The sequence below is a fragment of the Neolamprologus multifasciatus genome, chromosome 1 (genome assembly GCF_963576455.1).
Source record: "Neolamprologus multifasciatus chromosome 1, fNeoMul1.2, whole genome shotgun sequence".
NCBI classification, from domain to species: Eukaryota; Metazoa; Chordata; class Actinopteri; order Cichliformes; family Cichlidae; genus Neolamprologus; species Neolamprologus multifasciatus.
The window spans coordinates 294938-355885 of record NC_140439.1 but is presented as its reverse complement, the minus strand read 5'-3'; the positions used below and the strand labels follow the sequence as shown (position 1 = coordinate 355885).

At 39.8% G+C, this 60948-nt stretch overlaps 3 protein-coding genes across 3 annotated transcripts; all 3 read right to left on the bottom strand.

Moving 5' to 3' along the window:
* Positions 1–11308: 11308 nt before the first annotated feature.
* LOC146525039 (secretory phospholipase A2 receptor-like) lies at positions 11309–19645 on the bottom strand. The gene is made up of 6 exons (XM_085163982.1): positions 19384–19645; positions 19125–19268; positions 14526–14702; positions 13828–14039; positions 13059–13441; positions 11309–12695 (listed from the first exon to the last, which is right to left on the bottom strand). The coding sequence occupies exons 1-6, from the start codon at positions 19398–19400 to the stop codon at positions 12507–12509; spliced, it is 1122 nt and encodes a 373-aa protein (XP_085020108.1). The 5' UTR covers positions 19401–19645; the 3' UTR covers positions 11309–12506.
* A 2330-nt stretch (positions 19646–21975) lies between these two features.
* Positions 21976–27228, bottom strand: LOC146525038 (uncharacterized). The gene is given in 4 exon segments (XM_085160278.1): positions 21976–22045; positions 23634–24781; positions 24894–26550; positions 26552–27228. Coding segments are annotated over 4 exon segments (3291 nt in total). The 5' UTR covers positions 26968–27228.
* On the bottom strand, positions 27224–28914 carry LOC146525037 (forkhead box protein N5-like). The gene is given in 6 exon segments (XM_085160269.1): positions 27224–28188; positions 28191–28243; positions 28418–28438; positions 28440–28540; positions 28680–28687; positions 28801–28914. Coding segments are annotated over 6 exon segments (477 nt in total). The 5' UTR covers positions 28892–28914; the 3' UTR covers positions 27224–27985.
* Between the last annotated feature and the right edge of the window lie 32034 nt (positions 28915–60948).

Genomic DNA, 60948 nt, shown 5'->3' with positions numbered 1-60948 from the left:
TGAAAGCAATATGTATAATTAGGATTATTTATAATAAATATAAATTCATTAGTGCAATTTCTTTAACCATAGAGAATAACTAAATGCTTCAGGACAATGTCACATCAATGCACTGAACTCACTATGTTATCCATCTAACAGAGCCTCCACATGTTCTCACTGTAATTTCCCCACATGAATGAATTTATGCTTGCACTAATCTGAATGTTCGGAGAGAAATCAAACACATTTTACTGGCAGTACTCAAGCTGACTTACCTTTGTTTGAATGACGGCAAATTCACGACGTGGAGGCTTAAAAATAGCCAAATCTTGTACCCAATCCTTGGTGCATTGGATGGATTGGATTGGCGATAAACAAACAAGAGAGAAAAGCGATCAGCTGATCACTGATCAGTTTCATGATTGAAATAACAACTGGGGGGAGAGAATGAGAGAAGAAGAAACAGCTGTGCAGCATAAAGACACAGAATAACTCCAGCTTTGTGTATTTTTCATTGTAGCTGAAGTACCGGACAAACTGTGTTCCTTTTCACCTCAATACGAAACGCATAATATTTTCTCTGAATATGAGACGATTCTGGGACGGTTGGCAACTTTATGAATTAAATAAAGTTCACTATCGGTAACATTATAGCACCCACCCAGCTGTATAGAAACTCCATCATGCTAGCTAGTACGAGTTATTGTAACTGACTGTAAAAAGTCAGCATAACGAAAATAAATTACACCTAAACTTGGTTTATATCTGACCCAGATAGACTGCAGGTCTAACTTCTTACCTGAAGTTCAATTCACCTGACGCTCGGACCAGCGGCCGCATCGAGTCTCTCCTCCTCCTGCCTCCCCTGCTGGCCTCCACCACTTGCTAATGTTACTGAATCTGTGGAAGCTCCGCGATAGCCACCACCAAACAACTGAGTTATTTTTACACATCTCCCAGCATCTGGCCAATCCACCACCTTCCAGTGTTTATACCATTACGGAAAAACGGAAAACAAAAAAGATCGGCCCATAAAAACGAAAAATCACATCGGCCCACCGGGCAAATGCCCGGTATGCCCGATGGCCAGTCCAGCTATGATCCGGATGCAGTCTGTCTCTATAACGTCCTTTTCCCTTTGAACTGCTTTTAAGTGTGGTTCGTAGCAATCTTCCTTCCAACACAGTGTGTTTGTTTTGATTCGTGGCCTGCTAAAATGGTGCCATGCTCCCACAATGCATTGTGGCATGACGTCAACTCCAAAGCCCTATTGTCATTTTCACACTTAATATCATTAAGATACATTGATAAGTTACAGTCAGCATGTCACACCTGTAAAACATGACTGAAAAGCAGTTGGCTTCATGAAAAAATGGCATTTGATTAGCTGTTAAAAATCTAGTCATAAAATCCAACAAACGTCATCCAGTTTAAACACAGATCTCTTTTAGCTTGTTTTAAGAATGTTAAATGTTTTCAAAATTAGAACTAACGACGTCATTTTACACTCATGAAATCCAGACAGCATTTCCTCAGATCACTAATGCTTTGTGAATGTCAGTGTATCAACACTGATGCAAACGCATCAAGCTGATGTGTTAGTATTAGTGCTTTATAGTGGGGTTTTTTTATTTCAAAAGTGTTTCAGTTACATACAATAAATGACATGATTTACAGTGAAGCAGAGGGATTGCAAAGTAATCTACAACCTGTATAAAGCAGATATGCTAATGAAAATGATGAAAAAAATAAATAGAGGAGACTTCTTTGATAATTAACTTCTGTGAAAGATAATTTTTCAGATTATAACATAGTTTATATCTAGTACCTAAAGAAACAAAACCCTTCTGGGATGTGATTATAAACAGAGGTGGTGGATGGGAGCTACAAGGCAGTGATGGCCTGGACACCAATGATGATAGTGATGTCATTAAGGTTACATCCAGTAACAGAGAAAGTTTCTTCTCTCTGTACAGTCTCTGGTTTCCATACTGCCTGTGCCATGCTTGGCTAAAGTTCCACAGTGGTTTACCATGGTGGGGCAGACCGGCAGGTCAGAGTACATCATATCTGCCCCGTTCACCCACAGCCATTTACCACCCAGAAAAGGCAGGCCTGGCCCCCCTACCTAGGGGGTAGAAGCAGCCAGTGAACCTCCATGGATCTTTAAGAGCTTTAATTCAAGGTGAGAGTCAGTTTGTCCCAGTGGTCAAATTACTACAATGAAAACATCCCCTTTCTTTCTCATAGAATGCTTAAAAGACTTATCAATAACAATGACAAGATGACAGGGCACACCCAACTGCAAAAAAATTGACAAAAACGACAATTACTATTCCTTTTTGAACAATAAAGGTTTAAAATTTGTGATTTATATGCACGATCATTCGTGGTTTGAGCTATTGGGCTTTACTTTGAGAAGCGCACCTAGCATGTTTGAGCAGTTATTGATATATAGCTAAATAAGCTGAATAAAATAAATAAAACTCCATAAAGTTGTTGGCTGAACTGTTTTAAAATTAGAATATTTAAAAATTTTGGACGAGAACTTCCTTTCCTCAGCTAGTACACTAAAGATGGATTGAGGATGGGTCTTCCAGCATGACAATGACCCAAACCATACTGCCAAGGCAACAAAAGGGTGGCTAAAGAAGAAGCACATTAAGGTCATGGCCTAGCCAATCTATCTGCTGAGGGAGCTGAAGCTTCAAGTTGCCAAGCAACAACCAAGAAACCAAGAAGTCCAAGGATTTGGAGAGTACCAAGTACCAAAAGTCATGTCTTGCTTAAGGGTCAAATTGTTATTTCATTCAAAATTCAAAATGAATTTCAGCATATTCCACTTTAACACTTTCATAAGGTGGGTTTTTGCTAGTTAAAAAAAAATATGATTTTACAAACTTGCTACAGCTCCATTATAAGTCTATTAAGTCTATGAGGTCAACTAGGCAGTACTGATAGCTGTACTGTGAGGTTTTACTTGTTAAATAAGTTAGCCCTCCCTGAGTTCATAATTCTGCATCATTCAGAATTATGCAACATCAATGTTGCATGACTTTATTTTTCACACATACACATTAGGGGACAGTAAAGAAATTTCATTCAGTCAGACACAACGAGAAGCTGATTTTTTTGCTCACTAAAAAGGAAAAAATAGCATTCTGTTTCAGCTTTTGTGCCATGAAGCAATTCAGAACTTCTTTAAAAGTCCCCCAGTTATCAACAGAGCGTTGGTTTACTAATGGTTTGCCTGTCAGCATATTCCACCTTTACAAACACCACATATAAAAATGAATAATAATGATAATGATTATTATAATTAATCTAAAGTAAACATTTCTTAGATGTATAGCATTATAAACCCACCTCCTCAGTGTTAGCGTTCATCACCTTGCTCCTCACATCATTGTAGTGTCAGGCTGCACACTAACCAATTCATAGACAAAAAGAAAATAAAGTCAATAAAAACACACAAAATCCATTAATTTGAGGCATGGATTTTAACAAATCTGACTGCCAGTGCTATTGGAATATTAGAAAAAACAAAAATAAAATAAAAAAAACAAAAACCCCTTATCAGCTTTCAAAAGGTTTTGAGTTAAACACGATCAGTTCCTGTTTGGTGAGTGGAATTAAATGGGACTTTATTTTCCAGCCCAACATTGCCCATATCAAACTCGTAAGACAAGGGCAATTACAGATAACAGTGTTAGTCTTACCATAACTGTTTTAACTTTTCACAAATAACAATTTAAATCCAATTCCATAAGTTGGCATTCATTCAAATTCTTTTATTTTCACTTTCATCTGACAAAATACAACTTATGGAGTTTTGGCTCATTACTTAAGTTTTGTTTTAGTGATAACGCCCTTTTTAGGTTAAGCCCTGCATAGTTCAGCAAGGCAATGCTAAATTTCATACTGCATCTATCATAATAGCAGTGCTGCCTGCTTGCCAGATATTTCTTCAGATGAAAACATAAGGTGTATTACGAAACCAAAAATATGACAAAAAAAGATCCAGGCCTATTGAGCAGCTAGAATGTCGGATGGGAATGGGACAACATTCCTCTTATAAAAGTCCAATAACTTGACTTCTCAGTTCCCAGATGTTGATGGACCTCTTTTATGTCCTGCCCGATGCTGATGTCCTGCCTTAACTTTTTGGATGTGTCGCTGCCATTATTGAAAATGAACTAATATTTTCTAAAAATGGTAAATTTTCTCAGTTTTTATGACTGCATACATTGCTATGTTACATACTATTGGGCATGAATAACTAGAAGAAAAAAGAAGCCTCACTTCCTGCAGAAGTTTTTGGCCTCCCGCCAGGTATAATGTATTTGAATGTACGAGTAATTTCTTGACACCACGGATTCCAGTCCGGATAAAGTACAGCTGAGAAGGAGGAGAAGGAAGGTTCCAACCGAGCAGGTCTTCATCACTGTCATCAGACTTCTATCGTACAAAGAAAACATCACACTGAAACATATTGTATTATTGTAGTCAGTGAGAACACACAACATTAACTGAAGATGCCATTGCTATAACGCTCCACACCACCATCTCTCACCTGGAAGTGCAGGGCCGTTATGCCAGGCTGCTCTTTTTTTACTCTTAGCTCTGTCAGTGCGCCCCAGGGTGGCTGTGGCTGAAATGTAGCTTGCCATCACCAGTGTGTGAATGGGTGGATGACTGGATGTGTAAAGTGCTTTGGGGTCCTTAGGGACTAGTAAAGAGCTGCTGACTGTCTTCTACCGCTGCTCCATTGAAAGTGTGCTGACATATTGCATCGGTGTATGGTTCTCCAGCTGCACCACAGCACACAGAAAGGCACTCCAGAGGGTCATTAATATGGCCCAAAAAATCATTGGACATCCTCTTCCCTCCCTGAAGGACCTGTACAGCACTCGCTGTCTCAAGAGGGCACGCAGCATCCTACGGGACTGTACACACCCAGGACATCGGGTGTTTAAGCTGCTGCTGTCTGGCAGGAGGTTCAGGCTGCTGAGGTCCCGGACAAACAGACTCAAGGACAGCTTTTACAACAGGGCAATGGCCCTAATAAATGCAAATAGCTGACCTGATTGGCTACCTCCCTACCTCCCATTGTTACCTCCCCCCCTTTTGGGGGGGAGGTAACAATGTTTAAAACAATAATATTTATATTTATGACAAGGTATAAATAGGTCCTATATTTGTTCCACTTTTAACAGTAATACACAAAACTCTGGACTCGGACCTTTCTCTCCCACAGTCAACACAATACCTGTCATAATCACAAACAGAGAGCAACAGAATTATCATAAATCCAGTAACTCCAAAAACATTAATAACCTCCGGCCTCTTCAAAAATGTCAACATCCATTCAACTCTGTTGTCAAAAATCCACCAGTCTCAATCAGTATGGCACTTTTAAATGTCCGCTCTCTGTTGAACAAGTCTTTTATTATTAATGATTTAATTTTAGATAATAAACTTGACTGTTTATTTTTAACTGAAACATGGCTGGGTTCGGATGCACCAGTTGTTCTCACTGAGGCCTCCCCACCAAATTTTAATTTCTCTTTTTCTATTAGAAGTGGTAAGAGAGGTGGTGGGACTGCATCTTTAGCCAACAACACACTCACCACCAAACACATTTTATTTGATCATTTTACCACTTTCGAATTCCATGCTATTGTTTTCAGCAGCCCTCCAGTTTTATCTGTCACAATTTATAGACCACCTAAAGACAGTGCTGCTTTTATCAAGGAATTCTCAGAATTTTTAACAAACATACATTCAAAATATAATATGATCATTTTAACCGGTGATTTTAACCTGCACATAGATAATCCTTCTGACCCTGCATCAAAAGAATTCTTAAACATTCTTCACTGTTTGGATTTTACCCAGCACGTCACGCAGTCGACTCACAACAGAGGACACACTCTGGACCTGGTCATCACCCATGGGTTGTCCACCAGTGTGTCCTCTGTTGTTGACTTGGCTGTCTCTGACCACTACTGTGTGTTTTTTAACATCACCGGTTTTATTCAGCGGGAGACCTCGGTGTGAACTGTGAGGAGGCGCTATCTAACCTCTGAAGTGGCTGCAAATTTTACCAGGGTTTTAGACGAATGCCCCCCTGTGATTTTACCTGCACCCTGTGATTTTATTTTTAATCATTTTAACAGCAAATTGAAGAAAAGCCTTGACTCCGTTGCTCCACTCACCACCAAAAAGATTAACGTAAAACATGCATCACCCTGGAGAAACGAAGAAGTCAAAAAATTCGATAGAAATTGCAGGGCAGCAGAAAGGAGATGGAGGAAAAATAAAAATACAATCAACCATCAAATATTTTGCGAGCAACTTAAAATGTACAATAATACATTAAGGAATTCAAGAAATTCATACTTTGCCAAAATAATCAGTAATAACAAAAATAATCCCAAGGTCCTCTTTTCCACCATAGATCATTTATTTAACCCTGATTTTAACAGCTCCCACAGAACCCCCACAGACTTGCTCTGTGAGCAGTTTGCAGACCACTTCAGGGGAAAAGTCAGCGCCATCAGATCTGATATTTTATCTTCTCGCGATATGATTTTAAACACATCTGAGGGCTCGACTGTACCTGAGGAGACACTGGACAGCTTTGTCCTGGTTAATGCTGAGAACCTTAAGAAAGTTTTCTCCACAGTGAGACCCACCACATGTCTTTTAGATCCAATCCCTTCTTCACTCTTTAAAACACTTTATGGATTTTTTGAAGCTGAGCTTTTATACATGATGAATTGCTCTCTTCAGTTGGGTGTCTTCCCTGCTGCCTTTAAAACGGCGGTGGTGAGGCCCCTTCTGAAGAAGAGCAATTTGGATTGTAATGATTTTAATAACTACAGACCTGTATCCAACTTACCATTTTTAAGTAAAATTTTAGAAAAACTTGTTTTTACTCAGATTAATGACTTTTTGAATGATAGACAGATCCTGGAGATATTCCAGTCTGGATTTAAGGTGAACCACAGCACAGAGACTGCTCTCCTAAAGGTTTTAAATGATCTTAGATGTAACTGGGACTCCCAAAAGCTCTCAGTCCTGGTGCTACTGGATCTAAGTGCAGCCTTTGATACAGTAGACCACACTATTCTTTTAAACAGACTGAAACACATGGTGGGCCTCTCTGGTGCTGTAAACAACTGGTTCACTTCCTATCTCTCAGACAGAACTTTTATGGTGAGTATGGATACATGCTCCTCTAAGATCCATAAAATGACATGTGGTGTGCCTCAAGGGTCGGTTCTAGGCCCTGTATTTTTTAATATGCTCCCTCTCGGCGGTGTCATCAGGAGGCATGGATTGAACTTCCACAGTTACGCTGATGACACTCAGCTGTACATTTCCGTGTCTCCTGATGACACCAGACCAATGGATGCCCTTTTTAACTGTATTTTAGATATAAGATCTTGGATGGCAGAAAACTTTTTACAGCTTAACCAGGACAAAACTGAAGTTTTAATCGTCGGTCCTGAGGCTCAGAGAGAGAAACTCTTGTCTAAATTACAGGCATTTTCACTATGTCCTTCGCTACAAGTGAAAAACCTGGGTGTTGTTTTTGACTCTGAGCTTGGTTTTATCCCACATATTAAACATGTAACCAAAATTGGATTTTATCATCTAAAAAATATAGCCAGAGTCCGCCCTATTCTCTCTCGGGCCAACACGGAGATGTTGATGCATGCTTTTATTACCAGTCGCATTGATTACTGTAATGCCCTGCTCTCTGGTCTTCCTAAAAAGAATATTTCAACTTTACAACTTTTACAAAACTCTGCAGCTTGTGTGCTGACGAAGATGAAGGGGCGGGCCCACATTACACCGGTTTTAGAATCGCTGCATTGGCTCCCCATGTGTTTCAGGATCGATTTTAAAGTTCTTTTATTGGTTTTTAAATGTCTTAATGGTCTCGGGCCTTCTTATCTCTCAGTTCTGCTTTTACCATATGAACCCTCGCGGACCTTGAGGTCCTCTGGTACTGGCCTTTTGATTGTCCCTAAAGTCAGGACACATACTCACGGAGAGGCAGCTTTTCAGTGGTATGGTCCTCGTCTGTGGAACAGCCTGCCGGAGGAGCTCAGGGCCGCAGAGAACGTACATGTTTTTAAGAACAGGCTCAAGACCCACCTTTTTAATTTAGCTTTTACTTAACGTTGATTTATTTTATGCTTATTTATTCTATCCTGTTATTCTATTGTTAATTTAGGTTTTACCTAATATTTATTGATTTTATTCTTATTCATTTTTTAATCTTCTTACTCTATTTATATTTATATTTATATTGTATCCCGTTCTTATTTATTTTATCTTTTTACCCTGTATATATCATATTGTGTCATATCTCCAGTGTTTCCTCAGAGGGCGCTCTCTGCACCGGGGCTGTGATCGACCGTGGCTGCTGGGGCTCTGGGGGTCCTCTCAGCCTGGCTGGGGGGCTTCTTTGCCTCCCTCCTGCTGTGTGCCCAGCCTGGAGGCTGCGGTCTGTGACCGGCTTCCGGTGCAGACGGCTCCCTGTGATAGTGTTTCCTCCCGTGGCTCATGCGTACCCAGTCCAATTTTACTTTTTAAGTGTGCGTGTGCGTGTGTGTCGGGGGGGGGGGGGGGGAATATGTCTGCATTCACATCGCTTATGTTAATGAAAGTGTGGGGAGTGAGTTGGAGGGCGGGGTGGGGTGCTTTTAACCATGTAAACCACTTTGTGCTACATTTTGTTTTATATGAAAAGTGCTTTATAAATAAAGATTGATTGATTGATTGAAGGTGCAATAATAATTAATGTGCAATAATAACAGTGTGCAATACACATACACTTCTTCTTTTTTATTACTAAGTTAATATACTGTGTTGTGTTGTTCGTGTTGCGTTGTGATGTGTCGTGTTGTGTTATATGTAGTGCCGACGTAGGACAGTTTTCCAATTTCATTGTACTACTGTACTATGTATGACTGTGCAATGACAATAAAGAGTTATCTCATCTTATCTTTATTTTTTTTTGTAATCATACAGTAAAACATTTTAGAAAAAAAAACATGAAAACCAATGGACACTGAACAGCTAAAATATTTTCAGTCATTTAAATCAATTAAGCAGATGCAAAAGTGTTAAAGCAGAAAATTGGTGCAGTTACCTACTCTGAACCATTGCTTTGCTATTTTGCTGCAAATGGTTTGGGGAGTAACAGCCGGTTCAGCTCAATGCTGACAGTCCATCTAGATGCTCAACTTCAAGGTGGGTATCTCACTACTTTTCATATGAAAACAATCATTTGACTAGTTTAAACAATTAAGACAACAGTCACATGCTTTTCATCACAACTGCACAAATCATTTGAATGATGGCAAATGAAGGGACGAGTTACACAGGTATAAAGGAGTAAAAAGAAACTGCAACTAAAACTACTACATCATTATATTGTTTGTTCACACACAGAGTCAAATTTTAAATATCACTCAAAAACAAAAAATCATGTATAATTAGCATTAGCAATAGATTACAGTAATTGAAATGAGTGTCAACCATGTTTATGATAGGCTGTGGCACTGAACATTGGTAATTATAAAATGCAATACTTCAAAAACTTCATGCTCACAATTTTTGCTTTACAAAAGAATCTACCTGACAGTGCCCTATCAAGCAAGCAATCTGTTTAGGAAAAATGTTTCACTGTGACAACTCTGTTTTCTAAGGGTTTGCATATTTTACTTTATACTCTGCAAAAGTCTCATTAATATCCATGTGGTCCAAGCACAGATTTATTACCTTTAGAGCTAGTTTTTGTCTGTTGCTGTGGCTCAGGAGGTAGAGCAGGTCATCCACTAATCATAAGGTAAGCTGTTAAAAAGTTTAGCAAATTCCTTTAAGATCACACCTAGCCTTTGTTTAAAAAATGAGAGTAAATATACTTTTTTTTTTTTTTTTTTTTTTAAATGAAACACTCTATTTTATTGTTTTAAGATTGTGATCAGACAGTCACACACACTCCAACTTTTCAGGCATAGGAAAGACTAAAAAAAAATCTTCATTCAAAATCTTTGCAATTTTACACTGAGGACCTTAATTCTGAAATTGTTCTGCAATTTATAGAAATTGTTCTGTGCAGACTGTCTTTACTGCTGATAAACTCTTGTTTTCCAAGTATATTTACAATAACCATTGGTTAAGAATTCTGTTTGAAATATTTTGTTTATAATCATCATTATTTTGACATTCAAGCCATTTTGTTTGACAAGTGTGAAGACATAATTGCAAATATTTACTCCATAATCTTCAGTTAATCAGTGTGCTCTTTAAAAAAAATATGTATACATTTCAGCCACACCAAAGGAAAGCAGACCCTTTATTTTAGGCTACAGCTGCTATTGCCATGTTTGCTAATTTTGGATCATTTAGAATACAAAATCATGAGGAATCAAACCCATAATGTAATTATTATATATATGTCTTTGAAAATTTTCAATAAACCCCCAAAATATTGGCTCAGACCACTTTCTTTGCAGAATTAGAGATTGCAAGGGCAGAGTTTTATATTTAGCCATCATATTTTTTTACATGTTATTCAAACTTATAACCATGAGATTAGTATTACAGATCTCACTTTAACATAAATTACTAAATGTGTCGTCCTACCACAAAAAACATAAATAAATAACAGGTTATGGAAAACCCCTTCTGATTAGCACATACGGATGTTTTCAAATCTGAGCTGGATATTGTAGGGTTAGGTCATGACATTACTATTTAGAACATTATTATTATTACTATTTAACCTTTAACTTATTCTGGCAGGCTAATAGTTCTAAACGGGAGAGTATAGAAGATGTGTGCTTGCTGTGCTTGGAGTTCTAAAGCCAGTGCTGTTTTTCTTTTCCTGTGTCTTAGTGCCTATAGGGTTAACTCTTGTTCTTGCGAATCCTTCTTCGGGTTTATTTTATCAGGTGATGTCAGGTGCGTGCAGGATAAAACAACACACTGAGCTGCAGACAAGAAAAAATTGTGTTTGAAATTCAAAGGAGTTAAACCATGCTCATGTGATTCTTTTTTTTTTTTTGTTCTTCTAGTTTAAACAGTGGAAAGGCCTACAGTAGGGTGCTACATCTAGCCTCAATAGAATAGGCTCCAGCTCCCCGCGACCCTGATGAAGGATAAGCGGAAGAGAATTGATTGAAGAATGGTTTTGTGAAACCAGATGCTTAAGCACATCTTACACAAAAACGTACCTTCCACAGTTTGTACAGTGTACCTAAAGACGACCTGGGGCATTCTAGTGTATTTTTTTCTCTGCATCTCTGTACTATTGTAGTGTCTTTACCTTACAATATAAAGTGCCTTGAGGTACCTGTTTTTGTGATTTGGTGCTACATAAATAAAACAGAATTAAATATAATGCACACCATGAAATCACAACATGAAGTCACAACACAACTGATTCCAGAAGCTGGATGGAATGAACCATTTCTAAACAACTGCAGATTCCAGGATCATCAGTTTAAACAACTGCACACAAGTTATTCAGACATGTAGTCACTTTGGGTCTTCTTTCGGAACGTGTTACTGTTACTACCCCAAAGCCTGCCATTACCTGGAAACTGCTGAAATACCAGCATCACTGTCCACAGTGAAGCTAGTTTTACACCGCCATGGACTAAGTGTGCGCCAAGAGAGAAAGAAGAATCTGTTCTAAAATTGACACCTTCAAAGTCAGCTGAAATCCCACATGGATGGAAAAAAAACCTTTGGGAAAAAAGTTCTATGGTTGGATCAGAAAAAGCTTATTTGGTCACAATGACAAGATGTATGTTTGGCGGAGTAAAAGTGAGGCTTTCAAATTTAAGAACATTATACCAATTGTCGAGCATGATGGTGGCAACATGATCTAATGCTGTTCTTATCTCAGTGGTGCTGATATATTGCAAAGATGTTAGAATAATGAAGGACTACCTCCAAGTTCTTCAACTTACAGTTAAAACTGCAGTTACAGTTAAAAATTTGAAATAATTGGACCTTTAAACGGGACAATGGTCCCAAACATCAAAACTGGGGTTTGGGATAAAGCAGGATAATATTAAGCTTTCCGAAAAAAAAAATGAAGATATTAAACCAGAGTTATGCCAGAAGCTTGTTGATGACCATCATAACCTTCTGGTCAAGTTGCAACTTGCTAAAGGGTCATTTAACCAAATATTTATCTATAATTTTGATCATATGTGGATCAGAGAGAATCCAAAATAAATTCAAACTTGTGCACCCAAGTCTTATTTTTTTAAAGTCACTAAGATGGATGCTGTACAATCCCATGATCCCATAAAAAAATTCAAATGAATCATTAAAACAGAAAGTACACCATGACGTTCATGCCCATGATAAGTAAACTCTTGAGCACAAATGTATGCATTTGAGAAATTCAAGTGGTTTGTCTTTTGTAAATTTTGTAAATTATTTTTGGGACCACCCTAATGGTGATGATTTTAGAGATGTTGAGGGCCCTACTTCCTATAGCACATAAAATATTTTCTCTCTGCACAGTCTCTGTTCTCCATACTGCCTGTGCTGTTTGTGGATAAGACTCCACAGTGCTGTACCATTGGGGGGCAGAGGGGCAGGTCAGAGTACAACATATCTGCGCCATTTACCCACAGCCATTTACCAGCCAGGAAACGCAGACCTGTCCACACCTAGGGGGGAAAAGCAGGTAGTGAAAATACATGGATATATTCATAGTCAATAATTCCACCGATTGTGGCAACAGAAAAATCTCTTGCAGCTGAAAAAGCATTTTCCATAATATGCTATTAAAGTGTTATAAATGGCAAAAGACTGCAAATAAGGTTAAATATGGCCACGAAATCATTTATACAAATAGCCAGAATATGCTACTATTCTGGACTATACATATCTTGTATGGATTTCGCTTTTGATTCTGATTGATTTGATTCTTCAGTGGTTAGATGTTGGCTGCATGTTCTCATTCTAACCAACAACATGAAAGCAAATCTCATGTAAACATTTCATACATGAGTCACTGAATTTGAACCCACCTCTTCAGCATTGGCCTCCACCAACTTTTCCATTACATAATCGTAGTCTTCAGGCTGTATGGTGACCAAGTCGTAGCTTGTGGGTGAACTGAGTGCTCTGCAATGTTCCAGTGCCTCCTCCCAGGTTTTGTTCTCCTCTACGAGAACTAGGTTATCCTCCTCTACGAGAACTAGGTTATCCTCCTCTACGAGACTTAGGTTGTCCTGTCCTGTCCAGTCCTGTCCAGCCCTGTAGCAAAGGAAGGGAAACCGAGAGGAGCAGTCTTGGGTAGTCATGTTTTTGCTGAGAGACGAGATGGAGACACAGTTTTTACTGTTACTCGGCTCATCCGGTGCCCAGTTTGTGTAGTTTGACAAGCCTGCACTCCATTTCCACGTTTGCCCTGCAGAACACAATGAATTTTTTCCACACATAGATAAGGTTAATATATGTTTACTGTTTCTCAAGTAATCAATCTGTTTCACCACCTGCTTTAAGGCTAAAATGGGCAGGGAAAAAATGCCCAACTCTACAGATTTGAATAAGTTAGTTAGCTTAATTACCAGATTACTTAGTAATAGTACTTAATAATTTATCATAAACTAAACAATCATGAATCTCACTTGTAAGACATGCTTAAGGATGGAGATTTTGCAAGCTATTATATTTTCAGCTACTGATATTGACTTAAACTGTGAAAAAAAAAGCAAAGTAAAAAAAAAAGTCAGTGACTGAGTTATGGAACTACATTTTAGTTTACAAAACTGTAACAGAAGTGTTTGTCTTTACCATCTCTCTGGAGTCCAATCCAGATGGGAAAGTCCTGATCACCAAGTAATGAATTCAGTTGGTCATCGTCTGACAAAGTTAGCAGACCACCTTTGTTCTTCTTCTCCTTGCAGTATTTATGAGCATCATCACATTTCATTGGCTGAGTTATAAGTTCAGTTGAACCTTCACATATGAAGAAGAATTTTTTGTCGCATTCAGCTCTATGAACCCTTTCAAGAGAAAAAATCAATACAACATGAAAGAATCTGATGCATTTAAAACTTAAAACTTAAGAGTCGCACTGTTATCTGAAGTATCTGGAGACACTGCGGCTCTCCAGCCTAAGTCAGGAAATGTGGCTAACTGGCAGCAGATTGTGGTTCTCTCAGCTAAAGGGAGTGGTTGAGAAAAATGAATCAAATTGTCCAGCTGTGTTATAGGACTTATTGGTCGTGTAGTGACGCAAAAAATTTCCAGTGGTTCTGTTTATTACCCACTTCTTACTAGAAAACAAAAACTGAAGAGCACATCAAAGTCTCTTTTAAAGTTAGCACACACACCAATTTCATATAACAGATTTTTCAAAGTTTGTCCAAATACAGCCATTAATGTAAATCTAAAAGCTGTAACTTATTTGTAAATATTTACTAAAAATGCAAAAAGTATTTTTTTTAACACGTCTTTAAACAAGAATTATCAACAACAATCTCACATACCTGCCACTGACAGAATGAATAGCACCACATGTTCTTTTTTTATCTGGATGACGTCTCCTGAACAAGTCCAATAAATTCTTGTTTGACCAACAGACCCATGCATAATATTCCCTCAAGTCCATCGCATCTGCATCGGATTTTGTATAGATGGTAGCCAAATCAGTCTGGCCGTAAAGTCTGTTGGAGGGGAGAGAAAGTTTGTAGTGATCGCTCAGAAAAAGTTATTTTCTATTGCCTATTCCTTTGCTTATCCCCCCCGCCCCCCATCTGAAGTCTAAATTTTTGCATACCTCAAGTTTAACTGTAGCTGGTGTTGTACTACAAGTGTAATACTCTTCCCTCCCTCGGCTAAGGTATTTTGTGTTTAATGTAAGAAAAAATGCACCATTAGTGATGTTTTTAGCCATTGAGCAAATAAATGACCAGAGGTATCATTTTATATTGTAAAGTCTACATTGAGGATTTTGATAGTGATAATGAATATTAGCGCATTGAGGTTTTGATTGAAGCTTTAAAGTGGAAATGAAACACCAAATGTATAAAGGGTATTTACACCATGGAAACCTGCTCTCAATAACTCCCATAGATGTAACTCTGTGAAGCTGGATTTAAGAAATAAGGGCTTAAAGTTTTAAAAACATGTTTAGCACCATCTTCTGTCAGTACAGAATATTTCGTCACCGTGTTGGTTGGTGTCAGTTGACTTACATTAGTTTGTGTTAGTTAACTAGTAAAAGAAACTCAGTAAAAACTAGGGACACTAAAACTAAAAAAATAGTTTAAGGGGATCATTTTTATGCTGCTCGTGGCTGCAACAATGATTTTTAGTTTAAGAAAGCGAGGATATACTGTCCTCTTTAACTGTCTCTTAAGCACTGAGTATTCCCTTGTTGTTTAGCTAGCTGCACTGATATGGAAAAATTTACCTGTTAGCCATAATGTTCGGGCTTGTAAAACGCTTTACAAATTAGCAGGGTGTGGAGGAGAGCCCGTTTGAGCTAGGTGACAGGCAGCTCATCAGGCCAACAAGCTGGAGTCAGGAATCAATTTTCACAGGCATTGTGGTGCAATCTGCTGATGTGATCAGCGCTATTTTATATAGTAAAATCTTTACCCCACCCCGAAGCATATCCAAACAGTTTCCAACATAACAGCTTACTACATGCACACCAAACATAACATGTTCCTTACCAAAGCACAATCGGGAATCCCAGTAAAAATATGTGCAATGGGGAGGGGGGAAAATGCAGCCCCTTGCTAACACTTGCTTTGCCAGCTTTGCAGATTCAATTCAATTCAATTCAATTCAATTCAATTCAATTCAATTTTATTTATATAGTGCCATATCACAACAACAGTCACCTCAAGGCACTTCATATTGTACAGTATATCCTATAATAATATATACAGAGAAAAACCCAGCAATCATATAATCCCCTATGAGCAAGCACTTGGCAACAGTGGGAAGAAAAACTCCCTTTTCACAGGAAGTAAGCTCCGGAAGAACCAGGCTCAGGGAGGGGCGGCCATATGCTGCGACCGGTTGGGGTGAGAGAAGGAAAACAAGATAAAGATATGCTGTGGAAGAGAAACAGAGATTAATAACAGGTACGGTTCAATGCAGAGATTTCTATTTACACATAGTGAGTGAGAAAGGTGACTGGAAAGGAAAAACTCAATGCATCATGGGAATCCCCCCAGAGCCTACGTCTATTGCATCATAACTAAGGGAGGATTCAGGGTCACTTGGTCCAGCCCTAACTATATGCTTTAGCAAAAAGGAGCATTTTAAGCCTAAACTTAAAAGTAGAGATACGCTGTGTCCCAATTCGGGGTATGCACGCTTGAAGTATGCATTTTAAGTGCGGTTACGTCACCGCCACGCGACGACGGCTGTCCCAATTAGAAGTGTACTTCAAATGCATACTCCAAATGCGCCGTCGATTTCCCCAAATATCAAGCGTGGTCCGGTGCACGCTTCGTGGTCCCATATATCCCACAAGTCATAGCGCGGCGGTGGGTGTGGATAATTTTGCCGCAAAATACGGCAGAAGGGAGCGGCCGAAAAGTGAACTGTCAAAAGTAAGTACTGAATATGACGTCACTTATTCATGTGCGAATGTTTAATAATGAAGAACATTAAAACATTGCTGTTGGCCACATGTCAGCAAAGTTATGTGACACTAGTGATGTTTGTACTTTCAGCATTAACTTGGTTTTAAAGCCTCTACTTCTAAATATACATATAGTCGACCTTAATCTTACAGAGAATCTGATGATTTTATGGATAATTAAAGTCAGTCATATATCCACAAACACAACAAGCTGAAAGTCAGTGATATATATATATATATATATATATATATATATATATATATATATATAATCTGACAATACTATAATATTGGCCATATTATATTTACATTACCACAGTGAGATGACTTTAGTCTCATGAACAACATTAACTAATTATTATTTACTAGCTAATCTTAAATGACTGTTCAGTACAGAAATGAAGCCCTTGAATCATGTTTTACAGTCCTGTGGTCTCAGCCTTTGATACTCAACTAATCAAAGTGATGTCATGACAAACATGAATGACCAACAAAACATTTTTCTCCTTCATTTCTGTCAAACAAAGCTGTATATAACGTGTCTCGCGGTTAGTATCATGGTTGCTAGGCAACCTGAACAGCGCGACGAAGCATATACCGTCCCATTTCACAAGCCTCTCACTTCCGCAATTCCCGTACTTATAGTACGCACCGTAGTAGTACGCGTAGTGTGCGTACTTCAAGCGTGCATATCCCCGAATTGGGACACAGCAATAGTGTCTGTCTCCCGAATCCAAACTGGAAGCTGGTTCCACAGAAGAGGGAACTTTCGAATGCCTGAAAACTGAAGGCTCTACCTCGCATTCTACTTTTAAATACTCTAAGAACAACAAGTAAGTCTGTGTGAGAGCGAAGTGCTCTAATAGGGTGATATGGTACTACAAGGCAGGGCTGAACTGGGACAAAAAATCGGCCCGGGCATTTTGACTAGAGACCGGCCCACCATGGTATTATAGGAAAAACCATAAATCCTTTGAATGAAAACAAACGCTGTTGTCACAGTGATGTACACTGTCTTGTTGGTATATATGCATCAGTCTAATAAACTTAAACCTACTCCATCCTCCCAATTCTGGTATTCTAAACAGTGCCCAAAAGTAGACTGCTTGGTCGAGTTAACTTCCTGAACTATCTACAACACATGGTGAAAACCTGAAATTAAGACAGAGAAGACTAGAGGTGAGACATGATCATTACTGATTACTGATGACAGATTTACATATATTTTCATAAACAATTAATTTACCACATCAATAAACAGCATGGCAGGGCAAAATATATTTTCTAACATGGCAACCTTTAATAAGTGAAAGGAGATAGAAAGACAGGTGAGAAAGAATAAAACTTGATCGACTTTTTGATGGCATTTTACACATAGTACTGATACAGAATCTAGAAAATGTGGGAAAATACTGGCATCATATACAGTACTTAGCTACTTCTGAAGAAATTATGATGGGACCCTAAAAAAAATTACTATGTACAATAATGGATTTCTATACATTTTACATCAGATGAAAACGTTTGTTGTAAGATTCATATAATTATTAGATAAAAGCGAGACATTTTAAATGAGAATAAGAAAGTATTTCTTTGTGCCCTCCTCTCCCTGTTAATGCCCTACCTGCCCCCCTGGCAGAACTTTGCTAGACCCGCTCCTGCACAGTTACCAATAGGAAGCCAATGAAGGGAAGCCAATACAGGAGAAATATGCTCTCTCTTTCTAATCATTGTCAGGACTCTTGCTGCTGCATTTTGGATTAATTGAAGGCTTTTCATGGAGTTTTTAGGATTTCCTGATAATAATGAAATTACAGTAGTCCAGCCTGGAAGTAATAAATGATGTTGGTACTTCTGGCCTAAGGAGGGAAAACACCATGAAAAGCTGCTGTGTCCAGCTTGTTGAGCTGGTGTTTCAAACAGGCTCCCCTCCACACTGTCCTCACTTATAAAGTGCTTTACAAACACAAACATTACAGCTAACAGGTGGATTTTCTTGTTTTAGTGCAGCTAGATAAACAACTTACTGCCAAAGAGACAGACAAATTGGGCAGTACATCCTCGGTTTCTTAACATTAAACAAATTTTTGCAGTACAAAAAGAGATCCTCTTAGATTCATTCTTAGTTTTTGGTTCTGTTACTAGTTAGGTAACACAAACTAAAGTAAGTGTATTGACCGCAACAACTAATCAACTCCGTAGTTGTTACGTACTGACAGAAGATGGTGCTAAACAGGTTTAAAAAACTTTAAGCACTTTTTTCCTAAATCCAACAACACAGAGTTACATCTATATCAGTTTTTGAGAGCACAGCTCCATGGTGTAAATTAGGCCTTATACATTTAGTGTTTCATTTCCACTAAGCATTATTGCTTTCTTCTTGTTCTGATGAAGTGAAATATTTTCCATTGTTCCCAATGCTGTATCACAAAGTGTTATATTAGCTTAAGAGCTTTAAAATGCATCACTATAAATGAAAGCCTACCCTCTGCAGTATCCCTGGGCCTCCTGCCAAGTGTAATATCTTTGGATATAAAGATATTCTCTTGGCAACACTGATGATGATGGCGTCGTGATGATGAGGAGAATAAAGGTTCCACACAAGATGGTCTTCAATGCCAGCCAAATTCTTTTGTATCGAGAGCATTAAGACACTTTTACTTAAATAGATGGATAGTTCTTTTCTATATGAGCAGTTAATATGAAGAGCAGCAATAATCTTAGTGTTCAGTTGGTGCACATACCTGCTCTTATGCATCATGTTCCCTTTTTTGCAGAGTGTGATGCTCAAGTGTTTACGAAGAAATACCTGCTGCTGCCCGGTGAGCTACCAACATCCAACTGAGTGTTTCACTGCTTAAATTTCATATACAAGAACGCTGAGTTGACTAACAGAAATGTAAATGTCTGCCAAACATCAGCCTTCAGTCAGTGCATATGCAGAAGGCATTTGACTGTTGTCAAATGAAGGAAAGATTTACATAAAGACAAACGTCTTGCAAAAGAAAACAGGCAAGTTGACAAAAAAATAGTCTTTGCGTCATCAGCTGTGGGATTGATGATGCAAAGATAAGACATTTCTCTGAAAATTGGATCTTGAGGGAAAAAAAATACATTACATGTACCTGTGAAATAAAAATCCAGAAAGCCAATCTGGGAAAAAGACAAGCCATTGGAAGCAGTGGGATCATCAGTTCAATGATTTGCTGGGAAGCCTTTTGGGCATTATACTCAGAATGAATAAGTAACCCTAAGTTAGTTATCATAAGTGAGCTTTACTTAGTTTTTTTTTTTTTTGAGGCAATGAGTCTGCATAATTTGTTTAACTTCTGGGAACTATTTAGATTTTAGTCAAAGGAGCTTGCAAAGAAAAGGGTCTGGACTTCTTTAAGTTACTTGAAGACGTTTCACCTCTCATCCGAGAGGCTTCTTCAGTTCTAAGGTCAAATGGTGGAGAGTCCCAGATATTGCCCCACCTGGCCCCACCTTATCAAGGTGGGGCCAGGTGGGGCCTTATTTAGATTTTACAGTGTACCACTTATAAGTACCACTCATCTAAAGTAGCCTGTTTCAGCAGGCTACTGCACACTGCAGTCTTTGATCAAGGGTTGTAACTCCGAAATGACAACACAGGCACGGCTTCTTCAAGACGGGCGCTTTGCTGCATTTATTGAACGCCGTGAAAACTACAAACATAAAACACAAAGGCTTTAAGCGCTTCAGTCTATCAAAAGTAACACTTATGCTTTAACAACAAAAAATTACCTCGTGGCCGCCTGCCACTTCGGAGGTCCTAGAAGAATACCTTTACAGTCTTGTTCATTCTAAATTAAAACATAAAATAATTAGAACACCATACATTACAAATATTCACAATATTACAATACAGTTATGGCAAATGACAAATACCTTGTACAGCTGGTAGACTAACCAGGCCTTTGCAGATAGCTCGCTGAACTCCTTAGCGTGATTATTAAACGTGGGCTCACAGCCTATACTATCACGCCCAAACCTCGCGATAACAGCGGTGTAACAAAACTTGTTCTTTGTGCCAAGATAAACACACCTTTACAATATTGACCACAGAAATGTACAAGCAAGAACATTTTAACTGCTGGAACCATCTATTAAACTTCTTTATACATAAGCCATTTCTGTGACACTTACACTCCCACCAAAATCACTCATTGTTTGCAATGTGATTTTCTAATGAGTGTCAACATTAGAGTCTGGTTCACTTTGCATGTCAGTCTCCAGTAAAGTCACTACCTTGTGAATAGGTCTTTCCAGATATATCAGCCTTGTCCGTGGTTTTCCCCTGTCAAAGGTGGTTTCACTGGTCTTGAGCTTCACCTTTCGAACCTTGCCATCTGGGCTCTCTATAGCCTCTACTATTAGAGCAAGTTTCCATTTACATCTTGGAGCATTATCATCCTGCAGTATCACAATGTCATTTACTCGCAGGTTTCGTGAGACGTTCTGCCACTTCTGTCGCCGCTGGAGATTTAACAGATACTCTCGCCTCCACCTTTGCCAAAACTCATTTGCTAGAAATTGTACTCTTTTCCATCTTTTGTTCAAGTACAAATCCTTTCTGCAAAACTCTCCTGGAGGTGGAAGAATAACCGAAGATTTCATCGTTAATATGTGATTGGGAGTTAATGGCTCTGGTCCCAAGGGATCTTTGAGATACTCAACACTTAAAGGTCTGCTGTTAATGATGGCCATTGTCTCGTAAAGCAGTGTTCTTAGACTAGCTGTATCGAGTCTGTTTGAGAACTTGTCCAGCATCACTGTCAGTACACTTCGTACTGTTTGAATTTGACGTTCCCAGACGCCCCCCATGTGGCTAGCTGCTGGAACGTTCACCACAAATTCACAACCCATAGCTCTTTGTGGTTCTTGATCCATATCCTTCAGTAGCTCCAAAAGTTCTCTTTTGGCACCCATAAAGTTTGTCCCTTGGTCGCATCTTAATTGCCGGACAGGACCTCTTATGGCTATAAGAACTCGAAGAGCGTTCATGAAGACATTTGTCGATAAGTCATCTAGTGTTTCAATGTGCACAGCTCGTGAACATAAACACGTGAACAATAGTCCATACCTTTTGACTTCCTTTCTTCCTTCCTTCACCATGAATGGCCCGAAACAGTCGACGCCACAATACGTGAAAGGAGGTGCCGTTTCTGTTCTCACTTCTGGCAAATCTGACATCTGTTGGACATTTGTAGCCTTTCTGTATCTTCTGCACTTAACACAATGGTAAATGTGTGAAGAAACAACACTCCCACATCCTAAAATCCATTAAAAGCCATTTGCCCGCAATTCATTTATTGTCATCCCTCTTCCCTGGTGATGTACACGTTCATGGTAGTGTTTGACGAGTAGGGCTGACACATGGGACTCCTTGGGGAGAATTGCAGGGTGTTTTACGTCATAGTGTAAAGCTGATTGAGATAATCTTCCTCCCACCCTGAGAACATCCAACTTGTCCAAAAAGGCATTTAACTGTCTTTAGTCTGCTGCGCTTGTGCAGAGAATTTTCTCCTTGAGATCTGATCTTCTATATTTCCTCAGTAAAGACGTGTCTTTGCACTAGCTTGATGATGAATAATTCTGTGTCTTTTCTTTCTTCAAGATCTGTCACTTTGTTCGTTCTTTGTTGAACACCCTTGTACTCTGATGAATCGCCTGAGCCTGGCAATGGCCTTGATAGTTCTCGACCAACTGGAGAACTTCTTTAAACGCTCTAGCACTGGGTTTGCTTCCTTCGAATGTACAGTGTGCGTATAGTCTTTACGGACTTCAGGATCCATTTCTTCAACCTCTCCCACCATTTCCTCTTTGACTGGAAGATCTTGTTTCCAAAGAAAATCGGGACCTTTCAACCAGTTTGAATCTTTCAGCTGAGTAGCATTTAAACCTCTTGAGGCCTGATCAGCTGGATTTTCCTCTGAGCTGACATGCTGCCATTTCCCAGGACTTGTGCTTTGTCTTATTCGTTGAATTCGATTGGCGACAAATGTGTGAAATCTTTTAGCATCATTGTTTATGTATGCTAATACGACTTGTGAATCTGTCCAATAATATTCCTGTAGATTTTGGATGTCTGGTTCTCGTTTGATCACATCTGCGATGCGAACTGAAGTCACGGTCGATGACACTTCGAGCCTTGGGATGGTTGTTTGCTTAAAAGGCGTAACTCTTGCCTTGCCCATGACGAGTGCACAACTGACCTGTCCTTCTCTACCTTTTGCTCTGAGGTATGAACATGCGCCATAACCACTGAGGCTCGCATCCGAGAAACTGTGCAATTCGTACTGCACAATGTCAGCATCTTGTGAGTAGCTTCGTGGGATCTTCAGAGCTGCCAACTTGGGCAGGTCTCTCAACCATGCTTCCCATTGTGGTAGAATGTGATCTGGGAGATCCTCGTCCCAATTAACTTTGTCCTTGCACAACGTTTGGAGTATTTGCTTTCCAATTAATATGAATGGGGCAACGAACCCAAGGGGGTCAAAGACTGAAGCAACAATCGAGAGCACCCCTCTCCTTGTCAATGGGTTGTCTTTAACTTGGACTCTGAATTGGAATTCATCTGCCTCTATGCACCATTGTACTCCAAGTGCACGTTCAATGTGGAGTTCTCCAAGAGCCATGTTTTTGGCTTTAGCTCGTTCCTCTTGGGGAATAGCTGCAAGCACTTCTTTATCGTTTGACACAAACTTATGCAGATGTAGGTTGCCTGTTTTACAAAGTGCCCTTGACTCGTTTACCAACTGTATGGCTTCGACTGTTGATGTCACACTAGCGAGTCCATCATCAACGTAAAAACCTCTTTGGATGAACTCAATAGTCTCTTCGCTGAATCTGTTTCTACCTTGAGAAGCAATATGTTTGAGTCCGAAATTGCAGCATCCGGGAGATGAAGCTGCTCCGAAAAGATGCACTCTCATCCACTGAAGGCTCAGAGTTTAAATCACCTTTGTCCCACCAAAGAAATCTGAAATAGTCTTGATGCTCCTTGATGACGTGGAATTGGTGGAACATCCTCTCCACGTCACACATGATGGTGATGGGGCCCTTTCTGAACCGACATAACACTCCAATCAGTGCATTGGTAAGATCTGGTCCAGTCAGAAGGTGATCGTTAAGAGATGTCCCCTGGAAACGGGCCGAACAATCAAAAACCACACGTATCTTCTCAGGCTTGTGGGGGTGGTAGACTCCATGGTGCGGTATATACCATGCTGCCTCATTATCCAGTTCTTGCTCTGGGACCTTCTCTGTGTCTCCACGGGCTATAATGTCGTCCATGAATTTGACGTAATCTTCATAGTATTTCTTATCTCTTCTGAGCCGACGTTCCAACGAAGACAGTCTATGCTCAGCGCATTGTTTGTTGTTTGGAAGATTTGGGTTGTCGGTTTTGAATGGCAATGGGAGTTCATAGTGACCGTTTTCCTTTTGCCTTATGCCCTTGGTCACCTTTGACATGAACAAAATGTCTTCCTGAGAGACTGGATTGTCATCTGTTGCATGCTCAGAGAAATCAGATCCCAAAGCCTTTATCACATCAGCTGGACCCACTTCCTTCACTTGAGTTCTGCATACAAAATGCACTTCTGGCCTGAGTTCAACTGCTTGTTGAACTGCAGGAGTAACTTCTCGAACAATGATTCTGTGGCTTATGCCAATATCATCATTGTGATTTTGAACTTCAGATGTACAATCAACTATGCTCCAGCCGAGATCAGTTAGCTGTGCGTAAGGCTGATTCTCCTCACCTGCAATGACTTCCCGTGGAAGAAGGGCTTGCTGACAGTTATAGCCGAGAAGCAGACCAACTTCACATTCAAGCATTGGAGGTAACCTATCTGCCAGCCTTTCGAGGTGAGGCCAATTCAAAGCAGTTTCAGACGTCGGGATGTGTGATCTGTTCACAGGGATGAACTCCCTTGTATAGACTGGTGGCAATGTAATTCTCTTTTCCTGCTTGTAGCCTCTAACTTGAAGATTTACCAGTTTCTCACATTGTATGACTGGTGACTTGGCGGACATGGTCGATAGTCTTAGATGAGCCTTACTCTTATCTGTGTTGAGATCCTGGGCTACTTCATCCAAGATAAAGGATGTATTGCTCTGAGAATCGAGGAGGGCATATACTAGAACTTCTCTGTCTGGGTGATTTTTTTGACGAAACCCAGACAGGTAGAATGGAGGATGTCAGTGTGCTCGAAGTTACTTAAGTTACTCTATTAGAGATTGCAGTTGCTGGTTCATCTCCTTCGTCCTTGTCTTGAGAGTTATCATTCGTTGCAGGCATTATCCTTTTACGCTCTACAAACTTGTCATCATGCAGACACGTGGGATGCTTCTTCTGGCATTTCTCACACGTATTCCTTTTATCACACTTCTTAGAATGATGTCCCCCCTTTAAACATCCAAAACACAGCCTTTCTGCTTGTACAAACTTGACATGATCCTGGACTGATTTTTCCATGAATTTGAAGCATTTATCCAGAGTGTGAGCATTTCTTTTGCAGTAAAGGCAGGTCATAGGATTTACGTGACTTGAGTTGGTTAAGTCACTTGAAGTTGTCATCAATGTTTTAGTTTGAACGACTTGGCTCCGTGAGTGTTTGGGTTTACCGATTTCCAAACCCTTGAGTGCTTGCATTGAAGCTATGGGGTCACATGCTAAGTCTGCTTCAGTAGATACAAAATCTGTAAACATGTGAAATGATGGATACTCTCCATTAAGGGTTTTTCTTATTTTCATCGCTGCGCGATTCCATCTTGTTGTCAACCAGTCTGGAAATTTCAGCAAGAGTTTCTGAATTTCCATACAGTCAATGAGAACCTCTAATGTCTTTATGTGTGGCATCGCAGCTTCACAACTTCTAAGGAAGTCAGCAAACTCTCTCAACTCACTTCCATCCTTGGAGCTTATTTTAGGCCAACTGTGAAGTTTGTCTCTGAAGCATTTTCCTATAGTGAACAGATCTCCAAAGCGCCTTTCCAGCACTTCCCAAGCTGCATCATACGCTTCATCTGTACCCACTAGGAGAAATCCTTCAACCACTCTCTTTGCGGGTCCACCAAGGTACTTCCTGAGATAATAGAGTCTTTCGTTCTTTGGAATGTTTTTTCTTTCAATCAAGGTCTCAAATGACAACTGCCAGTCCTTAAACTTTAAAGGGTCACCAGTGAACAGTGCAGGTTCCGGAGTTGGAAGACGATTAGCACTTATTGCGGCTGCTAGTATGCCGACTAGATCCAAGTTTGGCTGTGGATGAGTTGCTGATGCGGCAGCTTGTGTTGCTTTAGGGATAAATGGCGGACTTGATGCGTTAACTGCTTGGCCTGTGGTGCCCTTAGGTTGCACACCAGGATTTTGTTGGGCTTGGTTTATGACTGTGGGAGTATGTGGAACCAATGCAGGGCTTGTGGCATTATGGGCTTGGGTTGTATTTGGAGCTTGAGAGGGAACTTGTGGTGGAGCAGGGATTGCTGAGGTTTCGCTCTCAGTTTTGGTACTGCGCACTAAACTACACCTTTCAGAAATACTTTCAGCTTCTGCATAAACCTTTACTTTAGCTCTTGCAGCATTAAATTTTTTAACCTCTTCCAAGCGTTCAATCTTTCTGCGCTGCTCCTCCATTATTTGTTGCCTTTCCAAGTTTTCAAGTTCCAACTTTTTTAGTTCAGCTGCTTCCCTTTCTTGATCCTCCATTACTGCTAATATTTCTTGACACGCAGCTGCCTCTGCTTCTATTCTTTTGATTGTTTGTGAGTATGACTGGCTTGAACCACTTTTAGACCTTTGTGATTTTGACCTTGATTTAGTACTTTCAGATCCTAAGCATGATCCAACATCTGGCCATGGCTCTTCATCACCATCTGCAAGGTAAGTGTTTTTCAGCTCTTCTGACAATGAACGAGGAAAGTGATGTACATGCATCCACTTTGCGTCTTTCATCTGCATCGGGAGTTTGTATTTGCCGTATTTGTTCATAAATGGTTTGTACATCTTTGCAGGCAACATTTACATTGTTGATGAGCTCATTCAATTCAATCTCGGAAACTTCATTTCTTAATATTACTTTGCTCAATCTTGCTTCATATCTCCATTTTTCAAAAACAACGGCATATCTGTGTTGGAGGCCTTTGAGTTTCTTCTCTTGAAGCTCTTTACCTCTTTCTGTTAATGTTCTTACTCTTTCGCTTTTACGAACAGTCTGTAGTTCTGTAATTTGTTCATCATCATTTTCTTCCACTTCGGTAAGTGGTACAGCATGGTGCTCTTTGAGATCTTTGTCAACCATCTCGGGAGTCTAGTTAAGCATTGAGCGCACTGTGTTCAGATTTCAAATACTGTATACTTTAAGTGCACCTTTTCTTAAAGGACCTTGTAAACTTCACTCAAACTTTGACCTTAAGCAAGCACACAGAACTATTCACCAAACTACAAAGCATCACCTTGAAGTACAGTAGAAATTAAATAAACTTTGACAAATGTGTTATAGAAACTTATTGTGGCTCTTTAAACTTGACTTAAACCACTATTATTCTACGTTTAACACTGTCCTTTATTAATTTCCACCTTACTCCAGTTGTATAACGTTGTTGCTGCTGTGCTTGGCTGCTTGAGAACGGTGAGCTTATGCAATGGCGCCCTCTTGTGTCGCTCCACTTCACTGTCACTCTCTGCAGCTGCAGTCTTCGTAATTAGCTTCTCATCGGCACTGGCTAGGGCGAGTTTTCACTGTAACTCCGAAATGACAACACAGGCACGGCTTCTTAAAGACGGGTGCTTTATTATTATTATTATTTATTGAACGCCGTGAAAACTACAAACATAAAACACAAAGGCTTTAAGCGCTTCAGTCTATCAAAAGTAACACTTATGCTTTAACAACAAAAAATTACCTCGTGGGCGCCTGCCATGTGATTGTCAGCAGTTTAACCTCTCTCCATTTGTGTGTGTATGAGCTTTGGGGAAGACAAATTATTTGTAAGAAGATGGATTCATAAATTTAGATAATGAACAGTGCAGCAGATGGATCTTTTATAGTATATGTTTTATTATGCTAATGTTTAAATGCACATTTCCCCCTTTAACTGAAATCACATAGGAAATAAACACTGACTCATATCTGGAACAAAACGCAGTTATTTGTTGCAAACCAACAGCACCTCAGTTAATTAAACTGAATTCTACACTTCAAAATGAGTTTTATTACAAAGCATTTTCTTTAAAATAATATTTAGTACCAAATTGAATTCCTTGTAAATATCTTACCAGTTCTAACAGTACACTGGAGTTATGAGTCAATTCATTCCTCATATTAAGGTTGCATTCCATTTACCTAGGTGGGACATGCTCTTCTCCAGCTGCTTTAAGGATTCTCCTGCCAACGTGTGGCTCTCATCCTCAAGCTGCCATTGGCCATCTAAAGTAAGGTGCCAAAAACATGACTTCCTCTTGCCATCTCTGCACAGCTGGTTGCATGTTTTGCGGAAACTGCTATTGAAGCACAAGTTTTTTGGATGGTGTTCTTCCAGCCACCTGGAGCCGTCTGAAAAAATGGGAAGTGCTCTCTGGGAAAGTATTAAACATCAGAAAAGCTAATACCTCAGAGACAGTGCAGCAGTTTTATCCAGTGTAAACATCTTTTTGGAATGAAAAGGGACCCATCTGACATTTTGAAAGACCTAATCATTCCTGATAGTAGTGAAGGAACCTCATGGGCAATTAGACAATCAAATCCTAACCTGGTGAAATTGTAAATCTGCTTTGAGGCTCCCAGTATGGCTGCTCTTGAGTGCCAAGGCAATGAGAATGCAGTAATTCACTGGTGGATGAGGCCAGCAGCCTGGATTAAGAGGCTTATTGTCCTGAAATTTTTAAACACTTTCTGATTTTAATTCATCATTTGGACAAAAGCCTGTCTGAGGAAAAAAGGTTCTTGAGGACTTTTCAAAAAGGCGAGTTTTCCTTCATTGGGATGCAGGCAAATAAAATAAAATCACACACATCAGTGTCTAAAGCAATCCAATGTGCCTCCCAAACTGGCCTGTTGAGGTATAAACTGACTATTTCCATTTCGCATGCACAATGAGAAAATACACACTGTCTTACCTTCAGATTGATTCACTGCTTCTGTCCCAGTCAGTCAGACTGACAGAGCAGTGAGAGTCAAAGAGTTGTGCTTTGGTTTTAAGCTGTAAGGTCATAGCTGAATGCATTTCAATGGTTTGATTCCTCTCAGTCCAACGGGAAGCTGCAGACTGTCTATACAGCAGCTGGAGCTAAACAGCTGGATTGGACACAATTAATCTTAATAGAATGTAGCCTGTGATGATTGGACACATTTAAGTCTACAGTTAACATTAATTTTCATTTAGGTGTACAAACTGAAAGTAACGACATCTTCCAGATGGTCTAGGTTTTATAGGTATAAAAGAAATCCTTTCACATTCTTAGAGCATCGCCACCACGACCTAAGGAGCACTGACACATTGAGCTAAGGATCCCGATGCCTCAACCTAAGGAACTCAGGATGACATCGGCATCAAACATGACACCCAGCCAGGACATAGCCCATGAATATCAAGGTGCCGAAGGGTATGTGTATGCCATTAAATATACCAATGGAGCAGTTGTGCTTAGTGTAGATTGTTTTGAGGGATTGTTTTGGGGGGGAACCCCGAGTCACGACAGTGCGTTTCTTACGATTACATGCATTTGAATGCGCAACTCGCCCGAAACAAAGTATAGGTTTTCATTATGTGAATACCTTGAGAATCTTAACTCAAGGACCTGCAAAACCTGTTTGCCCTGCACGGGAATATTGAATTCTAAAAAATAAAGCCATAAATATGTGTGTCTGACTCTTCTATCAAAAGTTACAGCTATTTATATGAAGTTGTAAAAAAAAGCTTTACTTCGTCAAGACAATCTTTTCTTACGATTACATGCATTTGAATGGGACACTCGCCCGAAACAAAGTATAGGTTTTCATTATGTGAATACCTTGAAAATCTTAACTCAAAGAGCTGCAAAACCTGTTTGCCCAGCACGGGGATATTGAATTCTATAAGATAAAGCCATAAATATGTGTGTCTGAGTCTTCTATCAAAACTTACAGCTATTTATATGAAGTTGTAAAAAAAAGCTTTACTTCGTCAAGACAAGCTTTTCTTACGATTACATGCATTTGAATGGGCAACTCGCCCGAAACAAAGTATAGGTTTTCATTATGTGAATAACTTGAAAATCTTAACCCAAAGAGCTGCAAAACCTGTTTGCCCAGCACGGGGATATATTCAATTCTTCAAGATAAAGCCATAAATATGTGTGTCTTAGTCTTCTATCAAAATTTACAGGTTTTTATATGACGTTGTACAAAAACGATTTATTTTGTCACGACAGTGCGTTTCTTACATATACATGCATTTGAATGGGACACTCGCCCGGAACAAAGTATAGGTTTTCATTATGTGAATACCTTGACAATCTTAACTCAAAGAGCTGAAAAACCTGTTTGCCCAACACGGGGATATTGAACTCTATAAGATAAAGCCATAAATATGTGTGTCTGAGTCTTCTATCAAAACTTACAGCTTTTTATATGAAGTTGTACAAAAACGATTTATTTCGTCAAGACAGTGCGTTTCTTACGATTACATGCATTTGAATGCTCAACTTGCCCGAAACAAAGTATAGGTTTTCATTATGTGAATACCTTGACAATCTTAAGTCAAAGAGCTGCAAAACCTGTTTGGCCAGCACGGGGATATTGAATTCTATAAGATAAAGCCATAAATATATGTGTCTGAGTCTTCAATCAAAACTTAAAGCTTTTTATATGAAGTTGTAAAAAAAAGCTTTATTTCGTCAAGACAAGCTTTTCTTACGATTACATGCATTTGAATGGGCCACTCGCCCTAAACAAAGTATAGGTTTTCATTATGTAAATATCTTGACAATCCTAACTCAAAAAACTGCAAAACCTGTTTGTTCAGCACAGGGATATTGAATTGTATAAGATAAAGCCATAAATATGTGTGTCTGAGTCTTCTATCAAAACTTACAGCTTTTTATATGAAGTTGTACAAAAACAATTTATTTCGTCAAGACAGTGCGTTTCTTACGATTACATGCATTTGAATGGGCAACTCGCCCGAAACAAAGTATAGGTTTTCATTATGTGAATACCTTGAGAATCTTAACTCAAGGAGCTGCAAAACCTGTGAATTTTATAAGATAAAGGCATTAATATGTGTGTCTGAGTCTTTTATCAAAACTTACAGCTTTTTATATGAAGTTGTAAAAAAAAGCTTTACTTCGTCAAGACAAGCTTTTCTTACGATTACATGCATTTGAATGGGGAATTCGCCCGAAACAAAGTATAGGTTGTCATTATGTGAATACCTTGAGAATCTTAACTCAAGGAGCTGCAAAACCTGTTCGCCCAGCACGGGGATATATTCAATTCTTTAAGATAAAGCCATAAATATGTGTGTCTGAGTCTTCTATCAAAACTTACAGCTTTTTATATGACGTTGTACAAAAAAGATTTATTTCGTCACGACAGTGCGTTTTTTACATATACATGCATTTGAATGGGCAACTCGCCCGAAACAAAGTATAGGTTTTCATTATGTGAATAACTTGAAAATCTTCACTCAAAAAGCTGAAAAACCTGTTTGCCCAGCACGGGGATATTGAATTCTGAAAAATAAAGCCATAAATATGTGTGTCTGAGTCTTCTATCAAAGCCTACAGCTATTTATATGAAGTTGTAAAAAAAAAGCTTTACTTCGTCAAGACAAGCTTTTCTTACGATTACATGCATTTGAATGGGACACTCGCCCGAAACAAAGTATAGGTTTTCATTATGTGAATACCTTGACAATCTTTACTCAAAGAGCTGCAAAACCTGTTTGCCCAGCACGGGATATTGAATTCTTAAAAATAAAGCCATGAATATGTGTTTCTGACTCTTCTATCAAAAGTTACAGCTATTTATAGCTGTAACTTATAGAAATGTAGCATATTTGTAGCTCTGGAGGCCAGGATTACTGAACTGGAGACTCGGCTTTGCACCCTCAGACAGCCACACTGACAGGGGTGGCGCTGTCACTTGGTGTTCGCTCGCTCGCTCTGTGGTATAGTATCGCTTCCTGTTCCTGCTCAAACACAGTGGTGTTTCTGAGTAGCTTATTTGCTTAGCAGTTTAATTAACAACTTTTAAATACATTCTTTTTTCACAGTATAATCTTCACGTGCTTCATCCGAAGCACACTTTCTGTGTACTCACTACCTAATTTATAGTATTCACTCACTGTCTCTGTACTGTTTCGCTAGCTTAGCTCGTAGCCGACCCGTTAGCACCATGGCTACTTCACCTGTCCCTTCTGCACTTTCTTGCTCATTGTGTCAGATGTTTAGTTACTCCTCGGCCTCCTTTAGCAGTAATGATATCTGTAACAAATGTAGCATATTTGCAGCTCTAGAGGCCAGGATTACTGAATTGGAGACTCGGCTTTGCACCCTGCTCTCACCCTTAGCTAGCCAGGCCCCTGTAGCTGGTGCAGCCGAAGATAGCGTAGGCCCCGCTAGCTGTTCCCCGGCAGACCCCAAGCAGCTGGGGAAAGGCTGGGTAACGGTGAGGAGGAAGCGTAGTCCTAAACAGAAGCCCCAGGTACACCACCAACCCGTTCATGTGTCTAACCGTTTTTCCCCACTCGGTGACACACCCGCCGGGGGTCAAACTCTGGTAATTGGTGATTCTGTTCTCAGACATGTGAAGCTAGAGACACCGGCAACCATAGTCAATTGTCTTCCAGGGGCCAGAGCAGGCGACATTGAAGGAAATTTAAAACTGCTGGCTAAGGGTAAACGTAAATTCAATAAAATCATAATTCACGTCGGCAGTAATGACACCCGGTTACGCCAATCGGAGGTCACTAAAATCAATATTGAATCGGTGTGTAACTTTGCCAAAACAATGTCGGACTCTGTAGTTTTCTCTGGTCCCCTCCCCAATCAGACCAGGAGTGACATGTTTAGCCGCATGTTCTCCTTAAATTGCTGGCTGTCTGAGTGGTGTCCCAGAAACGATGTGGGCTTCATAGATAATTGGCAAACCTTCTGGAGGAAACCTGGTCTTGTTAGGAGAGATGGCATCCATCCCACTTTGGATGGAGCAGCTCTCATTTCTAGAAATATCGACAAATTTATTAAACCCCTCAAAACATGACTATCCAGAGTTGGGACCAGGAAGCAGAGTTGCAGTCTTACACGCCTCTCTGCAGCTTCTCTCCTCCTGCTACCCCCCCAAAAACCCATCTCCATAGAGACTGTGTCTGCTTCCAAAAAGACAAAAAACAAACTAAAAACCAGCAACAAACAACTTAAACAATCACAAAGAAAGAACAATACAGTATCCACATCTGAACCAAAGAGTAAAACAGTGAAATGTGGATTATTAAATATTAGGTCTCTCTCCTCCAAGTCTCTGTTAGTACATGACTTAATAATTGATCAACAAATTGATTTACTCTGCCTTACAGAAACCTGGTTGCAGCAGGATGATTATGTTAGTTTAAATGAATCAACACCCCCGAGTCATTCTAACTACCAGAAATCTCGAAGCACAGGTCGAGGGGGCGGTGTGGCAGCAATTTTTCACACCAGTCTATTAATTAATGAAAGACCAAGACAGACTTTTAATTCATTTGAAAGCCTGATGCTTAGCATTGTCCATCCCAGCTGTGAAACTCAGAAACCAGTCTTACTTGTTATCATCTATCGTCCACCTGGGCCTTACACAGAGTTTTTGTCTGATTTCTCAGACTTTATATCTAATTTAGTTCTGAGCTCAGATAAAATAATTATTGTGGGTGATTTTAACATCCATGTAGATGCTAAAAATGACAGCCTCAACATGGCATTTAATCTGTTGTTAGACTCAATTGGTTTCTCTCAAAATGTAAAAGAACCCACCCACCACTTTAATCACACTCTAGATCTTGTTTTAACATATGGCATAGAAACTGAACATTTAACAGTGTTTCCTGAAAACCCTCTCCTGTCTGATCATTTCTTGATAACATTTACATTTACAATAATTGATTACGCAGCAGTGGAGAGTGGACTTTATCAAAGTAGATGTCTTTCTGAAAGCGCTGTAACTAAGTTTAAGAATATAATCCAGCCACTGTTATCATCGTCAATGCCCTGTACCAACACAGAGCAGAGCAGCTATCTGAACGCTACCCCAACAGAGGTCGATTATCTTGTTAATAATTTCACCTCCTCACTACGTACGACTCTGGATACTGTAGCTCCAGTGAAAACTAAGGTCTCTAATCAGAAGTACCTGACCCCGTGGTATAATTCTCAAACACGTACCCTAAAGCAGATGACTCGTAATCTGGAGAGGAAATGGCGTGTCACAAATTTAGAGGATCATCATTTAGCCTGGAGAAATAGTTTGTTGCTTTATAAGAACGCCCTCCGCAAAGCCAGAACAGCTTACTACTCATCACTGATTGAAGAAAATAAGAACAACCCCAGGTTTCTCTTCAGCACTGTAGCCAGGCTGACAAAAAGTCAGAGCTCTGTTGAGCCAACCATCCCTTTAACGTTAACTAGTGATGACTTCATGAACTTCTTCACAAATAAAATTTTTATCATTAGAGAAAAAATTACCAATAATCATCCCACAGATCTAATATTATCTACAGCTACTCTTAGTTCCATTGATGTTAAGTTAGACTCTTTTTTTCCAATCGATCTTTCTGAGTTAACTTCAATAATTACTTCCTCCAAACCATCAACGTGTCTTTTAGACCCCATTCCTACAAAACTGCTCAAAGAAGTCCTGCCATTGATTAATTCTTCGATCTTATATATGATCAACCTATCTCTAATAATCGGCTATGTACCACAGGCCTTCAAGGTGGCTGCAGTTAAACCTTTACTCAAAAAGCCATCTCTAGACCCAGCAGTCTTAGCTAATTATAGGCCAATCTCCAACCTTCCTTTCATATCAAAAATCCTTGAAAGAGTAGTTGTCAAACAGCTAACAGATCATCTGCAGAGGAATGGTTTATTTGAAGAGTTTCAGTCAGGTTTCAGAGTTCATCACAGCACAGAAACAGCTTTATTGAAGGTTACAAATGATCTTCTTATGGCCTCTGACAGTGGACTCATCTCTGTGCTTGTCCTTCTTGACCTTAGTGCAGCATTCGATACTGTTGACCATAATATTCTATTAGAGCGATTAGAACATGCTGTAGGTATTACAGGTATTGCACTGCAGTGGTTTGTATCATATCTATCTAATAGACTCCAATTTGTGCATGTAAATGGAGAGTCCTCTTCACACACTGAGGTTAATTATGGAGTTCCACAGGGTTCGGTGCTAGGACCAATTCTGTTTACATTATACATGCTTCCCCTAGGCAGCATCATTAGAAGACATAGCATACATTTTCACTGCTATGCAGATGACACCCAGCTCTATCTGTCCATGAAGCCAGATAACACACACCAATTAGTTAAACTGCAGGAATGTCTTAAAGACATAAAGACTTGGATGGCCACTAACTTTCTGCTTCTTAACTCAGATAAAACTGAGGTCATTGTACTCGGCGCTGAAAAGCTTAGAAATATGGTATCTAACCAGATTCTTACTCTGGATGGCATTACCTTGGCCTCCAGTAACACTGTGAGGAACCTTGGAGTCATTTTTGACCAGGATATGTCCTTCAACGCACATATTAAACAAATATGTAAGACTGCGTTCTTCCATTTGCGCAACATCTCTAAAATTAGAAATATCCTGTCTCAGAGTGACGCTGAAAAACTAGTTCATGCATTTATTACTTCCAGGCTAGACTACTGCAATTCATTATTATCAGGATGTCCAAAAAACTCACTGAAAAGCCTTCAGTTAATCCAAAATGCTGCAGCAAGAGTACTGACAGGGACTAGAAAGAGAGAGCATATTTCTCCTGTTTTGGCTTCCCTTCATTGGCTTCCTGTTAAATCCAGAATTGAATTCAAAATCCTGCTCCTCACATACAAGGTCTTAAATAATCAGGCCCCATCTTATCTTAATGACCTTGTAGTACCATATCACCCTATTAGAGCACTTCGCTCTCGCTCTGCAGGCCTACTTGTTGTTCCTAGAGTATTTAAAAGTAGAATGGGAGGGAGAGCCTTCAGTTTTCAGGCCCCTCTTCTGTGGAACCAGCTTCCAGTTTGGATTCAGGAGACAGACACTATCTCTACTTTTAAGATTAGGCTTAAAACCTTCCTTTTTGCTAAAGCATATAGTTAGGGCTGGACCAGGTGACCCTGAATCCTCCCTTAGTTATGCTGCAATAGATGTAGGCTGCCGGGGGATTCCCATGATGCATTGAGTTTTTCCTTTCCAGTCACCTTTCTCACTCACTATGTATTAACAGACCTCTCTGTATTGAATCGTATCTGTTATTAATCTCTGTCTCTCTTCCACAGCATGTCTTTATCCTGTCTTCCTTCTCTCACCCCAACCGGTCGCAGCAGATGGCCGCCCCTCCCTGAGCCTGGTTCTGCCGGAGGTTTCTTCCTGTTAAAAGGGAGTTTTTCCTTCCCACTGTCGCCAAAGTGCTTGCTCATAGGGGGTCATATGATTGTTGGGCTTTTCTCTGTATCTATGAAGCGCCTTGAGGCGACATTTGTTGTGATTTGGCGCTATATAAATAAAATTGAATTGAATTGAATTGAAACAACTTAAACATTTACAAAGAAAGAACAATACAGTATCCACATCTGAACCAAAGAGTAAAACAGTGAAATGTGGATTATTAAATATTAGGTCTCTCTCCTCCAAGTCTCTGTTAGTACATGACTTAATAATTGATCAACAAATTGATTTACTCTGCCTTACAGAAACCTGGTTGCAGCAGGATGATTATGTTAGTTTAAATGAATCAACACCCCTGAGTCATTCTAACTACCAGAAATCGCGAAGCACAGGTCGAGGGGGCGGTGTGGCAACAATTTTTCACACCAGTCTATTAATTAATGAAAGACCAAGACAGACTTTTAATTCATTTGAAAGCCTGATGCTTAACATTGTCCACCCCAGCTGTGAAACTCAGAAACCAGTCTTACTTGTTATCATCTATCGTCCACCTGGGCCTTACACTGAGTTTCTGTCTGATTTCTCAGACTTTGTATCTAATTTAGTTCTGAGCTCAGATAAAATAATTATTGTGGGTGATTTTAACATCCATGTTGATGCTAAAAATGACAGCCTCAACATGGCATTTAATCTGTTGTTAGACTCAATTGGTTTCTCTCAAAATGTAAAAGAACCCACCCACCACTTTAATCACACTCTAGATCTTGTTTTAACATATGGCATAGAAACTGAACATTTAACAGTGTTTCCTGAAAACCCTCTCCTGTCTGATCATTTCTTGATAACATTTACATTTACAATAATTGATTACGCAGCAGTGGAGAGTGGACTTTATCAAAGTAGATGTCTTTCTGAAAGCGCTGTAACTAAGTTTAAGAATATAATCCAGCCTCTGTTATCATCGTCAATGCCCTGTACCAACACAGAGCAGAGCAGCTATCTGAACGCTACCCCAACAGAGGTCGATTATCTTGTTAATAATTTCACCTCCTCACTACGTACGACTCTGGATACTGTAGCTCCAGTGAAAACTAAGGTCTCTAATCAGAAGTACCTGACCCCGTGGTATAATTCTCAAACACGTACCCTAAAGCAGATGACTCGTAATCTGGAGAGGAAATGGCGTGTCACAAATTTAGAGGATCATCATTTAGCCTGGAGAAATAGTTTGTTGCTTTATAAGAAAGCCCTCCGCAAAGCCAGAACAGCTTACTACTCATCACTGATTGAAGAAAATAAGAACAACCCCAAGTTTCTCTTCAGCACTGTAGCCAGGCTGACAAAAAGTCAGAGCTCTTTTGAGCCAACCATCCCTTTAACGTTAACTAGTGATGACTTCATGAACTTCTTCACAAATAAAATTTTTATCATTAGAGAAAAAATTACCAATAATCATCCCACAGATGTAATATTATCTACAGCTACTCTTAGTTCCATTGATGTTAAGTTAGACTCTTTTTCTCCAATCGATCTTTCTGAGTTAACTTCAGTAATTACTTCCTCCAAACCATCAACGTGTCTTTTAGACCCCATTCCTACAAAACTGCTCAAAGAGGTCCTGCCATTGATTAATTCTTCGATCTTATATATGATCAACCTATCTCTAATGATCGGCTATGTACCACAGGCCTTCAAGGTGGCTGCAGTTAAACCTTTACTCAAAAAGCCATCTCTAGACCCAGCAGTCTTAGCTAATTATAGGCCAATCTCCAACCTTCCTTTCATATCAAAAATCCTTGAAAGAGTAGTTGTCAAACAGCTAACAGATCATCTGCAGAGGAATGGTTTATTTGAAGAGTTTCAGTCAGGTTTCAGAGTTCATCACAGCACAGAAACAGCTTTAGTGAAGGTTACAAATGATCTTCTTATGGCCTCTGACAGTGGACTCATCTCTGTGCTTGTCCTTCTTGACCTTAGTGCAGCATTCGATACTGTTGACCATAATATCCTGTTAGAGCGATTAGAACATGCTGTAGGTATTACAGGTATTGCACTGCAGTGGTTTGTATCATATCTATCTAATAGACTCCAATTTGTGCATGTAAATGGAGAGTCCTCTTCACACACTGAGGTTAATTATGGAGTTCCACAGGGTTCAGTGCTAGGACCAATTCTGTTTACATTATACATGCTTCCCCTAGGCAGCATCATTAGAAGACATAGCATACATTTTCACTGCTATGCAGATGATACCCAGCTCTATCTGTCCATAAAGCCAGATAACACACACCAATTAGTTAAACTGCAGGAATGTCTTAAAGACATAAAGACTTGGATGGCCACTAACTTTCTGCTTCTTAACTCAGATAAAACTGAGGTCATTGTTCTCGGCGCTGAAAAGCTTAGAAATATGGTATCTAACCAGATTCTTACTCTGGATGGCATTACCTTGGCCTCCAGTAACACTGTGAGGAACCTTGGAGTCATTTTTGACCAGGATATGTCCTTCAACGCACATATTAAACAAATATGTAAGACTGCGTTCTTCCATTTGCGCAACATCTCTAAAATTAGAAATATCCTGTCTCAGAGTGACGCTGAAAAACTAGTTCATGCATTTATTACTTCCAGGCTGGACTACTGCAATTCATTATTATCAGGATGTCCAAAAAACTCACTGAAAAGCCTTCAGTTAATCCAAAATGCTGCAGCAAGAGTACTGACAGGGACTAGAAAGAGAGAGCATATTTCTCCTGTTTTGGCTTCCCTTCATTGGCTTCCTGTTAAATCCAGAATTGAATTCAAAATCCTGCTCCTCACATACAAGGTCTTAAATAATCAGGCCCCATCCTATCTTAATGACCTTGTAGTACCATATTACCCTATTAGAGCACTTCGCTCCCGCTCTGCAGGCCTACTTGTTGTTCCTAGAGTATTTAAAAGTAGAATGGGAGGGAGAGCCTTCAGTTTTCAGGCCCCTCTTCTGTGGAACCAGCTTCCAGTTTGGATTCGGGAGACAGACACTATCTCTACTTTTAAGATTAGGCTTAAAACTTTCCTTTTTGCTAAAGCATATAGTTAGGGCTGGACCAGGTGACCCTGAATCCTCCCTTAGTTATGCTGCAATAGATGTAGGCTGCCGGGGGATTCCCATGATGCATTGAGTTTTTCCTTTCCAGTCACCTTTCTCACTCACTATGTGTTAATAGACCTCTCTGTATTGAATCATACCTGTTATTAATCTGTGTCTCTCTTCCACAGCATGTCTGTTATCCTGTCTTCCTTCTCTCACCCCAACCGGTCGCAGCAGATGGCCGCCCCTCCCTGAGCCTGGTTCTGCCGGAGGTTTCTTCCTGTTAAAAGGGAGTTTTCCCTTCCCACTGTCGCCAAAGTGCTTGCTCATAGGGGGTCATATGATTGTTGGGCTTTTCTCTGTATCTATGAAGCGCCTTGAGGCGACATTTGTTGCGCTATATAAATAAAATTGAATTGAATTGAATTGAATTGAATTAACTTCTGTGAAAGATAATTTTTCAGATTATAACATAGTTTATATCTAGTACCTAAAGAACAAAACCCTTCTGGGATGTGATTATAAACAGAGGTGGTGGATGGGAGCTACAAGGCAGTGATGGCCTGGACACCAATGATGATAGTGATGTCATTAAAGTTACATCCAATAACAGAGAAAGTTTCTTCTCTCTGTACAGTCTCTGGTTTCCATACTGCCTGTGCCATGCTTGGATAAAGTTCCACAGTGGTTTACCATGGTGGGGCAGACCGGCAGGTCAGAGTACATCATATCTGCCCCGTTCACCCACAGCCATTTACCACCCAGGAAAGGCAGGCCTGGCCCCCCTACCTAGGGGGTAGAAGCAGCCAGTGAACCTCCATGGATCTTTAAGAGCTTTAACTCAAGGTGAGAGTCAGTTTGTCCCAGTGGTCAAATTACTACAATGAAAACATCCCCTTTCTTTCTCATAGAATGCTTAAAAGACTTATCAATAACAATGACAAGATGACAGGGCACACCCAACTGCAAAAAAATTGACAAAAATGACAATTACTATTCCTTTTTGAACAATAAAGGTTTAAAATTTGTGATTTACGTATATGCACGATCATTCGTGGTTTGAGCTATTGGGCTTTACTTTGAGAAGTGCACCTAGCATGTTTTAGCAGTTATTGATATATAGCTAAATAAGCTGAATAAAATAAATAAAACTCCATAAAGTTGTTGGCTGAACTGTTTTAAAATTAGAATATTTGAAAATCTTGGACGAGAACTTCCTTTCCTCAGCTAGTACACTGAAGATGGATTGAGGATGGGTCTTCCAGCATGACAATGACCCAAACCATACTGCCAAGGCAACAAAAGGGTGGCTAAAAAAGAAGCACATTAAGGTCATGGCCTAGCCAATCTATCTGCTGAGGGAGCTGAAGCTTCAAGTTGCCAAGCAACAACCAAGAAACCAAGAAGTCCAAGGATTTGGAGAGTACCAAGTACCAAAAGTCATGTCTTGCTTAAGGGTCAAATTGTTATTTCATTCAATAACATGCAAATGAATTTCAGCATATTCCACTTTAACACTTTCATAAGGTGGGTTTTTGCTAGTTAAAAAAAAATATGATTTTACAAACTTGCTACAGCTCCATTATAAGTCTATTAAGTCTATGAGGTCAACTAGGCAGTACCGATAGCTGTACTGTGAGTTTTTACTTGTTAAATAAGTTAGCCCTCCCTGAGTTCATAATTCTGCATCATTCAGAATTATGCAACATCAATGTTGCATGACTTTATTTTTCACACATACACATTAGGGGACAGTAAAGAAATTTCATTCAGTCAGACACAATGAGAAGCTGATTTTTTTTTTTTTTTTTGCTCACTAAAAAGGAAAAAATAGCATTCTGTTTTAGCTTTTGTGCCATGAAGCAATTCAGAACTTCTTTAAAAGTTCCCCAGTTATCAACAGAGCGTTGGTTTACTAATGGTTTGCCTGTCAGCATATTCCACCTTTACAAACACCACATATAAAAATGAATAATAATGATAATGATTATTATAATTAATCTAAAGTAAACATTTCTTAGATGTATAGCATTATAAACCCACCTCCTCAGTGTTAGCGTTCATCACCTTGCTCCTCACATCATTGTAGTGTCAGGCTGCACACTAACCAATTCATAGACAAAAAGAAAATAAAGTCAATAAAAACACACAAAATCCATTAATTTGACAACTGGGCATGGATTTTAACAAATCTGACTGCCAGTGCTATTGGAATATTAGAAAAAACAAAAATAAAATAAAAAAACAAAAACCCCTTATCAGCTTTCAAAAGGTTTTGAGTTAAACACGATCAGTTCCTGTTTGGTGAGTGGAATTAAATGGGACTTTATTTTCCAGCCCAACATTGCCCATATCAAACTCGTAAGACAAGGGCAATTACAGATAACAGTGTTAGTCTTACCATAACTGTTTTAACTTTTCACAAATAACAATTTAAATCCAATTCCATAAGTTGGCATTCATTCAAATTCTTTTATTTTCACTTTCATCTGACAAAATACAACTTATGGAGTTTTGGCTCATTACTTAAGTTTTGTTTTAGTGATAACGCCCTTTTTAGGTTAAGCCCTGCATAGTTCAGCAAGGCAATGCTGAATTTCATACTGCATCTATCATAATAGCAGTGCTGCCTGCTTGCCAGATATTTCTTCAGATGAAAACATAAGGTGTATTACGAAACCAAAAATATGACAAAAAAAGATCCAGGTCTATTGAGCAGCTAGAATGTCGGATGGGAATGGGACAACATTCCTCTTATAAAAGTCCAATAACTTGTCTTCTCAGTTCCCAGATGTTGATGGACCTCTTTTATGTCCTGCCCGATGCTGATGTCCTGCCTTAACTTTTTGGATGTGTCGCTGCCATTATTGAAAATGAACTAATATTTTCTAAAAATGGTAAATTTTCTCAGTTTTTATGACTGCATACATTGCTATGTTACATACTATTGGGCATGAATAACTAGAAGAAAAAAGAAGCCTCACTTCCTGCAGAAGTTTTCGGCCTCCCGCCAGGTATAATGTATTTGAATGTACGAGTAATTTCTTGACACCACGGATTCCAGTCCGGATAAAGTACAGCTGAGAAGGAGGAGAAGGAAGGTTCCAACCGAGCAGGTCTTCATCACTGTCATCAGACTTCTATCGTACAAAGAAAACATCACACTGAAACATATTGTATTATTGTAGTCAGTGAGAACACACAACATTAACTGAAGATGCCATTGCTATAACGCTCCACACCACCATCTCTCACCTGGAAGTGCAGGGCCGTTATGCCAGGCTGCTCTTTTTTTACTTTTAGCTCTGTCAGTGCGCCAAGGTACAAATAGGTCCTATATTTGTTCCACTTTTAACAGTAATACACAAAACTCTGGACTCGGACCTTTCTCTCCCACAGTCAACACAATACCTGTCATAATCACAAACAGAGAGCAACAGAATTATCATAAATCCAGTAACTCCAAAAACATTAATAACCTCCGGCCTCTTCAAAAATGTCAACATCCATTCAACTCTGTTGTCAAAAATCCACCAGTCTCAATCAGTATGGCACTTTTAAATGTCCGCTCTCTGTTGAACAAGTCTTTTATTATTAATGATTTAAATTTAGATAATAAACTTGACTGTTTATTTTTAACTGAAACATGGCTGGGTTCGGATGCACCAGTTGTTCTCACTGAGGCCTCCCCACCAAATTTTAATTTCTCTTTTTCTATTAGAAGTGGTAAGAGAGGTGGTGGGACTGCATCTTTAGCCAACAACACACTCACGTCCAAACAAATTTTATTTGATCATTTTACCACTTTCGAATTCCATGCTATTGTTTTCAGCAGCCCTCCAGTTTTATCTGTCACAATTTATAGACCACCTAAAGACAGTGCTGCTTTTATCAAGGAATTCTCAGAATTTTTAACAAACATACATTCAAAATATAATATGATCATTTTAACCGGTGATTTTAACCTGCACATAGATAATCCTTCTGACCCTGCATCAAAAGAATTCTTAAACATTCTTCACTGTTTGGATTTTACCCAGCACGTCACGCAGTCGACTCACAACAGAGGACACACTCTGGACCTGGTCATCACCCATGGGTTGTCCACCAGTGTGTCCTCTGTTGTTGACTTGGCTGTCTCTGACCACTACTGTGTGTTTTTTAACATCACCGGTTTTATTCAGCGGGAGACCTCGGTGTGAACTGTGAGGAGGCGCTATCTAACCTCTGAAGTGGCTGCAAATTTTACCAGGGTTTTAGACGAATGCCCCCCTGTGATTTTACCTGCACCCTGTGATTTTATTTTTAATCATTTTAACAGCAAATTGAAGAAAAGCCTTGACTCCGTTGCTTCACTCACCACCAAAAAGATTAACGTAAAACATGCATCACCCTGGAGAAACGAAGAAGTCAAAAAATTCGATAGAAATTGCAGGGCAGCAGAAAGGAGATGGAGGAAAAATAAAAATACAATCAACCATCAAATATTTTGCGAGCAACTTAAAATGTACAATAATACATTAAGGAATTCAAGAAATTCATACTTTGCCAAAATAATCAGTAATAACAAAAATAATCCCAAGGTCCTCTTTTCCACCATAGATCATTTATTTAACCCTGATTTTAACAGCTCCCACAGAACCCCCACAGACTCGCTCTGTGAGCAGTTTGCAGACCACTTCAGGGGAAAAGTCAGCGCCATCAGATCTGATATTTTATCTTCTCGCGATATGATTTTAAACACATCATCTCGATTGTACCTGAGGAGACACTGGACAGCTTTGTCCTGGTTAATGCTGAGAACCTTAAGAAAGTTTTCTCCACAGTGAGACCCACCACATGTCTTTTAGATCCAATCCCTTCTTCACTCTTTAAAACACTTTATGGATTTTTTGAAGCTGAGCTTTTATACATGATGAATTGCTCTCTTCAGTTGGGTATCTTCCCTGCTGCCTTTAAAACGGCGGTGGTGAGGCCCCTTCTGAAGAAGAGCAATTTGGATTGTAATGATTTTAATAACTACAGACCTGTATCCAACTTACCATTTTTAAGTAAAATTTAGAAAAACTTGTTTTTACTCAGATTAATGACTTTTTGAATGATAGACAGATCCTGGAGATATTCCAGTCTCGATTTAAGGTGAACCACAGCACAGAGACTGCTCTCCTAAAGGTTTTAAATGATCTTAGATGTAACTGGGACTCCCAAAAGCTCTCAGTCCTGGTGCTGCTGGATCTAAGCGCAGCCTTTGATACAGTAGACCACACTATTCTTTTAAACAGACTGAAACACATGGTGGGCCTCTCTGGTGCTGTAAACAACTGGTTCACTTCCTATCTCTCAGACAGAACTTTTATGGTGAGTATGGATACATGCTCCTCTAAGATCCATAAAATGACATGTGGTGTGCCTCAAGGGTCGGTTCTAGGCCCTGTACTTTTTAATATGCTCCCTCTCGGCGGTGTCATCAGGAGGCATGGAGTGAATTTCCACAGTTACGCTGATGACACTCAGCTGTACATTTCCGTGTCTCCTGATGACACCAGACCAATGGATGCCCTTTTTAACTGTATTTTAGATATAAGATCTTGGATGGCAGAAAACTTTTTACAGCTTAACCAGGACAAAACTGAAGTTTTAATCGTCGGTCCTGAGGCTCAGAGAGAGAAACTCTTGTCTAAATTACAGGCATTTTCACTATGTCCTTCGCTACAAGTGAAAAACCTGGGTGTTTATTAGAATTCTAAATCAATTTAGAATCACCAGTGGGAGAGCGGTAAGTGACGGAAGTGACGGGTAAGGTAAGCGACCCATGTTGTAGGTGACGTCAGACGCCGGAGATTTGGCGGAAAAAAAAGCGAATGGTAGCGTAGAGTTTAACAAAGTTTCCTTAAGCTTCAGTACTGCCAAATAAACTAACCAACTGTCATATAACTAACAACATCTGTCTTATCATCTCTAACACCCTGGAGGACAACGGGGAGAGTTTAGACGCTCTCCAAGAATACATCGACCGCTGCTTCCAAGATTTAGTAATGAAGAAGGCCCAGAGTGCATCTTCCCCGGCCAAAACCGAGACGCCGTCATCGAAGAGATGTCGCCCGGCAGACTCCCCCGGCACAACATCGCCTGCCGGCAAAGACATCGCAGATATCCTGGAGTCAATCGACAAGCGATTGTCCAGTTTCGATGCGAGGCTGTCCCTGGTGGAGATTTTACACCGGGAATTTAAATCTCTGAGAGAATCCCTGGAATTCAGCCAGCAGCAGGTGGAAACGCTTGCCGCTGAAAATGCCACGCTACGGGAGTCGGTCAAATCTCTCGCTGATAACATGACCCAGCTAAACACTGAAAATAAAAACATAAAAGAGTCCGTTATCGATCTACAAGCCCGTAGCATGAGAGATAATCTTGTTTTTTCTGGTATTCCAGAATCTACCGGAGAGGACGCGGAGGCAACGGTGAAAAGCTTCATTAAAATCCACCTGAAGCTGCCGGAGGACACCGTAAAGAACATCGCCTTCAATAGAGTGCATCGCTTGGGGGGCGTGAGGTCGCGGACCGGGAGACCACGTCCTATTGTGGCCAAATTTGGTCAATTCAAACAGAAGGAACAGGTGAAGAGTCGCGGCAGGGAACTGAAAGGAACGGACTTCAGCGTGAACGACCAGTTCCCCAAAGAGATCCTGGAACGACGCAAGGTCCTGTTCCCAGTCCGACGTAGCTTCATCCTGAAAGGCTCCCGTGCTGTCATCGCCGTGGACCGGCTCTACGTGGACGGACAGCTCTACCGCGACCCCGGCACCACACCGTGGTTATATTGACTGCACTCCAGATAAGAACCCGCTACATTCTTTTCTTATTCATTCACACTTTCTCCTTTAACATGGGTTTAACCTAGTAATATCAGTATGATGTCATAGCAGATATAACACCGTCACCCTCCGTCATTACTTTAATTGGAATGTTTCCGTTTCTTTTCTTTTTTTTTGTTGTCGCTTACAGTTTATGTGGTTTCTTTCTTTCTCTTGTCTTTCACTGCTGTGATCACCTACTTCCCCACTCACCTACAAACAACACCCTCTATTTCTCCATATTTTCACACCACGATCACGCAAACACATGCGCTCAACAGCAGCACATTTACAACAGCCTCACAGCAAGCACAGACTTACAGGACACATACACAAGCCACGCTTGTTCATATTAGTGAATAGTCACACACATAGTCAGACTTATGGAGCCTATCACCACACTTTTTTCTCTTTCTATTTACAAACAAGTGATGTTTCCACATTCTCTCCACCCGTCTAAACGGAACACCCAGCTTACATCATTAGACATACACACACAATTATGGGCATGCTGAGGTTTGTCACATCACATAACCTCTTTCCTCTGGGGCTGGCACCAGAGGAAAGAGGTTAAAGATATTTAACCAGCTTAAAAAACTACAGGCAGATGTTGTTTTATTACAAGAAACTCACAGACCTGTTACAGGTTTAAACGAACTTAAAACACCTGAGTTTCCTAATGTGTTTGCAGCTTGTTATAATTCTAGACAAAGAGGAGTAGCAATTTTAATACATAAAAATGTTAATTTTAGAGTACTCGATACAGTTATAGATCCAGAGGGTAGATTTCTAATTATTAAACTATCAATATTGAACAAAAAACTATGTATTGTAAGTATATATGGTCCAAATGTTGATGAACCCTCATTCTTCCACGGATTTTTTAGTGCACTCTCTGAACACCTTGATTGCACACTCATTCTTGGAGGCGACCTCAACCTTGGACTAAATGAAGAAATGGATAGGCTCAACACAACAGGAACTCAGCGCAATTGGCAATCCACAAATATAATCAAACAGTATATGAGCGACTATGGCCTTTGCGATGCATGGCGCTCCCTTCACCCCAACAGTAAGGAATATACTTTCTTCTCACATGTTCATCACTCCTACTCTCGTCTGGATTATTTTTTGGTTAGCAGCTCACTGCTGAGTGACATTTCAGACACTGAGATTCACCCTATAGCTGTCAGCGATCATGCTCCTGTATCTTTAACACTAATGCACAAGAATAATACTACGCCAAGTAAAAACTGGAGATTTAACACATCACTACTTAAAGATGAAGACTTTATTAAATATTTTAAAAAGGAATGGATTTCATATTTAGACTTTAATGACACTCCCGGAACATCTGCTTCTGTTCTATGGGAAGCAGGAAAAGCTGTGATGAGAGGTAAAATAATTTCTTTCTCATCACACAAAAAGAAAGAAGAAAACAAAAATATTCAGGAATTAGAAAAAACCATCAAATCCTTAGAAGAAGCCTACGCGTTCCACCAAGATCAAGAAATAATGAACAAAATATGCAAAACAAAACTAGAATTAAATGAAATTATTAATAGAAAAACACAATTCCTTGTACAAAGACTTCGCTTGCAGAATTTTGAACACAGTAACAAATCAGGTCGATTTCTAGCAAACCAGTTAAAAATAAATAAAGAAAAAACAACTATATGTGCTACTAAAGATTTATCGGGGAACACAATATATGACCCGGGAAGAATAAACAACATTTTTAGGGATTTCTATGAAACTTTATATTCACCACAAATAAACCCGTCTAAAAATGAAATTGATTTGTTTCTTGACAACGTAACTCTTCCAAAATTACTAGACAGTCAAGCAATGGCACTGGATTCGCCACTGACGCCAGGTGAACTCCAGGAAGCCCTGATAAGTATGCCCAATAACAAGGCTCCAGGTCCAGACGGCTTTCCTGCAGAATTCTACAAAGAATTCTGGACAATTTTGGCACCAGTATTCCATGGATTGTTGCAGGAAATCAAGAAAAATGGCAGACTACCACCAAATATGAATTCTGCCAACATTAATCTCCTGCTAAAACCAGGAAAAGACCCTTTATTTCCCTCAAGTTATCGTCCAATATCCCTTATAAATGTAGACCTTAAAATAATCTGCAAAGCTCTCTCAAAGAGATTAGAGAAAATAACCCCCCTCTTAATTCATCCTGACCAAACTGGTTTCATAAAAGGTCGGCACTCCTCAACAAACACTCGTAGATTACTTAATTTAATAGACTACTCATACAATAAAAACATTGAAACCATAATATTATCTCTAGATGCAGAAAAGGCATTTGACAGAGTTAACTGGAAATTTTTATTTGCAACTTTACACAAATTTGGTTTTGGAAACTCTTTCATAAATTGGATAAGAATATTATACAATTCCCCAACAGCTCGTATCAGAACAAATGACCAGACATCCTCCAGCTTTTGTCTCTTGAGGGGCACCAGACAGGGATGCCCACTCTCCCCTTCACTTTTTGCAATTTTTATCGAACCTCTAGCAGCAGCATTTAGACAGGCTACAACAATTAAGGGCATAAAATGTAAGAACGTAGAACATAAAATCAGTCTCTATGCGGATGATGTGTTGCTTTTTCTGCAAAACTCACAAATCAACCTCTCTGAGGTAATTACTCTAATAAACTGGTTTTCAAGAGTTTCAGATTATTCAATTAACTGGCCAAAATCTACAGTTCTTCCCATTAACTGCTCCTTCCATAATTCATCTTCTGCCCCACTACAATCTGGAAATATTAAATATTTAGGTATTAATGTTTCTCCTAAGCTTTCAGACTTAATTAAATTAAACCACATCCCACTTCTAAAGAAAGTAGAAGGCGATCTGACTAGATGGAAATCTCTACCCATATCACTCATGGGAAGGGTCGCCACTATAAAAATGATGATCTTGCCAAAAATAAATTACTTATTTTTAATGATCCCCAACAAACCATCACAAGATTGGTTCAGATCTCTGGATTCACATATTTCTAAATTCCTTTGGAAAGATAAACCCCCGCGTATCAGCTTAAAAATGCTACAAAGAACCAAGGATAGAGGAGGATTAGATCTGCCTAATTTTCACCAATACTTCTTAGCCAACAGGCTTCAGTTCATCTCAGAATGGTTAAAATGTACCCTCTTAGATGAGCCCTGGCTAGATATTGAACAGGCACTATGCAATGATCTAGAGATTTCAGACCTACCATTTATTAGCTCAAACATCAAAAGACATGAATGCTTTAAAAGCATCAACATCAGCTTTTCTCTGACAGCATGGTGGGAGTTTCTAAAAATAACGGAGTCTTCATTAATCCCATGCAAACGTACACCTATCTGGAATAACCCTGACATATTACAAAACAATAATATGATTAATTTCCCAGAATGGAGTTGTAAAGGAATTAAATACTTAGAACATATATTAGAGGGAACAGAATTTATTCCATTTGACAGACTAGTTACACAATATGGGATCAACAAGAAAAGATTTTTAGAATATCAACAAATTAAATCCATAGTAAAAAAGAAATTTAACCTCAGTCAAGTTGAATTACAAACACCACCAAGTGTGGTTCAATTTCTTACTCTTAAATCCCCCAAACTATTATCTAAAATATACAGAACACTTTCTAAAATAGATGAATCAATATCCCTTCCTATTGCAAAGTGGGAAGCAGATTTATCAGTCAGCTTAGACCAAAACGTCTGGTCTCAGATGTGCTTAAAAACCTTTAAATTGATTAAAAATCCCAATCTGCAATTAATACAATACAAAATACTGCATAGAGTGCACTATACAGGTCATCAAATGTTCAAGATGGGCTTTACATCCGCCAACAACTGCTCACACTGTCAAGGCAATACACCAGACAATTACATCCACGCTCTTTGGTTCTGTCCACCAGTGCAGAAGTTTTGGCACGAGATATGTGAAGACTTATCAAAGTGTCTGAAATGTAAAATTCCAACCTCCCCTTTAGTATGCTTGTTGGGAAATTTGGATGATGTCACTACAGAAACTAATACAGTCCACATGGTTTTTACTGCCCTATGCATCGCCAAGAAAACGGTCCTCATGAACTGGAAAAATAAAAATAATCTTAATTCTAGCCAATATAGAAACTATCTAATAGATCACATTAGTCTCGATATAGCCTCTGCCACCACATTAGATCAATCCCTCTGGGCTCCTTTGATCGGCTCCATCACCTAGCGGGGTTGGGGGGTCGTGGTTTGGTCCCGCCTTGGCTATTGTGGTTGATGTGGAGGTTGGGATGGGCTTAGGGCACCTGGAGGACTCCTAGAGACGTTATCCCTGGAGGGCTTAACCCGGGGGTTGTGTTCATAACCTGGTTAGTGGCTCTGGTCGCTCTCAGAGGTTCTTCTCCTCGTGGCCGCGTGCAGCGGGGCTGGAGGATGGTCTGTGCTGGCGGACGTAGGTTACTGGCCTGGTGGCCTGGCTGCCCCTGAGTGGATCCGGGGCGGGCGTGGGGGTTTGGGGTTCGGGGGTGCTTCGCCTCCGTGCTGGGGCTCTGGCTGGGCCTTGGGGGCTTCGGTCCTCGTCGGTGTGTCGCCGAGGTTGTGGGCGGGTGGGTGCACGGGGGCTCAGCCCTGGCGCAGGGGGCCTCTTATGCATCGGCCTAACCGGGGGGCTCTTCAACTGGCAGGGAGGTTGTTCCATCTTTGCAGGAGTCCACTCTGCAGGTGGGGGAGAGACATAGGAGAGGTGGAGAATAAACTTAACCTGGGTGTCTGTGTCTTGTGTAGTCTGGGAGATGATTGAATATTGGGGTGGGTACAGTTTCCTCTGCGGTGGGGTGGGGTGGGCTGCCCCGGGTCCTGTGGGGCTTGGCGGTGCTGCTGCCGTAGGCCCCGGTCTGGATGGGCCTGGGCTCCCTTGCCTTGGTGGATACCAGAGGACGGGGGTGCCTATTGGGGTCAGCGGGGGAGCTGGCCCTAGGGAGGGACATCCTCCCCTCCCTTCTTTTCCTCCCCATCCCCGGCTGCCTCCCTCTTCCCGCTCCACCACACCCACCCACACAGGTAGGGCTTTGGGGTGCGGGTGTGTCACCAGGGTGCAGGGGAGACATTCCCCCCCCCTCTGTCCTCTTCTGGCCACCTGTGCCTCAATTTTATCTCACAACTTAGACATCCACATTACTTACACTCTCATAACACGCACACACATGTATGTGTATATGTATATATGTGTATATATATATATATATATATATATATATATATGTATGTATATATATATATATATATATATATATATATATATATGTGTATGTGTGTGTATATATGTGTGTATATGTATATGTATGTATGTATGTGTGTGTATATATATATATATATATATATATATATATATATAGGGCCTTGAGGGTGGGCACGTTAACGGCGTCCAGTAGACGGTCTGTGTATTCAGACCTACCTCTGGCGCCGGTGCCCACCTCTCAATTTTAAATCCATGTAGACATTGAGGGTTCTCGGGAGGGGCCGTGCTTACACCTGCTGCTCTCTGGCAGCAGCACCATGCTCTCCCTTGTTTTAAACACACTTTAGAGCAACACGCAGCAACACTACACTTGAGCGGGAGGAGGAGGGTATGGGGTCTTAACACACCCCCGTTCTCTGCTAGCCATCGGGGCGGGGGGGCTGGGAAGAGATGCTGGCTGTCCGATTGGCCTCCCTGCTGCTGCGGAGCCTGGGGCGGTCTGCTAGCCTCCACCCCGGAGGGAAGGGTAACATCTCTTGGGTCTGGGTGCCGTTTCCCCCTCTGGGGGCGAGGATACCTGGACCCGGGGTATAGAGTATGTTTGGGGAGTGTGATTGTGTGTACATGTCCATTTACGTTTATTCCTACGTTGGGTGAGTGCTGAGTGTTTGTATATGTGTGCATGAGGGTGGGAATGCATGTCTGTGTCTGTGTGTGCCTGTTTGTCTGTGTCTATATGTCAGGTCGGGTCTTAGACTCCACCTCTCTGGGAACTCCCAGGCCCTCCAAGTGTGGAGGCCTATCTCCCCTCACCACACTCCCTGCCGGTGACTGATGCCCTCAGGGGTCGGTGCATTGTTGGTTCTTGGTGTCCGGGGCTGGGCGCTCAGGTATGTACCAGCTCACTCCCGGTGGCTACTTGGCGGGGCCTGGCGCCTGCTGCTCAGTCAGGCCTCTTCCGGGGCGCGGAGGGCCCTCGGGCCTCCGGCCTCTGTGCCTGCGGCTCGGTTCACTCTGGCACAGCTGGCTGCCGGCGGAGCCGGCGGGCACGCCGGTGCAGCCCCCTCTAGTTTCTGCCCGGTGGCTACTGGGTGACCCCTCGTCTGGGGATCCTCAGCCCTTCCCATGAAGGTGGCACGGATGCCCCTCCGGTGGTCTTCCTTGGGCTCTTGCACTCTGGGGCCTCTGGATGTCTGGGGCCTGGATCTCCTCCATGCCTGCTTCATGCCCTGGGGGACAGGGCTATGGCTCTCTACATCCTCTTGCAGACCATTACATGGGGAAACCATTTGAATACAAGCGCGCCGATCCACACAGGTGTGCACACAGGTGTTCACTGTTTGTAGACTTAAATCACACCTTTCTTGGCTGCTACTTCAAAGCACATTGTGCGCTGTCTGTCCTGCGTGCTGCACAACAACATTCAATATTTAGTATTTACTGCTGTTTACACTTAGCTAGATTAATGCGATGGTGTTGTGTATAGTATGTTGTTTTGTTTTGTTTTGTTTTCTGCTTGTTTTCTATTCTTTTTCTCTCAACAGGTGATCCCGGAGATATTTTTTTCCCCCCCCTTTCTCACTGTCCCTCTCCCCTTCTGTTTTTCTTTTCCTTCCTCTTTCTTTCTCCCTTTCCTATCCCTCACTCATGTCTGTCCCGTCTGTAACAACTGAAAATAAAATAAAATAAATAATAAAAACAAAGGTCGATCAAATGGACCAATACGGCAATGCCATGATGATCCATTTGGCAAAATAAATCCATTGGGTATCCTTGTTGGTCTTCAGACAACAATTCTGACGGCTAAAGAACCAAATGGGACAGGCAAAAAAAAAAAAAAGAAAAACCTGGGTGTTGTTTTTGACTCTGAGCTTGGTTTTATCCCACATATTAAACATGTAACCAAAATTGGATTTTATCATCTAAAAAATATAGCCAGAGTCCGCCCTATTCTCTCTCGGGCCAACACGGAGATGTTGATGCATGCTTTTATTACCAGTCGCATTGATTACTGTAATGCCCTGCTCTCTGGTCTTCCTAAAAAGAATATTTCAACTTTACAACTTTTACAAAACTCTGCAGCTCGTGTGCTGACGAAGATGAGAGGGCGGGCCCACATTACACCAGTTTTAGAATCGCTGCATTGGCTCCCCATGTGTTTCAGGATCGATTTTAAAGTTCTTTTATTGGTTTTTAAATGTCTTAATGGTCTCGGGCCTTCTTATCTCTCAGATCTGCTTTTACTATATGAACCCTCGCGGACCTTGAGGTCCTCTGGTATTGGCCTTTTGATTGTCCCTAAAGTCAGGACACATACTCACGGAGAGGCAGCTTTTCAGTGGTATGGTCCTCATCTGTGGAACAGCCTGCCGGAGGAGCTCAGGGCCGCAGAGAACGTACATGTTTTTAAGAACAGGCTCAAGACCCACCTTTTTAATTTAGCTTTTACTTAACGTTGATTTATTTTATGCTTATTTATTCTATCCTGTTATTCTATTGTTAATTTGAGTTTTACCTAATATTTATTGATTTTATTCTTATTCATTTTTTAATCTTCTTACTCTATTTATTGTATCCCGTTCTTATTTATTCTATCTTCTTACCCTGTATATATTATATTGTGTCATATCTCCAGTGTTTCCTCGGAGGGCGCTCTCTGCACCGGGGCTGTGATCGACCGTGGCTGCTGGGGCTCTGGGGGTCCTCTCAGCCTGGCTGGGGGGCTTCTTTGCCTCCCTCCTGCTGTGTGCCCAGCCTGGAGGCTGCGGTCTATGACCGGCTTCCGGTGCAGACGGCTCCCTGTGATAGTGTTTCCTCACTTGGCTCATGTGTACCCAGTCCAATTTTACTTTTTAAGTGTGCGTGTGTGTGGGGAGGGGAATATGTCTGTATTCACATCGCTTATGTTAATGAAAGTGTGGGGAGTGAGTTGGAGGGCGGGGTGGGGTGCTTTTAACCATGTAAAGCACTTTGTGCTACATTTTTTTTGTATGAAAGGTGCTTTATAAATAAAGATTGGTTGATTGATTGATTGAAGGTGCAATAATAATTAATGTGCAATAATAACAGTGTGCAATACACATACACTTTCAGAAAAAAAACATGAAAACCATCAATGGACACTGAACAGCTAAAATATTTTCAGTCATTTAAATCAATTAAGCAGATGCAGAAGTGTTAAAGCAGAAAATTGGTGCAGTTACCTGCTCTGAATCATTGTTTTGCTATTTTGCTGCAAATGGTTTGGGGAGTAACAGCCGGTTCAGCTCAATGCTGACAGTCCATCTAGATGCTCAACTTCAAGGTGGGTATCTCACTACTTTAAAGTTGGTGGGGGTTTTTTCATATGAGAACAATCATTTGACTAGTTTAAACAATTAAGACAACGGTCACATGCTTTTCATCACAACTGCACAAATCATTTGAATGATGGCAAATGAAGGGACGAGTTACACAGGTATAAAGGAGTAAAAAGAAACTGCAACTAAAACTACTACATCATTATATTGTTTGTTCACACACAGAGTCAAATTTTAAATATCACTCAAAAACAAAAAATCATGTATAATAAGCATTAGCAATAGATTACAGTAATTGAAATGAGTGTCAACCATGTTTATGATAGACTGTTGCACTGAACATTGGTAATTATAAAATGCAATACTTAAAAAACTTCATGCTCACAATTTTTGCTTTACAAAAGAATCTACCTGACAGTGCCCTATCAAGCAAGCAATCTGTTTGAAAATGTTTCACTGTGACAACTCTGTTTTCTAAGGGTTTGCATATTTTTACTTTATACTCTGCAAAAGTCTCATTAATATCCATGTGGTCCAAGCACAGATTCATTACCTTTAGAGCTAGTTTTTGTCTGTTGCTGTGGCTCAGGAGGTAGAGCAGGTCATCCACTAATCATAAGGTAAGCTGTTAAAAAGTTTAGCAAATTCCTTTAGGATCACACCTAGCCTTTGTTTAAAAAATTAGAGTAAATATATATATATATATTTTTTTTAAATGAAACACTCTATTTTATTGTTTTAAGATTGTGATCAGACAGTCACACACACTCCAACTTTTCAGGCATAGGAAAGACTAAAAAAAAATCTTCATTCAAAATCTTTGCAATTTTACACTGAGGACCTTAATTCTGAAATTGTTCTGCAATTTATAGAAATTGTTCTGTGCAGACTGTCTTTACTGCTGATATACTTTTCCAAGTATATTTACAATAACCATTGGTTAATATTTCTGTTTGAAATATTTTGTTTATAATCATCATTATTTTGACATTCAAGCCATTTTGTTTGACATGTGTGAAGACATAATTGCAAATATTTACTCCATAATCTTCAGTTAATCAGTGTGCTCTTTTAAAAAAAATATGTATACATTTCAGCCACACCAAAGGAAAGCAGACCCTTTATTTTAGGCTACAGCTGCTATTGCCATGTTTGCTAATTTTGGATCATTTAGAATACAAAAGCATGAGGAATCAAACCCATAATGTAATTATTATATATATGTCTTTGAAAATTTTCAATAAACCCCCAAAATATTGGCTCAGCCCACTTTCTTTGCAGAATTAGAGATTGCAAGGGCAGAGTTTTATATTTAGCCATCATATTTTTTTACATGTTATTCAAACTTATAACCATGAGATTAGTATTACAGATCTCACTTTAACATAAATTACTAAATATGTCGTCCTACCACAAAAAACATAAATAAATAACAGGTTATGGAAAACCCCTTCTGATTAGCACATACGGATGTTTTCAAATCTGAGCTGGATATCTTAGGGTTAGGGTCATGACATTACTATTTAGAACATTATTATTATTACTATTTAACCTTTAACTTATTCTGGCAGGCTAATAGTTCTAAACGGGAGAGTATAGTGCAGATGTGTGCTTGCTGTGCTTGGAGTTCTAGCTGCTGTTTTTCTTTTCCTGTGTCTTAGTGCCTATAGGGTTAACTCTTGTTCTTGCAAATCCTTCTTCGGGTTTATGTTATCAGGTTCCTGTTAAATCCAGAATTGAATTCAAAATCCTGCTCCTCACATACAAGGTCTTAAATAATCAGGCCCCATCTTATCTTAATGACCTTGTAGTACCATATCACCCTATTAGAGCACTTCGCTCCCGCTCTGCAGGCCTACTTGTTGTTCCTAGAGTATTTAAAAGTAGAATGGGAGGCAGAGCCTTCAATTTTCAGGCCCCTCTTCTGTGGAACCAGCTTCCAGTTTGGATTCAGGAGACAGACACTATCTCTACTTTTAAGATTAGGCTTAAAACTTTCCTTTTTGCTAAAGCATATAGTTAGGGCTGGACCAGGTGACCCTGAATCCTCCCTTAGTTATGCTGCAATAGATGTAGGCTGCTGGGGGATTCCCATGATGCATTGAGTTTTTCCTTTCCAGTCACCTTTCTCACTCACTATGTGTTAATAGACCTCTCTGTATTGAATCATATCTGTGATTAATCTCTGTCTCTCTTCCACAGCATGTCTTTTATCCTGTCTTCCTTCTCTCACCCCAACCGGTCGCAGCAGATGGCCGCCCCTCCCTGAGCCTGGTTCTGCCGGAGGTTTCTTCCTGTTAAAAGGGAGTTTTTCCTTCCCACTGTCGCCAAAGTGCTTGCTCATAGGGGGTCATATGATTGTTGGGCTTTTCTCTGTATCTATGAAGCGCCTTGAGGCGACATTTGTTGTGATTTGGCGCTATATAAATAAAATTGAATTGAATTGAATTGAATTTATATGAAGTTGTAAAAAAAAGCTTTACTTCGTCAAGACAGTGCGTTTCTTACGATTACATGCATTTGAATGGGAATTTCGCCGAAACAAAGTATAGGTTTTCATTATGTGAATACCTTTACAATCTTAACTCAAAGAGCTGCAAAACCTGTTTGCCCAGCACGGGAATATTGAATTCTAAAAAATAAAGCCATAAATATGTGTGTCTGAGTCTTCTATCAAAAGTTACAGCTTTTTATATGAAGTTGTAAAAAAAAGCTTTATTTCGTCAAGACAGTGCGTTTCTTACGATTACATGCATTTGAATGGGCAACTCGCCCGAAACAAAGTATAGGTTTTCATTATGTGAATACCTTGACAATCTTAACTCAAAGAGCTGCAAAACCTGTTTGCCCAGCACGGGGATATTGAACTCTATAAGATAAAGCCATAAATATGTGTGTCTGAGTCTTCTATCAAAACTTACAGCTTTTTATATGAAGTTGTAAAAAAAAGCTTTATTTCGTCAAGACAGTGCGTTTCTTACGATTACATGCTCAATGCTCAACTCGCCCGAAACAAAGTATAGGTTTTTATTATGTGAATAACTTGACAATCTTAACTCAAAGAGCTGCAAAACCTGTTTGACCAACACGGGATATTGAATTCTATAAGATAAAGCCATAAATATGTGTGTCTGAGTCTTCTATCAAAACTTACAACTTTTTACATGAAGTTGTAAAAAAAAGCTTTATTTCCTCAAGACAGTGCGTTTCTTACGATTACATGCATTTGAATGCGCAACTCGCCCGAAACAAAGTATAGGTTTTCATTATGTGAATACCTTGACAATCTTAACTCAAGGAGCTGCAAAACCTGTTTGCCCAGCACGGGGATATTGAATTCTATAAGATAAAGCCATAAATATGTGTGTCTGACTCTTCTATCAAAAGTTACACCTATTTATATGAAGTTGTAAAAAAAAGCTTTACTTCGTCAAGACAAGCTTTTCTTACGATTACATGCATTTGAATGGGACACTCGCCCGAAACAAAGTATAGGTTTTCATTATGTGAATACCTTGACAATCTTAACTCAAAGAGCTGCAAAACCTGTTTGCCCAGCACGGGGATATTCAATTCTAAAAAATAAAGCCATGAATATGTGTGTCTGACTCTTCTATCAAAAGTTACACCTATTTATATGAAGTTGTAAAAAAAAGCTTTACTTCGTCAAGACAAGCTTTTCTTACGATTACATGCATTTGAATGGGACACTCGCCCGAAACAAAGTATAGGTTTTCATTAGGTGAATACCTTGACAATCTTAACTCAAAGAGCTGCAAAACCTGTTTGCCCAGCACGGGGATATTCAATTCTAAAAAATAAAGCCATGAATATGTGTCTGAGTATTCTATCAAAACTTACAGCTATTTATATGAAGTTTTAAGAAAAAAAGCTTTACTTCAACAAGACAAGCTTTTCTTACGATTACATGCATTTGAATGGGCAACTCGCCCGAAACAAAGTATAGGTTTTCATTATGTGAATAACTTGAAAATCTTCACTCAAAAAGCCATAAATATGTACTTTATTACAGCTATTTATATGAAGTTGTAAAAAAAAGCTTTACTTCGTCAAGACAAGCTTTTCTTACGATTACATGCATTTGAATGGGCAATTCGCCCGAAACAAAGTATAGGTTTTCATTATGTGAATAACTTGAAAATCTTCACTCAAAGAGCTGCAAAACCTGTTTGCCCAGCACGGGGATTTTGAATTGTATAAGATAAAGCCATAAATATGTGCTTTATTACAACTATTTATATGAAGTTGTAAAAAAAAGCTTTACTTCGTCAAGACAAGCTTTTCTTACGATTACATGCATTTGAATGGGACACTCGCCCGAAACAAAGTATAGGTTTTCATTAGGTGAATACCTTGACAATCTTAACTCAAAGAGCTGCAAAACCTGTTTGCCCAGCACGGGATATTGAATTCTATAAGATAAAGCCATAAATATGTGTGTCTGAGTCTTCTATCAAAACTTACAGCTTTTTATATGAAGTTGTAAAAAAAAGGTTTATTTTTTCAAGACAAGCTTTTCTTACGATTACATGCATTTGAATGGGACACTCGCCCGAAACAAAGTATAGGTTTTCATTATGTGAATACCTTGACAATCTTAACTCAAAGAGCTGCAAAACCTGTTTGCCCAGCACGGGAATATTGAATTCTAAAAAATAAAGCCATAAATATGTGTGTCTGAGTCTTCTATCAAAACGTACAGCTATTTATATGAAGTTGTAAAAAAAAGCTTTACTTCGTCAAGACAGTGCGTTTCTTACGATTACATGCATTTGAATGGGCAACTCGCCCGAAACAAAGTATAGGTTTTCATTATGTGAATACCTTGACAATCTTAACTCAAAGAGCTGCAAAACCTGTTTGCCCAGCACGGGATATTGAATTCTAAAAGATAAAGCCATAAATATGTGTGTCTGAGTCTTCTATCAAAAGTTACAGCTATTTATATGAAGTTGTAAAAAAAAGCTTTATTTCGTCAAGACAGTGCGTTTCTTACGATTACATGCATTTGAATGGGACACTCGCCCGAAACAAAGTATAGGTTTTCATTATGTGAATACCTTGACAATCTTAACTCAAAGAGCTGCAAAACCTGTTTGCCCAGCACGGGGATATTGAATTGTATAAGATAAAGCCATAAATATGTGTGTCTGAGTCTTCTATCAAAACTTACAGCTATTTATATGAAGTTGTAAAAAAAAGCTTTATTTCGTCAAGACAGTGCGTTTCTTACGATTACATGCATTTGAATGGGACACTCGCCCGAAACAAAGTATAGGTTTTCATTATGTGAATACCTTGACAATCTTAACTCAAAGAGCTGCAAAACCTGTTTGCCCAGCACGGGGATATTGAATTCTAAAAAAATAAAGCCATAAATATGTGTGTCTGAGATCTTCTATCAAAACTTACACCTATTTATATGAAGTTGTAAAAAAAAGCTTTACTTCGTCAAGACAAGTGCGTTTCTTACGATTACATGCATTTGAATGGGACACTCGCCCGAAACAAAGTATAGGTTTTCATTATGTGAATACCTTGACAATCTTAACTCAAAGAGCTGCAAAACCTGTTTGCCCAGCACGGGAATATTGAATTCTAAAAAATAAAGCCATATATATGTGTGTCTGACTCTTCTATCAAAACTTACACCTATTTATATGAAGTTGTAAAAAAAAGCTTTACTTCGTCAAGACAGTGCGTTTCTTACGATTACATGCATTTGAATGGGCAACTCGCCCGAAACAAAGTATAGGTTTTCATTATGTGAATACCTTGACAATCTTAACTCAAGGAGCTGCAAAACCTGTTTGCCCAGCACGGGGATATTGAATTGTATAAGATAAAGCCATAAATATGTGTGTCTGAGTCTTCTATCAAAACTTACAGCTATTTATATGAAGTTGTAAAAAAAAGCTTTACTTCGTCAAGACAAAGCGTTTCTTACGATTACATGCATTTGAATGGGACACTCGCCCGAAACAAAGTATAGGTTTTCATTATGTGAATACCTTGACAATCTTAACTCAAAGAGCTGCAAAACCTGTTTGCCCAGCACGGGGATATTGAATTGTATAAGATAAAGCCATAAATATGTGTGTCTGAGTCTTCTATCAAAAGTTACAGCTTTTTATATGAAGTTGTAAAAAAAAGCTTT

Coding starts and splice junctions, on each gene's coding strand:
- LOC146525039 (XM_085163982.1), bottom strand. Junction 14,040..14,525: donor ATTCATTCTGTCAGTGGCAG/GTATGTGAGATT, acceptor TTCTCTTGAAAG/GGTTCATAGAGCTGAATGCG. Junction 12,696..13,058: donor TGGAGGCCAATGCTGAAGAG/GTGGGTTCAAAT, acceptor TTTCCCCCCTAG/GTGTGGACAGGTCTGCGTTT.